General features: G+C 46.4%; 1 pseudogene; it reads left to right on the top strand.

The window, feature by feature from the left end:
* The first annotated feature begins 31,306 nt into the window (after nucleotides 1–31,306).
* LOC101702309 (26S proteasome regulatory subunit 4 pseudogene) lies at nucleotides 31,307–62,461 on the top strand (annotated as a pseudogene).
* Nucleotides 62,462–63,277: the final 816 nt, after the last annotated feature.

Raw genomic sequence — 63,277 nt, 5'->3', positions numbered from 1 at the left:
CCTCCCAATGTCCCCACATCGTACCAGGTGCCCACTGCTGCTTTCGGCGGCCGGGCCTGTGGTGTCCAGCCTGCCCTGTCCAGCCAGACTGCTGCAGCCCCGCTCTGCCTGCCCAGGTGACCCGCTGGAACCACAGCCCTCGACGGTTCTGCCCGCTTCTTCACCAGCATCCGTGTCTTTATTAAGTCACAACTGCAGGTGGGGCAGGGCCCAGTGCTTTTCCAGGGGGCCCATATTAACTGGCCTCAGATCTTTTGAGGAATGAAAGTGCCTTTGAGGATATGAATGGATTAGAATTCCCCAGGAAAGCAAAGCTGGCGAGAGTGACATTTCCCTTTTTCTATTGTTTAAAGAACAGAATGTGTTTCTTTTTATCCTAATAGAAGAGCTAATGCAACAGTATAATAGAAAGCAGAGTTGGAATTTCTTCTTTAAGGAAATTTCAAAGGGACGTAATCTCCCTTTGAAAAACTGGAATGACTTCTAAGTGGACCCTGCTCCAAGCACTCAGGCACAGGACCCTGGTTTCCAAACTCGCCCCAGGAGCCCCTCACCTCTCGGCTCTGGGTCCGTCCTGTCCTGGGCAGACTGACAGACCCAGGCTGCTCCGCTCCGCATCTGTTCCAGAACCACGACCAGCGTCCACCTTTGAGAGCTGTCGTTTTGCTGGAGAAAGATCTGGGCCAGTCCAGGCCTCTTTTCTATTTTGGGGGCTACTTGAATTGATTCCAGCCTCCTTCAGAGGTGAAGGAAATTTTTCTGATAAAAAGTCATTGATGTTTTCACGTTTTTCACCATCTTTAAAAAAAAAAAACTGTACCGCAACATTTTATGAAGCCTAATTTAGTGGAATGTCATGTTATTTATTTTACAGCATGGATCTGAGGAGAGAGCAAAAGACCTGGCTTTTTTGATAATGAAAAGCAGAGTTTTAAGCACTGAAAAAAATAGAGGAAAAGGGAAATGTTACGGTATATTCACACTGTGGTATATAAATGCAATTATTTTAAAAAAGAAAAATAAATGATCAGAATTTCTCAAACTCAAAGCATATAAAGATGTATCTAAGGGAAAACTATTTTTATAGATACCCAACATTGCCTTATATTATTTTTATCATATTGTCACTTGAATATGCAAAAATACAAAACTATCTATTGAGCCTTTTACGATATCTAGTCTACAACAAAAAATGAAGAGAACTCTGCACATGTCGAGCACCACTGAGCCGCTATTTCCAGCACCCACTTAGCACAAGGTGGTGGTGGCTGAGAAGGGCCCTGAGTGGCAGGTGCGGACCCCGAGCCGCAGGGAGGTGCTCCTGCACGGCACGTGCGCCTCGCACCAAGTAGGGAGGCCTCCAGCCTGGTGCAAATGCACATCCACTAGCCCTTGTTCTCTCTCTAACTCACCTGGCCCAGGGACGCGAAGGCCAACCTGGTGCCGCTGTTCCTGCTGGCCGTGAGTGGCCATCTAGTGGAGCCAAAGACGAAAGAAGATGTCGAGCCCGGCTGAGCAGTGCCCCTGCGGATGCAGCGGGTCTGGGAAGGGGCCCTTGGACAGGTGTGGCTGTGGGCCTGGCCCGTGTGCTTGGCCTGGGTTCTGCCTTGGAAGGAAGTTCCCTCCACTTGCTGCCCAAACACCTGCTGGTCGCATCTTCTGCTCCTCCCCCGTCTCGCTGCTTCTGTCCAGTATGCGACAGCACACACACGTACACACACACTCGCACGCTCACATGCTCACGCACCTGTGCTTGCAAACACGCACACACCAGAGGTCAGCTGCTTCCTCTGGGCTCCCAGTTCCCTCTCTACCCTCCACCCAGTCCCTCATCTCCTCAAGAATAAGGGCCCCCTTGTGTACCCTTGTTTGCCTCTTCATCTGCTAGCCCTGAGAGGCTGCGGGCCTAGGGATAAAGCATTGCAACTGTTCGTAAACTCTGATGTGCAACCAGCAAGTAAATTGAAACTCAAAGGCCAAGGCTGTGTGCTGTGGGCTTTCCTGCCGCCTTCGCCTCCCCACCCAGCCATGGGGAAGGCATCATCGCCAGCCCTGGCAGAGGAACAGTTTCTTCCCAGCAGACACTGTGGGGGGAGGTGGCCGTCACGCAGAGGTGGCCTCCACGAACCCGTGCTGAGCCTGCTGTTCACTGCGGCTCAGGCCTGGAAGCCTGCATGGAGGCGTCTCGCCCCGGCCCAGGGGAGCTGCGACCTGGTGTTTGCGGGGAGGAAGGGGGTGGCGGGAGCCTACAGGTAGCTCCCTTCCACATTAGAGGGGAGACCTGCTGGGAACCCCGACAGACAGGAAGGCCAAATGGGGACATGTCAACTTCAGAGATGCTGACAGCGACTTGTTGGGGGCAGGGAGACCTCTCTGAGCAGGACAATAGCGAGGGGACGTTTGAGAACAGCGTTCAGTAGAGGCCTGCAGAACAGCCAGTCTGGGCCGGAGCCCAGAATCACCCGAGTCCACGGGGGAAGCAACAGCTCAGGGCTCAGGGACCAGGACTCTCAGCTGGAGTTGGCAACAGGTTCAGAGGTCCTCTTTCCCTTACTGATTGCAACAGAGTTCAATACCAGTCTCCGTGATATTAGTTCTTCAACACATGAGCCAAGTTTTTGATGGTCTACTTTTGGAAATGTCCTGGATGTTCTTGAGAGAATGAGTACTCTCCAGTTTGGGGTACAGAGTTTATACCCATCGGACCCAGATTTTAAATTCCTTGCATTTCTTTACTGTTGTCTTTTTGATCTATTGACTACTAGAAATGGTGTGTTAAACTATTCATTGGGTTGGTGATTTTTTTCATGTCTCTTACTCATTTTTATAATTTATTATAATTAAATAATACAATTCTTTTAATAATTTGTACTATAGTGGCTCTGTAAATTTTATGTATTTTGAAGCTATATTATTAAGTGACACAAGACTACAATTATCTTGTTTTAATGGCAAACTGAACCTTCATCAGTATGCCCTGGCTATTGACTTGTTCCTACTCGTGCTTTTACCTAACCTGTATTTGGTTTGGGATTAATACAGTTGTTAACAGCTCTCCCTTGGATATTTGCTCTTTTCAAGTCCTTTATTTCCATGTTTTCTTTAACTTGAATTCTAAAAATAATATCTTTATTTTCTGTCTAAGACTTGAAGGATTGTAGGATTCTCTAATTCTGATGGCTCATGTACCACTCTTTCATCTCATAGGCCACACACAGGCATGATGGCCTCTCTGGAAGTCTTCAGATTCACTCTCCTGCCTAGGATGCTTGTGCTCACCATTCCTGTTGGCTGTGAGTCCCTCCATTTCTCTTTGCCTGAGGAGTCTCACTTCATCCTCTCTCATGGAAGGTAGATATTCTGGGCACAGAATTTTAGATGAAAAATCATATATTTCAATACTTTGAAGATGTTATTCCACTGTCTTCTGGGTTCTTATATTGTTGAAATGTTAAGTGTTACATTAGTCAGGTTCCTTTACTGTGACAAAATACCTGAGGAAATCAACTTAAAGGAGGAAAGATTTGTTTTGACTCAGTTTCAGAGATTTCAGCCCATGGCTGGCTCCATTGTTCTGGGCCCATGGTAAGGCAGGGGCATCATGGTGGAAGCTGGTGGTGGAGTGAAGCTGCTCCGTTCATGATGTCCTGGAAGGGGCAAAGGGGAGGGGGAGGGGAAGGAGGTGGGGGAAGGGGAGGGAGAAGAAGGAAGGAGAAGAAAAGAAGAGGAAGAAGAACAAAGAGGAGGAGGAGGAGAGAGAAAGAGAGAGAGAGAGAGAGAGAGAGAGAGAGAGAGAGAGAGAGAGAGAGGCTGCCCCAAAGGCCCCTTCAGCTTGCAGCCAGTTTCTGTTTTTGTTTCCACCATGTTGTGACCTGGACAAGGGGACCCTCACCCAAAGCCAAACAGATGGGGCCACCTAATCTTGGACTTTCAGCCTGACTTGAGTCCCTAGGTTTGTGCTTTGACCCTAAGCAAGCACCCTGTTAACTCCAGGTTTAGGCTACCATGGCAGAAAGATGGACCAGGCTCCTGCTGAGTCCACTGCTTTACCACCCCGCCATGCAGCGGGGAAGAGGTCTTCATGTCACACTGCATCCAGTATCATAAGGGTGTCTCTAGGCGGGGTAAGAAATAGAAGAATCACTGCTTCCAGGTTTCAACATTTTTGAACATTTTACATCTAGGCAGAGAGATTGGCAGTGCATTTTCTCCATTCCAAGCACTCTCTTTCCTTGACCGCTGTGAAAATGGTTTTCCCTCTGTCTTAGTTACTTTTCTCATTGCTGAGACGAAATACCTGACACCCAAAGTTAAAGGAGGAACCGTTTCTTGAGTTCACAATTTGTAGAGGTTTCAGCCCATAGTCGACCAGTTTCAAGGCAGAGAGGCAACACAGAGAAACAGTTCACAGCAGGCAGCAACAAGCCACAAACAACAATAGCAGCTCCTTGCTGCCCCTTCTATGCTCTATCCAGGCTGCCTGGCTTAGGGCGGAGCCAACCAATCAGTGGACTGGTTTATTGTCACCCACCCTTGATCCCAGCATCACACACTCTAGATCCAGCCACCTCTGAAAAGCCACCCGTGACTGCCGGAGGCCTTGGGGGACATCCAGACAGAAGGCATAGCACCTCCTCTTCAGGAAAAGTTCACTCTTCTCAGCTACAAAGGCAGGAGCCTGGGCGCCAACTCTTGCACCTCCCAGACTGCTGCAGCTGAAGCCCAGTCTTTCCTCCGTGCGCACCTGCGCCCACTCCTCCTCCGCCTCTGCCGCTCTGCACCCTCGTCACCTTCTGCCCAACTGGGTATGACGGCTTCCTCTGGGAAGACCCAGGGCTTCCTCGGGGTCCTTGTCCCTTGCCGTCTTCATGGTGACGCACCCCAACCTCACACCAGCTCCCGCTCTTCTGCAGACCTGGGCTTCTCATTGCCTAAACGTCCCTCAGGGAATAGCAGCTCCCAAATGCAAATGAAGCAGGGCTGCCTGTTGCCCGTGCCAGCGAGCCAGCAAGCACTTCCTCTCTCTCAGGCCCTCGACCTCACCAGAGGTGAGGGCTGTGGGCTGGTCCTCGGGTCATGCATCCCTGCATTTCTACAGACCCTGAAACTTGACAACTGTGCCCCACTGCTTAGGCATAAAGCCCAGAGGCGTCCACTCACCCACACTCCTTTGTTTCCGTCCTCTAAACGTTCTTCCGGCATCTTCCCTGGGCAGCCTTCCGGTACAAGGGAAGGCTCCTGATCCAGAAGTTCCGGTTCCGATGTCATAAGCTACAGCCTCTGTCAAAGTGAGTGTCAGACCAGACAGGAAACATGAAGCCATGATGGGTTTGGTTCTGGCACACGGTGGGAGATCAATAAAGCTTACTTCCTCTGCCTTCTCTGCAACAATATCCAATAAATAGAGTTTTCTGAACACAGCTATTCAATCCCGAATGTTGGAACAAAATCTCACAATGGCGAAAACTACACACTACGGCAGGTTGTCCAAATGTCCGGATTTCCACGTGCATGTTTTCAACTTGTAAATTTCAGTCTCCCACCGGGTGCCATGGCCTGGGAAGTCAGTTCAGAAAGGAAACAGTTGGCAACCGTGGCCTAGTCTGGCGAGGCCTGAAGTCCCGGTAGGGTGTGTGTACACAAGGCACTGTGTATGTATGTGTACATGCATCTGAGTGTGTTGCTTGTGTGTGTGTGTGCGTGGGGATATGCGCGTGTATATATGTGTGTGTCTGTGTGCATGCGTGTATACACGCTTGTGTATGAGGGTGTATTTGTGTGCCTGTACACGGGGCATAGGAGCATACACGTGTATGTGCATGCATGTTTATGTGCATGGGTGTGCGTGCATGGACACATGAGCATGTGCAGTACACTGATGTTTGCCCCTCGCCACCCCCCCCGCCCTGCTCAGCCTCGGGCCCCATCCATCACTGAAGTGGCACCTCGTAAAGCTGCCAGCGGCTCACAACACGCCCTGTCACGGTACAGATTTAGAGAGTGACGCCTGGGTGGCAGCTGCTGCTTCTGAGGGTGGCAGATGGCCCTCAGTACACCAGAGCCACAGGCTGGTGGCGGCTGGGCCGCAGCCCCAGGTGGGGAGCGCCTGGAGCTCTGGAGCCAGCGAGGCAGATGCCACGGCTCCAGCTGGACCCCGTGTGTCCAGGGCTTCTCTCCCCGAAGCATCCTCTGCTGGGTCCAGGCACAGCTGCCCTGGCCTTGCTGCTTCCGCCCTGCCTCATCGGGGCATCTAGACAGCATTCAAAAGTCACGCTTCTCGGGGCCAGGACAGCCCAGGTCATGCCCTCCCAGTCATGCCCAGCCTGGGCTACTCTGGCCTTGGCCGTGGCTCTCCACCCTGGGGGTTCACAGCTATTCACCAGGATCCTCAGGTCAGGTGTCCCAGAGCCACCACAAGGCACAAGACCTGCGGTGACCTTTTGCTGTCTGCAGATGGAGACACAGAGCACAGGGAGCTGCAGGTGGAGCCACACAGGTGGGGCAGAGAGGCCAGGAGGCTCTGGGTGGGAGTGGGAAGCTGGGAGCCCAGGGGGTGTGGGCTTCGGGTGGCCAGTGCTCCGGGACAGGGGCCGAGGGCTCCTGCATCCTTGGCGTGGTCATCAGGGTCCCAGGGAAGCCTGTGTGGGGTGGATGGCGCCCTGCTCCTACCCCTTGGCAGTGCGGGCGCTGAGTCCTCAGGAGAAGCACCCTTCCCTGGTAAGGTGGTTTTGTCGGTGTTTTCAGTTTTGAGCTCCACGGTCTGGGCACGTCACCCAGGGGCCAGGTGGTCTCTTCCCACCCGAACTGAGGGGGACAGGGCTTTCCTTCAGGCTCATCATCTCATGTCCTGATGTCCATTTTCAGTCAGCGGCCAGGACCCTCCGGCGGCCACCTGAGCATGTCATTAGCCCTGCTCCTCCAGCCCATGAATCAAGCTGTTAAACCGAGGACTTAACACCAGCCCACGTCATTCATCTGCCAGGCCAGCCCGGGCTCCTCTGTGCCCTGCGGCAGTGGAGGAGGAAATCGTTAACACCTAGCAGCGCGCACACAGCTCGCACTTCTGCTTTGCACATTAGTGCAAGCGCTGGGCCCACCTTTGCCCATCTCCCCTCTCTGCGGCAGCCATAGAAGGCGCCCACTCCCACACACTCCCACGGCTTTGACAGGCAGCCTTGCGCGTGCTCATTAGCAATGGTTCAGTGGAGCGCTCTGTGGCCTTGCACAATCCCCAGTCAAAGCAGTGCTGGCTTCTAAGTGCCCAGAGTCGGCGCTGTGTCTGCGGGAGCCGCAAGTCCCCAGATGGCAGAATCAGTGAAGGCCCCAGAGGAGACGCTGGGCAGTGCTGCCCCTAATTCAGGATCTGAGGCCGAGGGAGGGTGTGGCTGGCCAGGGTCCCGAGCAGCACAGTCACCTCCCAGACAGGGCTTTTCCACAGCCCAGCTGGGCACGTAGGCACGGCCTGTCCCTTCTGTGCTTTGTCCAAAGTGTGGCTGCATGGGTTGTCTGGCTGTCAGGCCACGGCTGGGCAGCATATTGTACTTTTCCGGAGATGGCCATAAACCACCCCTCAGTGCAGGCTCTCTGGAAGGTGGCCTTGCCCCTCCTGGGCAATCGTAGGATGCATTTCCTCTGACCTGCCAGCTGGGCCGACCCGGGCTGCTTTCGCCAACAGAGTGCAGGAGGGTGTCATGCCCACGCTTGGCAGGCCCTTCCTGCCTGACAGCACCCACTCCCCACACTATGCGCCAGCCCACGAAAGAGCCCCATCAAAACAGGGACCACCAGCAACCAGGAGCCCTTTCCTTCCCCAGGGTCCCTGCTCAGGGGCCACTGTCCTGGCTTCAACACCACAACTGGCTTTTATATACTCTTAGCATTTTCCTGAATGTGGAGGGAACTCTAAGTACATAATCAGTCAAGACATAGCAGTCCCATCCTGCTGCCAACCACACACTGGTCCCCACCTCTCTGGCCCCCCATCCAGAGCGTCACATCGTGGGCCCTTGTGTGGAGCCCTCGGGTCTGGCTGCTCCCCGACAGCACGCGTGGTGGCGACCCAGTCTCAGTGACTCCCTGTGCACTGTTCTGCCTCTGCAGCCTGCTGGTGGCTCCCAGGAGGGTCCTGAAGGTCACATCCACTCCTGCTGTCCTGATGAAAGATGTTGTATACGTCAAACGGAGGCTTTGGGTGACCCTAGGTTCCCGTTTCCCTTGAGCTGAGCCTCCGGGTCCCAGGACGGCCACAAGCTGAGCTTCTCTGCTTTCCAAGCCGCCCTGCCACTCTCATCCCCACACCACATGCAAGAGCCCCCAATGCCTTGCGTCCTGGGCAGAGCTTGACTCGGCCAGTCTCTGATTTTCGCCATCCCCGTGGACAGGTGCGGGTGGAACTGGCCCAGGGAGGGGACAGAGCCCAGGGCAGGAGGGGCTGTTGATATGGAGGCAAGCTGGGTGGGGTGGACCGGGCGGTCACGTCACCGTCTGTCAGCATGGCGTGTGGAGTGCTTCCGCCTGAGCACCGGCCCGCCTGCCCCAAGGACAGGTTCCAGCAGGGCTGGCTGGTTTGGGGAGGACAGGAACCCAGGGCGGAGGAGAGCAGCGGGCACTTCCGGGTGCCCCACTCCATCGGGCCTGCTCTGGAAGGCAGCGGAAGCCTCAGGTCTCCACTGCACCCTGTCCTGGGTGGGCCACTGCCCACGTCATGCCACACTGGCGGCCTCTGATAATGCTTCATGCTGGAGCAGTCATCGCACTGGGGCCGGTGCTCCTGTTCACACTGGCTGCAGAGCCCCTCTCCCCTCCACCACCGCAGGGCCTTTAGCAGGGGCTGAGTTGGAGCAAACAAAGATGCAGAATTCAGAGGCCTCTGAATATCCATCCAGGTGGATGGGTAAAGGAAATATTCGCACGATGGAGCGCTACTCTGCTATAAAGAAGGAAAACCTGAGCCATTCTTAGACCTAAGTGCATTCGGATCGGATGCACTTGGAGAACACAGTGTCAAGTGAAATAATTCAGACACACGACCTTCAATATCGAGTGGTTTCTCTTATACGGGAAACCCAAAGTATAAATAGAGAGCAAAATAAAAAACAGATGATAGGAAATGTGGAGATGCATCTTTGACAAACAGGAAAAAGATGAAGAGATGGGAAGGGGGAGGGAGGTGAGGGATGATCATGAAAAAGAATTAAGATGTGTGCTGTACCTGTACCGACTCCCCACAAGGAACGTGGTCACTATGCACTCCAAACACAGAGGAATAAAAATTAAAATTGAGAAAAAGAAGATGCAGGATTCATGGAGTTGAGCCCTGGCTGCTGGAGTGCACACCCCAAGCCACTGCTCTGGTCCAGTGACAGACGCAGGACGGGGGAAGCAGAAAGGCCAGAGTTCTAGCCGGGCCAGCCCGGGACATGCCAGCTGCCCGCCCTGGGCCTGGAGGAGAGTTGTGAAGGTGACCTCTGCAGAGCCTGTGTGTCCTGGAGCCCCTCCCTAGGCAGCGAGAATTGGCATGGGGCTGTGAACAATGGCCCCTTTCAAGTCTGGAGCTGGCTGCCCAATCACCTACAGTCATGGAGAAGCTGACACCACCAACAAAGCAGGCAGGGGTCTCAGGACAGGTCTGAGGTCCAGGTGCCCGGATGCCAAGAGACCTGGGAGCAGGTCTGAGGCTGCAGGCCGGGATCTGCTGTCTCTTCAAGGACAGAGATGTCCTGGAAGATGCTGGCTGCACAGCCCCGTCGTCAGAGGTCCTGCTGTGGCAGAAGCACTGCGAAAACACCCCGAAGAGGGGAAGGGTGCAGGCAGATCCAGTGTCCAGCTGTGCTTCCTATTTTCCTACTCCAGTGATAACAAGGCTGAGGAAAAGAAGCTGCTCTCCAAACCATCATCCCACGGTGGCTGCCGGCAGCTGCTACTCCGGGTCCCTGCAGGCAGTGCCCCCTCTGCCTCCTCAAAGGTCAGGCTATGTCCTTGAGGACTGAACAAGTCCATGGTGAGGGACAGAGGAGGGTAGGAATGGATGGGCCACTGGAGGACCCGGGTTCACCTGAAAGCAGCCTGGGCAGATCAGGCACCTGAGAGGGTCGCTGCCAGCTTCCGAAGAAAGAATGCAAGGATCTTGGGAAAAAGATGCTATGCCAAGGGTTTGGGAGAGACATTTCAAGCCCAGAGGACCAACACCAGGGTCCCCAGCGGGGCAGGGCCGAGGGGCCAGAACCTACCACTTGAACCTACCACTTGAAGACACCGGAAAGAGAGGAGCGAAGTCAGCCTCCGCCGTTGCTGGGGGGTTGTGAATGCTGAGACCACTGTGGAGACAGACTGGCTGCCCCTCACCCGGCTGAGCAAGGTCACCAGAGGCCCACTGGGTAGACACCCAGGAAAATGAAAACACATGTCCACTCAGCAACCTGTGTGTGAACACGCGTAGCCTCTATAGTTACAGCAAATATTCAACCCAGGTCAGCTTCCAGCCGGATTAACATAAACCTCACACTAAAAATTATAGCTGAACTGAACTATGATTGAACCGAGCTGCAGCAGAGTTGGACATTAATCAGCGGGATCTACGTGACAGTTACAGAACACACACGCCTCCGGAGCCCACGTGGAACATTCAGGAAGGCCGGCCCCATCCTGGGCTCTAAAACACACCTCGGCAAGTGGAAAAGAAAAGAAATCACGCAAGCCATGTTTTTGACCACAATAGAGTGAAACTAGAAATCAATAATTTTTTAAAAACAGATGAAAAATTCCAAAATGTTCAGAAATAAACAAGTCAAATAATACACATCAAACAAGGTGAAGGAAAACACAGGAAATTTTTTGGAATGAATAGAAACTAAAATACATAAATGTCCATATTTGTGGAATACTATAAAAGCTATGCTTAGGGGAAATTTCATAGTATTTAATGCATATGTTAGAAAAGAAAAGAGCTCTACAACCAATAATCTAAGCTTCTACCTTAGGAAATGAAAAAAAAGAAGAGCAGATGAATTCCAAAGTATACAGAAGAAAAGATACAATTTAGTGCAAATGTCATCGAAATTGAAAACAAAAAATCAGTAGAGAAAATCAACAAGACAGAAGTCCGGTCCTTGGAAATCCCTCGCTCCTGAGGAGTGCCCAGCCCGGTGTCCCCCTCGTGAGTCCTGCCCCTGGATGCACACTTTCTGGTTCTCCTTAGACAGCTACACCACGGGGCAGTGTCCTCCCCTGAGCTGAGCGGTTCTGACCCGCACGGGCACTGTGCGTGACAAGCAGCAGGCTCCGGTGGCCTCACAGAGGTCGTGTAAGTTGGACCCCAGGACCCAGCCTCCATCCCAGGAGCTATGGGCTGATAGGAGAGGGCCCCTGCCCCCGCCCCGTTACGGGGCCTGCACTGTCCCTGGGCTGGCTGCTCCACCTGGGTACAGTTGGCACTTGGGGTCTGCCCCAGCAGATGCCCCATCATCTCCCCACTGTTGGGACCAGGTCTGCCCGGGGCGTCATAGGCTGCCAGGGGCCTCCTTGGCCTCTGCCCACTGGATGCCAGTGGAGACCATGCTCTGCCACCCGGATTCATGGCAGCCAAAAATGTTGATAGATGGTACCACCGTCTTAGGGACAGCACAGCCCTGAGAGCCAGAGGGAGCCCGTCCCCCAGGGGGCAGGCACCTTCCTCCCCAGCACCTCCATGACATGGCATACAGTGGCGCCTGCTCTCTTGTTCACAATGGCATTGAATCCTCAAGACCCCCGAGGGAAGGAGGCTCAGCAGGTGGGGCCGGGTCACCATGATTTCTTGGCCAATTAGCAATGGAGTCAGAGCCTGAATGCCAACTCAGGTCCCACCGGTTAGCCATGCTAAGGCCTGGTCGACACCTCTACCCCAAGGGCTTCCTCCGCACAGGAGAGCAGTGGTGCTCTAGGCTGGCCTTGTGGCTTCAGGCAGGTCTGGATGCACAGCCTCTCCTGGAGCACTTCAACCCACCATGCCCCAGGGTGGCCCCAGCATCCTAAGGAAAGAGTCCAGAACCACCTCTTCCCCCATCAAAGCCAGGCAGCCCCTGCCCACAGCAGGAGCTCCCAGGATCGCCAGCCCTACAGGGAAGGTATGAAAGGTGGCAAACGCTGTAACAGTTTAGGGATGAGGAATTCTAAAGGTCACATCAGCAAATCCCTAAAGAGACCAATGGCCCAGGGGAAAGCCAAGCCCAACAGGACCTGGGGCCCCCAAAATGGGTCCCAACAAATGAAAGACAGGGAACTGTCTTCCCCTCACTGAGGTTCTGATGATCCTAACCAAAACCCTGTGCGGAGAAGAAGCAAAACGACTGGACAGATTTCCCGGAGTCCTCCTGACTCACTGGGTCCTGGGCCACCTGGGTGAGGATTCATATCTGCTGAGCTGAGCTGTCTGCCTCCACAGGCCCCAAAGATGAACACACACACCCCGAGAGGCTCCCTCTGCCAAGCAGCTTCATGTGAAGACGCGGCCAGCGCTGTTTCCCTCCAGAGTCGGTTCCAGGATCGCCCCTCAGCTGTCTGTGGTGTGATCAGCTCTTGCCCTGCTGCAGAGAACCATCCCTCTTCTTGGCTGCATCCCTTTTCTTTGTTTGGTTTTGTGGCACAGCTACTGAGATTTCGCTATATCCTCCCGGAACCCTCCAGGGAGGAATTTCCTTCTTCATCTGTACTCAGTCTTCTTGAAGACTGCCCTCCTGCACTCTGGAGCAGTTCTGAGCCTGCCGGAGGAACTGGCCGAATGCACGAGCTGCCCCCCTATCACCAGGCCAAGGGGCCGCAGTGAGGAAGCACCTGTGGCCAAAGGCCAAGCTCTGTCCTCATCACCCTCTCACAGGCAGCAGGGCCGTGGGTGCTATGAGATCGGATGTCACAGTGCTCTTCCCGGGACTGAGTGTCAATTACAGACACAGCCACACAATTGAGTCCAGGAAAGACGGGATGCAAACAGTGTGGTGTGCACAGTGTCCTTAGAGTCAGAAGCATCGCACACTGTCGGGGGCCTCTGTCCACTGCAGGAATCGATGCTCCCCAAGCCACAAATGGCCCCCACTTCCATATCCTCTGCGTCTGCAGCACACCGCCACAAAGGAGGTATCAGTAGATGCTGGTGAAGTGGCACAGGCCTTGGCACACGTGGCCTTCTTTCCGTGCACCCCAAGTGCCCCTCACCATCACCCTTCTGCCCTGTGTTTCCTGCCCCCGTTTTCCCAGCAAACATGATGTGATAAAGAGTCACTGGTCAACAGACTAGAGAGCAGTGTCGCCGCTGATCAAAAACACAAAAGTCCTAAATGTGAAGTCTTGAAGAATGGGACTTCAAAATACATTACACAAAACCAATCAGAGTGAATTAAGAAACAAATAAAGTACAAGTTTTAGTTGGACATTTCAATATGATTCCCTCAGTAGTAGAAAGGACAAGAAGCAGAAGTTGATGGTGACATAGAAGACCTGACCATTCTATCAACCAACTCGACAAAGCTGATATCCACAGATAGCTACAGAATATGTCATCCCCCCCGCAGCCACTGCCTTTTTGAGACAGGCTCTCACTAAGTTGAACAGGCTGATCTTGAACTTGCAACCCTCCTGCCTTATTTCCCAAGTCCCTGGGACAATGGGATGGCAGGCAATGGTCACCATGCCTGGCTGCCACGTGCCTTATGAGTGCACAAGGATATTCGCCAAGATGTAGCATATGCTATTACCATCAAATAAGTCTTTATAAAATTAAGAACATTGAATCCTAGAGAATATGGTTTTTGACCATAACAGAAGTAAATAAGAAATCGGTAAGAGAAAGGTATTTTTAAAATTTCCAAGTAGTCGAAAATTACATAATTATAAATAACTCAGGCATCAAAGAAGAAATCACAAGGGAAATTAGCAAATACTTTCAACTGATTGATGATAACACACACACCAACCAACACTTGTGGTCAGTGGGATGCTGAAGTGTTCAGAGGGAAATTTAAACTTCTAATGCTTGAAGAGAAGAAGTAGCTAAACTCTGTGATCCAAATTTCCACCTTAAGAAGCTAGTAAAGAGCCATGATTGAAAGCCAAAGAAAGAGGAAAGAGAAGGGCAATAACTATAACTGTGTCAATCAAACACACAATAATAGAAAGTGCTAGAGACAATCAGGAGAGACCCAACAGGCAAAGTCAATGAAACCAAAAGTTGGAAAGGTCTATAACTTTGATGAATTCCTACTAGACTGATCAAGAGGAAAAAAGAGAAGAAAACAGTTGACCCATAATAAGAAGGCCAGGCCAGACATTTTTAAGACCCCATAGATATTAGAATGACAGTAAAATAATAGCAGGAATGACACTGGATGGCTCAACAACTTACACCCAAATTTCTAATGCTGACACAGGAGAAAGAAAAAGTCTGACTGGTCATATATCTCTGTAAACAAGCGAGCTCATAACTAAGAACCTTCCCTCTACAAAAACAGCAGCATTAATTATTTCACTGGGAACCCACCAAATGTTTAGGGAGTAATACTGCCATCCTGCACAAACTCTTTCAGAACATCAAGATAGGATAAATCCCAAACTCATTTTATGGAACCAACAACTAAACACTGCAGGAAAAGTACGGGCCAATTTTCTCCACTGATATAGATCTAAACATTTTTCACAACATAATAGCAGAAGAAATTTTAATGATATTGCTAAGTAGACAAGTACAAAACCATTTTGCAGAGTTCACTGCCACCTCAGATAAGAAACATCCTCTCTGAAATGCAAACTTCTGTCCACCAAGGTGAGAAAGAGTTTGCAAGAAGCCCTGACATGGTCACTCCCAGCACAGGCTTGGTGTTCTTGTGTTGAGCATAAGCAATCTCAGAACAGCGACACCAGGTGAGTCCATTTATTATCAAATAAAGGGAGACAAAACCACTCAGGGAGCTTGTCTAAGAATGGAAAGGAATGGAATAGAACAGAATAAATAAGCATCACCTGCAAACCACAAAAATACTGAACACTCCCTCATCCATTCACTAGGAGTGGCAGGTGCTTCTCCATCCAGCCTCCCTCCTCGAGAGGAGATACTCAGGTCGCACCATCCTGGAACTGCTCCACCCGCTGACAGCCCGAACGCAAAGCAAAGCCTCGCTTTCCTAACGTCATCACCAAACCCACTGAGCCGAAGCCCAGGTCCCAGAGCTGTGGGTCCTCCTTCCTTACAGCAAGTGGTCACCCTCGATTCTGGCCACAAAAGCTGAGGTGGCCTTTAGTGGCTGAGGGTGCTGACATGAAACTATGCTCTCCGAGGTTGTTCTGCTTTGCCTGTCCAAAGCTTGGTGGAACTCTGATACCTTCTCCAACACATGCTTTTCTGACTCTTAACCTTGTATTTCTAACAGTTTAAAAGCCATGAGTCATCGGGTCAAGGAGTTTGGACCTTCTCCATCATCGTGAATTGTATCTGTTATCCTGCCAGGAACTTGGCCCCACTGGATGCTTCCCACTTGAAACATTCATTCTACTTGTCTGCTTTTTCGATTGTGTCAGCCCGACACACGTTTCCACTCTTCGGTGATGCATTTTAGTGTCAACACTTTCAAGTGCATGACTTTCAAGCACTCTTCTCTCTTCCTTTTCATACCATTTCTTGATAGAATGTTGAGCATTGGTTTATATGGCACTAGTTGATTCACTTTCTGTCTACAGCCCTCGAAAACGCATGCTATTACCATTTTGTCATTGTCGTTGAGATATTTAAGTTAAATATCAGGGCAAAACCCCTCAGAGCCAGTGGATGGGCAGCTAAATACCAAATCCAAATTTATCTGCTTCCAATCTCTTGCTGCCTAAAGATGAGGGCTTGAAACTTCATCCAAGAGAGTCTCTGCCTTTTGAGTGGGAAGAGTGGAACATATATATGTAATCTTAATATATTATAGCAATAAATCATATGGCCCAATTTCCAATTATCTTTTGTGCTATCCTTTAAAAATTTGTTTTCATTTCCAGCTCTCTGTACCATGTGTCTCCTAAGTCATCAGAGTCAGAACAATGTCATCCGTGCCGCAGATGTTCAGTGATTTCTGTGGAATAAGCTGCTGCTCTATAATGACTCACACAGGGACCAAACCTCACATCATTTCCTCCAGCATAGGATAAGTCTTTACCAATGCTTTACATTCTTCTCTAATTCTCCCCCCTTCCCCCATCTTTTATAATTTACCCAGACATTGACACCCAGATTTATTATTAAATATTTTTCATATCAACTAGATTTTTCAAAGTATTTTCGTCTCTGTCATTCAATTTTGGTTTCATCTTTGCTTACACCATTTATTCTTCTGTTTCCGCACCCTCCCCAGGTTCTCCATCAGGCTGTGCACTTAGGTTCTTCACTTCCGCCTGCATCCTGATAGCCTGAGAAGGCGTGAAGCCCTCTGGGAACAAGGCACAGTGGCCCCTGTCTTGGCCTTGGCAATCCCAGGACCATCTTCCTGCACCCCCTTCCACCCGGTGGTTGCTGGGCAGCCTGCGTGTCCCATGGGTTTCGCTGGTGAATAGAAGGTGCAGGTGCGGACGTGCAGCCCTGCTCCCAGTCTGTGACCCCACCTCTCACACGCCAGGTCACGGGGCAGGAACAGCCATCGCACTGATGTGGGAAGAGAGCGAGTGTGGACGCAGGGTGGCGGCTCGCTGGCATTCAGGCTCACTTCCTGTTTGGAGCCCCAGGACCGGGCAGTGTCCTGCATGAACAACTCTCTGAACTTCGGAACAGGATGCTCGTCTCATGGAAAAGGGCCCGTCACCCAGGGCTGAGTGCCACGCCTGCCCAGAGGAGGCTCTGCAGTGGCTGTTCATGGGGACCCTGCTGCACATGGGTCACCTGCCCAGCCGAGAGTCACATCCAAGGCGGGGGGACTGGCTGCACACTGCCCATGACCTGGACACTTGCCCTCTGGCTGTGCACTCAGAGCTGTTTGCAGAAAGCTCGCTCTCTGCTCAGCTCTCCTAGCACTTAGCTGGCCGTGGGTCAGCAAAGCCCCTGTGGCTCAGACTCACAGACCCAGAGAGGGGCGGGCACCCCAGGCAAGTGCCCACAAAGTGTGCCCCTTCTCGCTGTCCCAGAGAGGGAGCACCCCCTTCGCAGACTGCACCTGCTGCACACCCCACACTTTGCTGCCGTCCAGCTTCATGAAACGCAGACTTACACTTCTGTGTCACTCAGCAGCAAAGCAACACAGACGGTCGTCTGTTCTTCAAATTCTGTAGAAACGGGAGAGTTTTTGAAGCCTCAAACAATAACATGTTCTGCACACGCACAAAAATGTGTCTACATGAACAAACCAGTTTGTAAATTATATATCGCCGCAGAGTAGCAACTTTTCTGAAACTTTTAAGGCTGTTGGGAAAAGATCATGTACATAAGTTGGGGGAACATTTATTGGAATTTTTAAAAAAATATTTGTGTGTGCTGCACTTCAAGAAACACTGGTCTAAGAACATTGAAAGTTAAGCAACTGACTTAGCTTGAACATGATCGTATCTGTATGTTCACAAGAGATAGGAACTCCTTCCCAAAATAATTCTGGCAATTTTTAAAAATAATTTTGGGATAAAATTACGTTCTTGACCTTCAGAGTTTAACTGCACTGGTCCATAATCCTATCTACAGACTCCTTCCTCCCACCCCACAGTGGCCAAGGCCGGTTTCCTCCCCTGGGAAACCTGATCCTGGCCCCAACACCCCCACCAGCCTATCCAGTGGCCTCTCCTCCCCTTCGGGGCCAGGAGGAGCTGACTTGTGCTCTAACCACACCCAAAGGTCCTTCTGGGTGGCTCCCCCACAGCCCTAAAATGGCCTTTTCCCCAGAGGAGCTCTCCTTCAGGGGTGAGGATGGGAATCACACTGTGCAGCTCCCTCCCTCCCTCCCCTCACTCAGGTCAGCTCTGGCCAGGAAGGCTGTGCAGGGAGGGGATGGTTCAGGTGAGAAAGAGAGGGAGGGAGAGCCCTTGAAACCACCATGACTGGGATTTATATCATTTGCACATTGTTTTACCACTTTAATGAGAAGGAGGAGTGCAGATAAACACACGAGATCTATTCTCATCAAAACAAAGGTCTGGTGGATTCTGGACCCTGAACCTGTGCTGGGTAAAACAGTGCCCGACTGTGCCATCATCGCCCTCTCCGTGGAGATAGACGATCCCCAGGAAAGCCCAGGAGGAGCCAGCTGGTCCTGCCAGGGGTCTGCCCCGCCTCTGGTCCTCAGCAAAATCAGGGTCCTCCTTCCTGTCCGACAACCAGGTGACCTCAGCAGCTCTCTCCCAAGACAACTGTCATAGTCTCTCTACATCGGTTCCCATCCTACACTCCATCTCTCACATCAAAGTTCTCCCAGGAAAGCATTTCTCAGATTTGTAACTTTGGACATAAGACTGCAGTGTCAGGAAAACGTAGTGAGAGCTCAGCTGTGTTCTAGGCCACTGGAGGAAGCAGCGCAGGATCTCCAACAGCAGCCCAATAGAAACAGGTACCCAGAAGCCCTGGAAGACCCCAATGAGCCATTCCTCCCCACGCAGTGTCCTGGTTGCCCTAATTCAGGGAGATGGCTCTCCTGCCCACAGTCCCACGACCTCACTTGCTGTTCCCTGTGGAGTTGCTCTGATGCTCCAGAGACACCCAGACAGTGCACACAGTGGATGCTCAATGAAGGATCACTGTGTGGCTGGTCACAGAGGCCATTTGGACCCTGTGGGTGGACGGGGACATAGTCCAGACACACTGCAGAGACTTAGACATGCTTGGTCTCAAGATTCAAATCGATGATACATACAAAGGGGAGATGGTCCATTTCATCATGCACATGAAGTTATAGTGCAATAGAAATGTGCTATGAGTAAGGTATTTGGAAGCCCAAGAGAATGACTAATATTACTGGAGCAATAGTTAATATTTTACAAATTCCAGTGCAGCCAAGGATTTCCTTCCCCCTTGGGAGAAATCTAGCCCTTTCCCATTCAATCAGACCTACAAAATCATGCACTCAAAACACAAGCTAAAAGTCCATCTATAATTAGACCTGCCTAAACTCGAATAAAAGGCATTCCTGAAAAGGTTTTCAACAAAATAACATTAAAATGGCCATATGTTTAACTTGGCTTCATGCTGCAAAATATCAGTGTTCTTTGCTATTAATGTTGTAAACTTATATGGACTTTTCGGCTGAACCAAAAACTAGAGAGAAAAAAGTAAGCTAAATAGAAAGAGAAGCAAAAGTTCTAGATATGTAAAAAAGAAATACTCAAAATATTTATTTTAAAAGACAATTCAGTTCACTCCAGTGGCTGCAGCACCCTCCCTGTATACAAGCTTCAGGCTCACTTTCAGCAGCTGTGAGGCTCCTGGTGCACCCTTCGGGCCGCAGCACAGACATCTGGTGCACAGAGCAGCCAGTGTGCATTCTTGGGCATTTCTCCTCACCACATCGCTGTGTTTCCTCTCACAACACTGACCTGATGGACAGAGACCTAGAGCAGAGCGTGGCCACAAAGAGCTCCCCAGAGACCTGCACTGCACTTCTTTGATGAAATTCATGCGCAGCAAACAGGGATTCTCACCAACATCCCCTGCTGCTAACTCCTCTACCTCTCTCTGCTCCTCTTCAGCATGTTAATTCTGTGTAATCACGAAGTAAATGTGTTTACTCTAGAAAAATTGGAAAATGCCAAATAGCATGAAAATGACCAGAAGTTTCACCTCTAGGAATGAGAGAATGGGTAATTCCTGCCAATGCTTCAGCTAAGAGAAAGTAGAAAGACTGGACAGAAAAAAGCTGTTGACACCAGGCAGCTAGGAAAGCAAAGAAACATTGAAAGGCACAGAGCCAGGAAAAGAAAGTAGTGCAGAGAGCCCAGAATCTCTCCAGGGTCCTGTGTCCATTCCAGAAGAAAGGGTAGGAAGCTGAGCAGGCCCCAGATTCCCAGGGATAAGCAGGGAATGGGAGCCCATCACAGAGGGAGTTCCTGGGAAATCTGAGGATTGCAAAACATGGGTGAACCAGAATTAGATCACTCTTGCATCCAGCTCCAACTCAAATCCTGATAGGACTGAGGTACTCAAGGACAGCAAATGCTTCCAGCCACCTTCCAGAATTAAGTGTAGATTCTGCCTGGAAACAATAGCCGCAGCCTCAATTATGCTCTCAATTTTTCATACACCTCACCTAACAACCAATTAAAAAATAACCAGGCTTACAAGAAGACAGTAGAAAGCAAGCAAGAAAGAAACCAAGAGAAATGACAAAAGAAATGAACCTAAGGGGGATTCAGATAATGGAATTACCAGACAGACTTTAAAATAATTATTCCTGATATATTTAAGTGAATAAAACATACAGTGGGACTGCCCCCAGCACCCAGGAGTAGAGCTGCCCACTGCACAGAGGAGGTGAGCAGTGTGGGCACCAGAAGCACACATCCCTCCCCACCACACTCCCGCATTGAAATGAGAAGACACTTAAACAAGTCTCAAAACCAGACTCCCAGATCACCTAAAGCAACGACAAAGGGAAATGAGATGGAACAATCTGATACTCAACCACCTGGAAACCCTGAACTGGCAATAAAAGAGGATCGGGAAAAATGAAATCAGAAATAATTTCTCAGATAACAGCAGATATTGTGCCCATAGTGTAAGATATGATAAATAAATATAGAGAAGACACAGATAAAAAATAGAGGAGCTGAGGAACAAGATGGAATCCCAACATAGGAAACAAATGGAATCCATAAAACAGATGCAAACAGATTTCCAGGAGATTAAAAACTTCATTGAAAGTCTACACAGCAGAATGAGCCAATGTGAGGACCAAATTTCATATATAAAAGATAAGATTGCAATTAGTGACCAGGGAAAGAAAACTTTCTTTAAAATGGTAAGGGAACATGAAAAGTCAATCATGCTAGATGATGCAAAGAATAACATAAGACTGATTAGAGTTAATAAAGGCAAGGGAGAGAGTGCAGATGACATAGTAAAGCTGTTCACAGAAGTGATGGCAGAAAATTTCCCAAGCGGGGGAAAACGAACTTCACATACAGATAAGCAAGGCATATAGGACTCCAAATAGCCTTCATAAAAAAATCTACACATGAGCATATAATAGTTAAGATTCCAGAAACCCAACAGAAGAACAAAATTCTAAAACCAGTTAGAGAAAAGAAACAAATCACATACAAAGCAAAGCCCATCAGAATCACAGCAGACTTCTCAACACAAACACTCCAGGCAAGAAGACCTTGGAGTGACATATTTCAAGACCTAAAGGAAAACAGCCTCCAACCCAAAACTACCTTTCAAAATTGATGGAGAAATAAGATACTTTCATGACAAAGAGCACCTTAGGAACTTCATGAATACCAAACCAGCACTCCAAAAAATTTTAGACAATATCCTAGGAAAAGACAATGAGGATCACAACCCCAGGAAGCCCAGCAGAATGAATCCACTGGGCATGACAAGAAATTAAACACAAACGGGGAGAATCCAACAAAAAGAAAAAGTCATGACAATGATGAGTCAATACATATCAGTAAACCATCAATGTTAATGGTCTCAACTCACCAATCAAAAGAAATAGACTGGTAGAATGGGTCAAGGAGCAAGATCCAACAATATGCTGCATACAAGAAACACATTTAATGCAAAAAGAAACTCATACACTGAAAGTTAAAGGGTGGAAAACAATACTCCATGTGACAGGAACCTGAAAAAAAGGAGGAGTAGCTATCCTCTTTGCCGATCAAGTGGATTTCAAACCCACACTGATTAAGAGAGACAAAGAAGGACACGACATCCTTATAAAGGGAACAATCCAAGAGGAAGAGATGACAATCATAAACATATATGCACCAAACACTAGTGCACCCAACTACATAAAACAAATACTAATGGACATGAAAAATCAAATAAGCATTAATACAATAGTAGTGGAGGACCACAATACCCCACTGTCACAAATAGACAGAGCAACTACACAAAAAGAAAACAACAAAATACTAGAACTCAATCAAACTCTTGAACAAATGAACTTAATAGATGTTTACAGAGTGTTCCACCCCACAAAATCAGAATACACATTCTTTTCAGCTGCACATAGGTCATTCTCCAAAATAGACCACATACTCACTCACAGAACATGTTTAAGTAAGTGCAAAGGAATTGAAGTTATCCCCTGTATATTATCAGAACATAGTGCAATGAAATTGGAGATCAATTGCAAAAGAAACCACAAGAATTTCATAAACACATGGAAATTGAACAACACACTTCTGAATAACCAAAGGGTCACAGAGAAAATGAAAGAAGAAATCAGATGGTTCCTTCAATTAAATGATAATGACATTACAACATATCGGAATATACGGGACACAATGAATGCAGTCTTATGAGGGAAATTTATAGCAGTGAATACTCATGTTAGGAAAACAGAGTGAGCCCAATTAAACAACCTGATGTTGAACCTCAAGCCTCTAGAAAAAGAAGAGCAGGACAAACCAAAAGCTCATACAAGGGAGGAAGTTACAAAGATCAGAGCAGAAATCAATGCAATGGAGACTAAGAGAACGATAAAATCAAAGAAGCCAAGAGTTGGTTCTTTGAAAGGATAAATGAAATTGGCAAACCCTTAGCCAGCCTTATCAGAAAAAGGAAAGAAAAGGCCCAAACCCATGCAATTAGGAATGAAAAGGATGAAATTACAACAGACCCAGCAGAAATCCAAAGGATCATCAATACCTACTTCAAGAACCTATATGCCAATAAGATGGAAAACACAGAAGAAATGGACAGATTCCTAGAGAAGTACGGATTACCACAGTTGAACAAAGAAGACCTAAGAATTCTAAACAACCCAATGTCAATCAATGAAATTGAAAATGTAATTAAAAACTTACCAACCAAGGAAAGCCCAGGTCCTGATGGCTTCACTGCTGAATTCTACAAGACATTTAGAGAGGAACTACTGCCACTACTGTTTAAACTCTTCAGTGAAATTGAAAGGGAGGCAATACTGCTGAATTCATTCCTGGAAGCAAGCATCATCTTGATCCCCAAAGCAGAGAAAGACCCAACCAAAAAGGAGAACTATAGGCCAATCTCACTAATGAACATAGATGCAAAAATCCTTAATAAGATACTGGCAAATAGAATGCAGAAGATCATCAAGAAGATCATACACCCTGACCAAGTGGGATTTATCTCAGGGATGCAGGGATGGTTCAACATACCCAAATCAATCAATGTAATACACTATATCAATAAAGCCAAGGACAAAAACCATAGGATCATCTCAATAGATGCAGAAAAAGCATTTGACAAAATCCAACACCCATTCATGATAAAAACCCTACAGAAAATTGGAAGAGACAGTCTATCTCAATCTGATAAAAGCCATCTATAAAAAACTAACACCCAATATCATACTAAATGGTCAAAAACTGAAATTCCTCACACTAAAATCAGGAACAAGACAAGGATGTCCACTATCACCACTCCTGTTCAATATAGTTTTGGAAACATTAGCCACAGCAATTAGACAAGAGAAAGAAATAAAAGGAATGAAGATAGGAAATGAAGAAGTCAAATTGTCATTATTTGCAGATGACATGATACTCTATATAGAAGACCCCCAGAACTCCACCAAAAGTCTTCTAGACTTAATAACCAAATTCAGTAAAGTAGCTGGATACAAGGTCCACACACAAAAAGCAATAGCTTTCCTCTACACAAACAACAGACTCACTGAGAGAGAAATATGGCAAAAAATTCCTTCCACAATTGCATCCAAAAAACTGAAATACCTGGGAATCAACCTAACAAAAGAAATCAAAGATCTCTTCTCTGAAAATTATAGCAGTCTGAAAAGAGAGATTGAAGATGATATCAGAAAATGGAAAGACATTCCTTGCTCCTGGGTAGGAAGAATCAACATAGTGAAAATGGCCATGCTTCCAAAACTGCTATATAGATTCGATGCAACCCCAATTGAAATCCCAGCAGCATACTTCACAGACCTTGAGAAAACAATCCAAAAATTCATTTTGAACAAGAAGAAACCTAGAATAGCAAAGGTAATCTTAGGCAACAGAGACATGGCAGGGGGTATCACAACCCCCAACTTGAAACTATACTACAAAGCTACTGTGATAAAAACAGCATGGTACTGGCAAAGAAACAGACCTGTGGACCAGTGGAACAGATTAGAAGATGCAGAAACAACTCCAGACACACTCAGGCACCTGATCTTCAACAAAGGAGCCAAACACCCTCACTAGAGAAAAGATAGCCTCTGTAATAAATGGTGCTGGAAAGATTGGGTTTCAACTTGCCAAAGACTACAACTAGACCTATATCTCTCACCATGCACTAAACTAAAATCAAAATGGATTAAAAATCTAAATATTAAAAGAAATGCTTAACTGGCTGGAACAGAGGTTAGGTAGAACTCTTGAAGACATTGGTATAGGAAAAGATTTTACAAACCAATCCTCAGTTACCCATGAACTAACACAAACAATCAACAAGTAGGATCTCTTCTTATTAAAAAGCTTCTAGGACCAGAGATTTAGCTCAGTGGTTTTGCCGCCTGCTGTGCAAACACAAAGACCCGAGTTTGTTCCCTAGTACCAAAAAAAAAAAAAAAAAAGCTTCTGCACAGCAAGAGAAACCACCAGAAGTGTGAAGAGACAACCCACAATGTTGGAAAAAATTTTCACCTGCTGTTCCTCAAAGGTCTACTATTTTGAATCTATAAAGAACTTAAAAAAAAAATCAGACCTCCCAAATTTAAAGATCCAATCCACAAATGGCCATCTGAAAAGAACAGACATGTCTCAGACATAGAAGTAGAAATAGCAAATAGACATATGAAAAAATGTTCAATATCACTGGTCATTTGAGAGAAGCAAATGAAAACAACACTGAGATTCCACCTCACTCCAGAAAGAATGGGTGCTATCATGAAATCAACCAATAACAAATGCTGGCAGGGCTGTGGGGAATGAGGAACACTGCTCCACTGCTGATGGGAGTGTCAACTGGTACAACCACTGTGGAAATCAGTATGGAGATACCTCAAAGAGCTAGGACTGGAAGTCTCATTTGACCCAGCTATTCCCCTACTGAGTATCTTCCCAAAAGAATTAAAAGTATCATACCACAGTGATATATGTGCACCCATGTTCATAGCAGCACAATTTGTAATAGCTTAAACTTGGGAGCAGCCCAAATGCCCATCAACTGGAGACTGGATAAAGAAAATGTGGTTTTTTCATAAAATGGAGTACTACTCAGCCATAAAAATGAGAAATTAGAGACATTTATAGCTAAATGGATGCACATTAAGGAGATACTCTTAAGTGAAATAAATGGAACACGTATGTGTCAATACTGAATAGTTTCTCTAGTGTGAAAAACTGAAAGTGTAAATAAGGACTAAAAGGTATAATAGATAATGTGAAATAGGAAGAAAAGGGGCAAAGGGGAAGGGGAAGTGGGAGTGGTAGGGGAAAGAAAAGAAGGGAATGGAATTAATATGAGAAAATGAAAAAATGGAAACAAAATTTGTAAATAGGGAGGGATGGAGGGGTTGAAGGGAGGGCAGGGGAAGGGGGAAAAAATAAGAACCAAGAGAGATTATGTAAAGGTGCAAATTTCCAGTGATGAATGTCATTACATTGTATATCTAAAATGTCCCAATAAAATTAATCTTAAAAAACACAAGGTGGGAAATCTTGGCAAAAACACTTGAAGGTCTTTTAAAAGAGGATTAATATACAATCACTGCAAGGATATAAAGATGAATTTAAGAGTAGACTAGAAGTGGTTAAAGAGAGAAATACCTTAAGGAGAAGGAAAAATATGAGACAGAAACATAGAGAAACCAAAGAATGAGGAAACAAAAGAACATAAAGTCCATGTTGAAAAAATCTGGGTTCCCTGGAGAGAAAAGGAAAAACCAGGTGTTAGAACTTCAGCAAGAGCGGGATGTGTTTAATTATACAGATTTCTGTCAAGTTGGAAAGACAGACAAAGGTATATGGTGTTTTCAAGAATGTGCCATCAGCAAAAATGAAAGCATGTCTCCATTTCCAGATTTATGGATGCCCTATAAGTTTAAGAAAATCAACAAAAAGCAGTGGGAATAAGAGCAAATATACAAAAACAATTGTGTCCTTTGACAAGATAGAAAAAAATGAGAGGATAATGAAAAAAACGTAGTCATGAATTGACTTACAGGCAAAAATAGGTGCTACTCGACAGGAGTCAAAAGACCAACAAATCAAATAGTAGACAGCTAAATAATAAAGGAGGGGAGGACTAAGGACATAGGAAGGTATCTAATGTAATATTATTAATATTTAAATTTAAAAGTATCCACTAAGAAATGAAAATGCAATCCTTCCTAAATACCATTTTACAAAAACACAAAAAGAAAAAGAAAAACAGGCAACATGGTAAGAGAGCTTAAATAAATACAAAAAATACTGTGCACAGTGAATATATACTACATAGTATAACAGAGTTGGAGCCAAACATTTTGGTTACCGCAGTAAGTTAAAAAAGCTTAACTCACTAATTAGAAGGAAAATATTTTCAGAGTAGCTCACCAAGCAAAGTCCAGTTCTATACTGCATGAGAGACATGCAAAAAGGGATGAAGAAGAGCTAAAACTAAAAGGAAATATGAAAACAGAAAGGACAGGCCATGCCCTCTATATACGGCAAGATGGAATTCAGGTAAAAAATAAAAAGCAGTCAGCAAGGGGCAGAAGACCATTTACAATGCTAACTGCTACGGTGCAGAAAGAAGACTATGGCTTAAGAATCTCCGCTCCAAATGACGCGACAGACAGAGGAAAGCAAGGGAAATGCAGGTACTGACTGGAGCTGGCTGTTCTCAGCTTGAGACAGACCAAGGGAACAGCTAATCCATGAGGTCACAGAAACCCACCTGTGCCCCTGCTCAGATGCCCACACATAGAGACCCGGTCCAAAAACAGAGTGTGCCAAACTTGTAGACACGAGACCGTATTTCAGGCTAAAAGCAAAGCTCAGTAAATCCCAGAAAGAAGAATTAATGCAAACAATTTTTTCTGTTCATTATTAAATGAAATTGAAATTTAATAACAAAAAGACTCTTCCACCAAACAATTAGAAAAACCTGTCAATTACAAACTCTAGGGTCAAGGGGCAAAAATAAACCTAAATTACAGAATTTCATAACATGATGATAATGGAAAAGCTACAGTGAAATTAATAGGATAAAAATTAAAGCTGTAATCAGAAGAAAGTTTATAGTTTAGTGCATAAATCACTAAAACCAACAAAAGGAAGTAGATTAAATATTCTATCCAGTTAGCCAGAAAAACAAAGTAATCTAAAAGAAAGCAAAAAGAAGGAAATAATAAAGATAAAAGCCAAAATTAATTAGTTGGAAAAATAAAAAACTATGGAACTAATAAATTAAAATCCCAGTTATTTAACAAAAAAAAGAAGGCAACCCACAAGCTAACCTCATCATGAGAACAGAAGAAAACAAAAACACATGAAATAAGAAATGACAAGCATGGAAAAAAACCTCTCAAGTAAAAGAACTTTTTAAAAGACAAAACTACTTTGTGAAACCTATGCAAATTTGGAAACTCAAAGTTCCAACATGCCAGGAATAGGTGATTGATCAAAATTCACCGTTGTTTGATCAGCTTTCCCTCACTACAGTGAAACACTTGCGATTTTTAACTTACAAGAGAGAGTTCAGTTGGCTTGCAGCTCTGCAGGGCCCGTCCTGGACCAGGCAGGCTGTTGGATGGCATGGCAGGAAGCCTGTGGCACAGCGAGCTGCTCACCTCAAGGCCAGCAAGCAAAGGGCACAGATCAAGGTCTCAAAGCCCCCTGCAAGGACACCCAGCGACCTAAGGACCTCCCACCAGCCCTCCCAAAGGTTCCACCATCTTCCAGTGGCACCACTATGGTGACCCTGGCTTTCATGCATGGACACGGGATGCAGTGTTCAAACGGAGCCCTGCATGGAGCAGATACGGGTTATGGAAAGAACAGCAGCCCTCACAGGTGGTCACACAAGAATTCCTCCTGACCTGCGAAGACCAGACAATTTTAATGCTACTTAAATTGTTCCAGACACAGAAAATGAAAAAATGACTTTCAAATAATTAATTTTTATGGAATATAATATTTTTATATCTTATCATCCTCCAAAAGCAGCGATCTACTTACTGGACAAACACTGGATGAGATGTCCCTAGAATCAGAAAGACAGCAGGAATGACCTCCAGCTCCCAGAGAGGCTGAGCACTGAGGATTTCAGCCACACCATGAGGCCGAGGAAGTATCTAGAAGCTATGTATCAGCAAAGACCTAAAACAACCACCCCTGCAGGTGATGCAGTCATAAGCCTAGAACACTCAAGGGAATCAACACTAAAGCAAACACAACTGATAAAAGATTTCTTAATGTGTTATACCAAATTAATACACTTGTTAAATATACACAATAATCAGGAAACATAACGCAATAATAGTTTACTTAGGGAAATGTAACAAAAATGTGCAAAACCTATATGAGAAAATTTTAAAATAGATTTGGAAAAAATAGAAACCAATGAATCAATGGCCGGGGATTTAGCTCAGTGTTTCGCCGCCTGCTGCACAAGCACAAGGACCCGAGTTTGATCCCCGGTACCAAAAAAAAAAAAAAAAATAGAAACCACTGTTTGGGGTTGTCTGCTAAGGACAGAATCACACAAACCTTAAAGTCTATTTAGTCACTGTCAGAGGCAACTCTTTGCAAACCCCTGGGATGTACTTGTGCTGTGAGATAAATCTAAAGTGTGTGGGATCGGTAGGAGTTGAGATTTTCCAATAAAAGATACAGATGAGAGACCAATAAGACTAAGGATCATATGGACCTGATTTTAAATTGGAAACAGCAGCATGGAGCCATGGTGTGTTGTAGCCCAGTCACCAGACTCGGGCTGAGTCTCTCAGAGAAGGATGGCGTGAGCACAGGGGCAGCCAAGGACACTGGGGCTGGGTCCCAAGGGCACTGGGCTCAGGTGTTAGAACGCCAGTCGGCCGAGGGAGGGTTTATCCTAGGGGGGCACTGTCCTCAGGCCGGCACTGGCAAGGCCCAAGCCACGCTAACGAGCCACCATGTTGCTTTGGAAGCTTAGAGAGAGCAATGCCACCCTAACTGTAGGAGAAACCTAGAAGGACGGAGGAGAGGGCAGGAGGAGGGATCAAAAGAGTCAGGGAGATGGGCAGCCAGAGAGGGTCTCTTCCAACACAAGGCCGGCAAGTCCTCAAGAGACTATGCGCCACGGAAGGCACTGGGGACCAGACATCTGTGAGAGCAGGGAGGAGATGACCTCCAAGGAAGCCCGGGAGGCCGGGCCACTGCTGGGACAGGTGTTCCAGGAGGAGTCCAATGGCAGTGGGAGAACAGACCCAGTGAATGAGAGGCCGGGAGGCGCTGACCCACAGACGCAAGGTGGAAAAGCAGACCTGAGCATTCGGAAGGCGGACGCTGTCTGGGTGGAAACTCAGGCCTGTCCCGGTGGGGATAACACGGGGACCCCTGTGTGGATCCCTTCCCTCCACCTCCCGTGCTGTGTGCGACTGGGCTGGACACTGGGCAGCTGTTAGAAACCCACCCAGGCCCTATGGCCAGTGGGTCACGGCCATCACCGTACAGGCAAGGAAGCGGACACACTCTTAGAAACGCCTTCTCCCTAGACAAGGCAGTGAACCTCGGTCACCCCAGGAGTGGGGCGGGGACCAGGTTCATGCTGCTGTCAAACTCCTAAGGGATGGCGCATGTGGCCATCTCACCCCACCCAATCGACCCATCTGCTCTCCACAAAAGCTGCCAGGCCCGAGGGCGCCAGGCACTGCACCCAAGCCGAGGGCCGGCTTTGGGCCAGATCAGAGGGCCCGGCAGGCCAGAATGGCGGTGGGGCATCTCCTATGGCATGCTGCCTGGGCACCTCCTGCAGTTTCTTTGAAGGGCCACTCTGGAAGGAGCGTGGTGGTCTAGGAGCAGGACATGGGGTGGCAGCGAGGACCTAGCTTCAGGGATATCGGCAGTGCAGTGTGACCCAAGCTCAGGGACCAAGCACCTGGGGGTGCAGCTTGTGCTCCCAGTGGGGTGGGCAGGGGCCCAGGGGCAAGGGTTCCCTTCAGAACAGAGAGCAAAGCAGCTGGGCAGGGAGAAGTGGCCTCTCGCCAGGCCGCATGGACAGTGTGGCCTCGGCCCAGGAGCCTCCCAGCCAGGATGCTGCCCATCCTCAGAGGGCCAGGCCACCCTGTCCCTTGCCCCCCTGATGTCCCCACCCAGAGTCCCCTCTGGTCTGCAGCTGCAGCTCGGGCCACATGTATCTGTCCAGCCGCTGCTTTGCTGCGACCTTTCCTCTTCCTTCTCCTCAAGCTGGTTTTATGCAGACCCACTGGAAGATTTTTTTGTTGCTAACATTATTATAAATTTCTTCCATTTCTACAGAAACAGGGTTCAACTGAAGCCAGATTTTGCAAAAACAAATGCATAGGAGGTCCTCACAGCCTTCCCCCAACCTCCCCCAAACACTGGTCTCCTGTTCCCCTTCCTTTCTCCCCAAATGGTCCTGGGGATCCAGCTCCACATCAGAACTCAGACTCCTCACTTATGTATGGACTGGTGAGGTCACCACTCTGAGCAGCACTGTCACGCTCCCCCAAGCTCCATTTCCAGGTCCCCCAAGTCCACAGAGATTACCGACCATGCTTCTGAGGACAGGGCAGGGTGCGGCTGCACAGGGGACACCACACTGGCACTCTTCGTGTCGCCGTTACCTGTGCACATGGCACGTGTGGCAGGGTTGGCATGATGCTGGAAAATGCCACCTGCAGAGGGCCGCAGAGACCCGGGCTCCAGGACCCGACCACTGGGAGAGGCCAGCAGGTGTGAGCAGCCAAGTGCAGCAGTCCTCAGCACCCCATGCCCTCTCCCTGCAGCCCACCGTGCAGATGCAGCAGGTGCAGCAGGTGCAGGGGATCCCAGGAGACAGTGGCTGCTGACCACAGTGGTCTGAATTAGGATTTCCAGCTCTAGGAGTCGAACATCCTTGAATTCTGCTGGGCTAGGGACACGCACAGTGATCCCCTCCCTGGATGCCAGAGCGTCAGTCCCAGGTCATGAGGGGAAACCCCAGGACTGTGGTTAACAGCGTGACACGAGCTGCTCAGCACATTGTTTCAAGATGGCCTTTGTGTCAGAGGGCGCTGCCCAGCTGCAGGCTGAAGTCAGTCCCGGGTACACGGAGGGCACCGGGCCAAGTGAGGATGGTGGGTAGGTGAAGGGCATTAAATGAAGTTCATAATGTTTCCTAATCAGAACAGCCCATCCGAACTCCAGGCACATTTGTACGTCTCCCTCCTCCAGCACACACCTGCTAAATAGCACCAGGAGCCATGTTCGAAGTCAAGGGCCCCGGAGTGCAGGGTTATCAGGAGACAGCGTGGCTCCCCCCTGGTGGCAGGCAGTGGGATGGACCACAGGTGGGAAGGATGGCAGGAAGGAGTGCTGAGCAGCGTGGACAGGCCTATGGGACAGGACACGGCCAGCGCATGACTTCCACCCCTTCCGGGCAGAGGCCACATGGGTGGACAACTCAGGCCTGAGGTGGGATTCCCCGCAGGTGTCCACTTAGGAGCTGCTCTGGGCCAGGCCAGCAAGCGGATGGGAGAAGCCAAGCCAGCCTGTCCCACATCCACACCTTTGACCCCAGAACAAGGCCCCCCTACCAGGAGGGCCAGGTCCACACCCACAGGAGCCGAGGGCAGGGAAAGCCCAGGCATCTCAGCTCCACGATTTAGGCAGAGCTCCAGGGAAGGGCAACAGGTGGAAGAGACATCCACAAGCCCAGGCAGAGGGAACAAAGCATGCAACAAGGCTCCGGGGGCTCCCACTGCATCTGCAGCAGGTGTCCACACGTACACAGCTGTGCGGTCACATCCGTGTCCTCCAGGAGGCAGAGCCGCACACTTTGGGCAGGGGCCCAGAGGGCAGGAAGGGAGGCAGGGCCCCAATACACCCTCCTCGACTCACCCTGCCCAATGAAGGCTCCCTCTGGGCTGCCCCCCTGCACCGAGAGGGCCTCTCAGGTCCCAGCAGGAGTAGATGTCAGGGAAGGACAGCAGGGTCACCGAGCTGTGGGCAGTGCATGCAAGCGAGCTGGATGAGAGACAGCGGCCGTGCTCCCGCTGACCACTGCTGCAGCACCAGGCGGGAAGAGCAGCCCTTGGCACCTGGGAGGCTCACGGTCTCCATCTCCCTATTTCTCTTCACCAAAGTTCCAGGAGTCCCAGGGCTGCCACCCCAGCCTGTCAGAGTCCGAAGGGGCTCAGGAGGCCGCACTTTCTAGAGAACGGGTGAGATGCCCTGAGCAGACGTATCCTTTTCTCTTGTCTGCAATGGAAAGAGACTTGGGTTGAGATTTTTAATTTATTCCAAATGCATCTACTGTGAGAATTATGCAATTTTTATTTCTAGCTTTAAAATCATCTTAAAAGTTTGAGGCTCAATGTCTGTGTGAAGAATATTTTTTGTAGACCCTGGAACACCTGAAAGAAAGCCAGCTGACAGCATCCCAAATGGTGACCCTCCAAAAGCACCAGGGGCCTGACACTGCCGTGCACCTTGTTGGAATATCTGTGTCCGAGACGGGGGGCCATCAAAGGACACACAGAGTCACCAGGTCTGCTCCTCCGTGGCCTACACACAAGCCAACCTCACAAGAATCTGTTCTTCCGAAAGCCCGCAGTGCAGGGAACATTTGTGCTGATGGGAGTGTTTGGCTGCCAGCTGGCCGGGACGGGCGGTGTGGGCCACCGAAGGCAGCTAACGAGTGTGGGGCTGGGGTTCGCTGCAAGAAGGAGCCAAGATGCGCTGTCTCCGGGGTCCAGCGAACTGTGGAGAAAGCACAGTGTGTGTCCAAAAGCAGATGGCCTCTCCTCCCAGAGTCACAGTGCAGAGCGGGCCAGCATTTGAATATAAATACCTCTGTCACTGGAATGCATGACCTCCGTAAAGTATGAATGCTCTGACTTCACACAGGACGCCGGAGGAGGCCTTAAAACTTCGCCAGCTCTGCGAGGGCCTCAGAGAAGGTGGGGTCCAGCTTCAGGCTTTCTCTCCCTGCTACCCTGACCCTGACACACCCGGCCTGCAGGACAAGGCCCAGCCCCAGCACCCGCACCCATCCACATGGGCTCCACTTGGGAGTCTGAGGCACTGGACAGAAGGTGTCAATCCCACAGTCTGGGCGAGCACATGACCTGGAGCTGTTAATTCTTTCGTTTTCGGATTTTTATTTTGATTAGTTCATGTTTGCCACGCATAATGGCTTTCATCCTGGAGAGCTGGGGCAGGGACACAGCGCGCCTTCTGTTTGGATCCCCTCCCCTCCATGTATTGGTCCCCTTCCCATGTGTGAAAGATCTATTTCCCTGTTTCTTATTATCTATTCTTCACTAACCAGGACATCTTACGAAATAAAAATCGAACACAAATCAATACACTTAACAGTGCCTGCGGTGGGCTCCGGGCGGTGGGGAGGAGTTGCGGCTGGCGCCTGAGGTCTCGCCCCTGCCCCGGAAGCAAATGCCAACCTCAACCCCAAAACTCCACCATTTGGCTGGAGTGGTGGGAAACCAGGCAGAGGTCAGGGGAAAGAGCAGGATGTTTAATAAGGCACCCAAGACTGCGACCAACACAGCATGAGGAAAGGTAACGAGAGCCAGGGCCTGGGGCAAAGGCCAAGCAGCTGGGTGGGGTGGCCCGGTGATCAGGGTGGGAGTCCTGGGCAGAAGCACCACGAATGCGAATGCGTCTCCTCTCCAAAGAGTCCCCCCTCCTCCTCCTCCTCCTCCCCCGCCCCCCAGGAAGGCCAGGGCTGCGAGCTCTGGGTAGAAACCCCACCTCCGCCACAGAAGCAAGAAGACCAGGCCCACGATTCCACACAAGGTCAGGAAGACGCAGGGAGCCTCGAGCCACGTGCGCCCGCCCGGGGACCTGCGGCAGCTGGGAGAGCGGTGCTGGAGCTGCTGTCGCCATCCACACCCACGCCGGTCCCTTCTGTCCTTGTCCGTCTCGTCTGTCTCCTCACTCCTCCTCTCCACCTCTGTAGCCCAGGCCTAGGGCTGCGTCTGTCCTCCAACCTGTGTCCACCGTGCTCACACGGGTCAAGGTGGGCTGTCGGCCTGGGGGCCATGGGACCCAGGAAGGCAAGAGATGCCACCAAGGGACCCAGTCCACGGTCACCTCCCCTGGAGAGCGGACGGAGACACGGGAGCCCCGTTGGTGGAGCGTGGGAACTCCCCTGCCAGCCACGTGGTTCTCCTATGCCTTCAAACCTCTGTGAATAAGGAAGCTTATTTTTCAAATCCCCCGCATTGCCTGACCCCGCTCATCTGCCTGGATGTCCGGACTTTAGCTTGGCACTGAGCGCCTGGCCAGGTGGTGCTGCCCAAGGCCCATCGGTACCTTTGGCAGGGAGCATGGCCAGCTTGGGACCAGCGAGTCCCCAGTCTGTCACCTCGGCACTGTCCACTCCACACACGTTTCCTGTGACTCCAAGGAGACAACAGCACATGGGCTCCTGGAGCACCAGAAGGAGCCCTCGCGCCTTTGTGTGGAGCTGATAACTCCGGTGCCGCCGGGCTGAGGCAGGGAGCTTCGGGCGCTGCCCCACAGCCAGAGCCCCCGGCGCACCTCCCGAGGTGTCACCTCCACCGTGACCGCTCTCTCATGGCCGCAGGTGGCCCCAAAGGCCCTAAGGTTAAAGGCCTGGCCCCAGCATTATTGGGCATTACTGGGGTGTGGAAGCCATAAGAGGGGCTCTTAGGATGTCTCCAGGTCACCAGAGCTGTGCCCTGAGGGCAGCAGGACCCTGGGCCACCCTTGTCCTCTTCCCTCCCTCCAGCCCTGCTTTGAGCACTGCTGCACACTGTGTGCTGCTGCCATGAGCTGCGGCCTCCCGTGGGCCAAGGCAGTGGGGCCACTGGCCATGGACTAGGACCAAAGAACCCTTTTCCGTGTGAGCCAGCTGTCTCGAGTGCTTGGCACAACGCGGACGCTGGCTGATGCAGTGGCACAGTCCCCTAAGGTCCGACTCACATCGCAGCTCCACTCTGCTGAGGCGCCTCCCAGCCGCACTGAGGCCTCTCCCAGGAAGTTGTCACGGAGGGACCAGGACGCTCACCTCGTGCCACAACACCTTGCCTACCCTCTGTCCTCGCTGGGGTCTTCCCCTCCGGCTCCTGTGGCAGATAGGCGTCCCTCTGAGAGGAGGGCAGGGCAGAGCCAGGAGGAGCAGATCGGCAGGTGGAAGCTGCAGAACACACTTGTGTGTGCGCCCACTCCCAGGCGACCAGAGTCCCACCCAGGATGGGGCGGGCAGCTGGTGGCCACGACTGGAGACGTGTGGGGTTTGGGTCATGCGTGTCTGGGAGACCTGAGATCTTGATCTCATCATATCCTCTCTCTGGGCAGCCTGTGGACATAGGGAATTGGGGCAGGGCCCATGGGGACAGGAGTCCTGTCTCCAGCCTCGGGAGAAAAGAGAGGGGCCTAGGAGCTTTCTACATGGCCCTGCCCTCTCCAAAGTCAGAGAGGCGGCCAGCGAGCAGGGAAGGGATTCTGCCCAGGACTCTGTTTCTCTGGGTTCTGTCTCTTAGGAACCAGAGTGTGAAATTGGGATTCAAAGCTAGGGTCAGTCCTGGGGGAGGGCTGCGGCTGGCAGACACGGGTCCTGTCCTCTCTCAGGCGGACACTGCACCTCCGTGGATGCAGCCTCATGCCACAGCCTCGGCATGTTGCAGTCTGCCTCGGCTCACTGACACTGACTGTCCCCAGCCTGCACTGAGAACACAGTAGGCACAGCCAGCATGTAGAGATGGCTCAGGACAGAGCGAGCAGGAGCAGGGGCCAGGACACCTGGCCAGGTCTGCAAGGAGGGACCTCTGTCCTACTGGGTGACACATGGCCACACAGCCAGGGGGCACTGTCACCCAGGTGCACCCGGGGCCACCTTGCTGGGAGCCCGAGGGACAGCTGATGGCAGAGGGGCCAAATGTGCAGGGGAGGAGAACACGGGGTCCACGTGTCCCTTCTGGGAGGCCTCCTGGGGTGAAGCACCGACCCCCATAAAACAGTGCCTCTTGAAGTCATTGTGCAGCACAAGTTGGCCTCAAACTTGAGGTGATCATCCTGCCTCAGCCTCCCCAGTGCCAGGATTGCAGGAATGCACCACCATATCAGTGGTCCCTGAAAGAGTCTGGGGCCCTCTTCCCAGGGCCTGCTTCCTTGAGACCCTGGCTAGGACAGTCACAGCCCATGCCCGCCGGCAGGAGTGGCCGGGAAGGGACCCAGGCAAGAGCCCTGACGCTGACTGGTGGGCAGGTGGCAGACCAGCCGCAGGGCCCCCAGGGCTGGGGCAGGGGAGGCGGATGCTGTCTGCACTGGGCAGCTGCACCGTGAGGTGGAGTCAGAGCTGGCGGAGTTGGCCCAGAAATGAGAAGCAGGCCAAGGCGACAGAGCAGGCAGGAGCAGCTGGGAGTGGGGACAGCGGAGAACACCCCCCCACATACACGCCCCTGGGCCGCAGCTGACTTCCCACGCGGTGACCCAGCCACCGCATGGTGCTGCGAGCCATGGGCTCAGCCGGATTCCACCCCAGCACCCCTGGTTTCGCCGGCAGCCTGGGGCCAGGCCCGCATCTTCCCCTCCTTGCCTTATCTGCTTGCTTCTCTTCCTTCCCTCCACTGAGGAGCTGAGAGAGCTCCTCCAACCCCAGCCACAGGGAGGAAAGCCAGCCCTGGCTGCCCCCCACCGCCCCGACCCACTCCATCTCGCAGTCCTGACCCGGACTTGGAGGCTCAGCCGAGCCCAGAGCTGTGAGCACTGAGCTCTGAGCTGCCAGCTGCTTCCTCTGAGCTGTGAGACAGACCCAGCCGGCGAAGCTCTCAGTGCTTTCAACCACACAAATAGCCGGCTATGGCTCGCGTGCTGCAGTCCACCCAGCTGACAGACCTGTGTGCGTCCGGCCAAGCCCTAGGAGTCACCTTAAAGTCGCCACGGCAAGAAATCGAAGGACACGCCATCATGTCTCCACCACAAGGCCCAGACACTGACCCCACGAGGCCAAGCAGCTCCTTGGGCCTCCACGCCCTCAGGGACTCAGCAGAGGGGGGAACAGCCCGTGACAACCCACTCCACACAGCTCAGAGCATTCGATTGTCTCCATGTCCAAGCCCATGATCAGTGAGGGTTTTTTCCGTACTGAGCATTGAACCAGGGCCCTCTCACTGTGCTACATCTCCAGCCTTTCTTATTCTGAGAAAGGGTCTAAGTCCCTCAGTTGCCCGGGCGTGGCTTGAAATTGTGGTCCTCCTGCCTCAGCCTCCCAAGTGCATGGATTTGCACCACGCCTGGCTCCATGATCAGTGGATTTGAACAACCTCTCCTGTCAAATCTGCCACGCTGGCAGCCACTGTAAATGCCGATGCGCTGTGACCCGTGGTTCTGTTGACAATCTACAGTGCTCTCAGGCTGCGTGGCACGGCAGTCACTGCCAGCGCCACCCCGTGGGGCTGCCAGAAAGATTTAGCCAGGACGACCCACGAGGCCCAATAGCCACACAGCTCTAAGCAGACGGAGCCTTCATGGCCCATTGCAGCTGTGGCCTGAGTGTTTCATCTGTGCTTCCAGGGCACACGGGGAAGTTTCACGTTTTTGTGCAGATGAACACAACCTTTCCATTCTGCTTCCTAACTTAAGTGTTGCACTTACAAATGCCTTTCTCGCCCCTGGAGTGTAAGAATATTCACCAATCTGTCCCTCAAACCCCTTTACCATTTCATTTATGTCACACTTACCTCCTTAAGCCATCTGGAATTTATTTCATTGTGAGGTAAGAATCCAAGTCTAGTTTTTTTTTTTCAGGAACTGTAACCACCTATGCCAGTAACATTTATTGCACAATCCATCTTTTCCACACGGATTTAATTATCTCTTTTTGTGTAATAAGTGCTTAACTATCTTGAGTCATTTCTCAGTGATCCAGTCTTGCTATTATTCCATTTCCATTTGCATTGTACTCTTTTTGCTATTGCCATCTTGAGATGTTCTGATATTTGGTACTTGGGGACACTTCACATTGTTACTGTTCAGTCTTGATTATTCCAGCACATTTTTCCAAGTGAATTTAACATCAAAAATAGATTTTTGGTAATCCCAGCACTCCAGGAGGCTGAGGCAGGAGAATGGCAAATTCAAGCCAAGATTGGGCAACTAGCCAGTTGGAGAGATCCCATCTCAGACTAAAAAAAGAGCTCAGTGCAAAGGTCCTGGGTTCAATTCCCAGTATCTCCACTTAAGAAAAATAAGGATAGGCTTTGAGGACTTTAGGTGGAATTGCATCCAGAAAGTATTAACATGCCTTCCCCTGGAGAACCGGCAAATTGAAGTGTCTGATGCCCAGGACCTGGCTGTCCCCTCCGGGTCCCACCCACAGAATTCTCACTGTGTCATGTAGCACACTCTCTGGCAGGCTCTTATTTGGGAATCCTGTTGCTTTTGTAAAGGAAATGTGTGTTTTCATTGACAATGTTGCTTAGAAAATGCATCAATAAACTGGTGTCACCTTTCCAGAAAAAGAAAGAGTTCCTAATATTTAATATATGGAATGGCCATGAAAATATCCCAATTTCAGAAAAATTACTAATTATATATATATATACATACATATATGTATGCATGTGTCTGTACACACGTGTGTACACCTTTATGCATGTGTAGGTTCAGAGTCCCAGAATAAACTGAGCTTTGCTGATAAATGGAACATCTATAAAAGCCACAGATCCCTGGGGTTTTGTTTTGTAACCAGCCACCTCCTGCATGCATATCTGTTCCAGGAATTTTCAAGTTGCATCAGGAAAGATGATAAATCAGGTTTGCCTTTTGATCTTACGTCCGTCCCTGTGTGTGTGTCCCCGTGAGTGTGTGTGTGTGTGCGTGTGTGTGTTTCATCTCATGGCAGTGAGTCCGTCCTGAACCAGGCTCACGGCCACCTGGCCGCCACACGCAGCTGTCCCACACACCTGGCCACAGGCGCCCTCCCTGCTGCTGCAAAAAGGTCCCCAGAGTGGCATCTGGGAGGGGCCAGGGAGGCCCTGGGGCTGTGGGATCCTCCTCTTGGGTTTACTGCTTTCTGGCCCAAGCCGAAAGGGACCCTCTGTCCCAGGACTCGTCTGTGAACGTCGGGGTGCACAGCCCAGCCCAGGTGCGGGTGCTACCCAACGGACTCCCTCGGCTTCCCCGCTCTTTTCACCTTGGTTGCTTTAATTTTTCATCTCCAATTTCACTTAAAAATTTTTTTCTTGATTTTTCAGATTATAAATCAGTTCGCTTTTGAGATTTATGTTTCTTCTATTTTTTAGTACATGTTCTCCGTACATAATCACATTCCTTGCAGGGAGCTGGTGCGTGCACACATTTTACTCCTTTTTTCATCCCCCGCCTCACTCCATCCCTTGGGCCCTTCTCTTTTGCAAAAGATCCCTGTTTCCTATCATCTATCTTTAGTTTGCTCTTTTGTTTATTTAAACTTTGGATTTCTCATATAAGAGAAAGCATAAATATTTAAGCTTGTGTGCCTGATTTCTTTTACTTAATACTGTGGTCTCTGGATGCATCTGTTTTCCTATAAGTGACTCAAATTTATCTTTCTTTATGCCCGAGTAGTGATCCATTGTGTGGAAATGCCATGTTTGCTTCATCCATTCATCTGTTGATGGGCATATAGGCTTCCAAGACTTAGCTATTGTGAGTTGTGCCATTATAAACATGAGTGGGCTGGCATCACTGTAATATGGTGTCTTTAACTCTTTCAGGAAGATACTTAGAAGGGAAGGAGCTGGGTCAAATGAATTTCTAGTTTCAGTTTTTTGAGGTCTCTCCATACTGATTTCCACAGTGGTTGTACTAGTTTATATTCCCACCAACAGTGGGGAAGGGTTCCTTTCTCCCTACATCCTCACCAGCATTTGATATTACTGTATTTGACCTCTTGATGATGGCCGTTCATTCTGGAGTAAGGTGGAATCTCAGTGTTGTTTTAATTTGCACTTCTCCAATGACCTGCGATGTTGAACATTTTCTCGTGTATTTATTGACTATCTGTACTTTTTCTTCTGAGAAAGTGTCTATTCATTTCAGTTGCCCATTTTTCATTGCTCTTTTATTTTGAGAGTGTCTATTTTTTTTTACTTCTTTGTATGTTCTAGATGTTAGTCCTCTGTCTGGGAAATATCCGGAAAAAACTTTTTTCCCATTCTGTAGGTTGTCTCTTCACTCTGTTGTTTCTTCTGCTATGCAGAAGCTTTTTAATTTAATATGATCCCATTTGTTGATTCTTGATATTATTTCTTGGGCAGTTGGGGTTCTGATCAGAAAATTCTCACCTATACCTGTCTTCAAGAGGTTTTCCTATCTAATCTTCCAGCATATCAAGTGTTTCTGTTTTAACATTTAGATCTTTGACCAATTTGATTTTAGCTTAGTACATAGTGGGAGATATGGATCTGGATTCAATCTTCTGCATGTACATAGCCAGTTTTCCCAACATAATTTGTTAATCATTTATTTATCATTTACCTTTCCTCCAGGATAAGTTTTTGTTCCCTTTATCAAAGATCAGATGGCTGAATGCCCCTGGGATTATTTCTGCATCCTCTATTCTTTCTCAGTGATCCACATACCTCTTTTGAGCCTGTGCTATGCTGTTCTTATCATTGTAGCTGTGTAGTATAACTTGAAATCTGGGATTGTGATGCCCCCTGCTTTGCTCTTGTTGCCCAGGATTGCTTTTGCTATTCTTGGCCTCTTCTTGTTCCATATGAATTTTAGGACTGTTTTCTCCAGTTCTGTGAGGAAAACTGTTGTTATTTTGATTGGGGTTGCATTAACCCTATGTATCAGTTTTAGAACTATGGACATTTTGACTATATTAGCTCTGCCTATCCAGAAACTGGATAGCTTTCCATTTTCTGATGTGCACTTCAATCTTCTTATTCAGCGTACTGTAGTTTTCATCACAGAAGTCTTTTGCTTCCTTAATTAATTCATAAGTATTTGATTTTTCTTGAAGCCATTGTGAATGATACTATTTTCCTAATTTCTTTCTCGGTGAATTCCTTTTTTAAAAATTTTTATTTTATCGGTACATTTTAGGTATACAATATAATCACATTCATCACTGGAAATTTGCACCTTCACATAATCTCTCTTCATTCTTATTTTTCCCCTTTCCCCTGCCCCCCCCCTTAACCCCTCCATCCCTCCCTATTTACAAAGACTTTGCTTCCATTTCTTCATTTTCTCATATTAATTCCATTCCCTTCTTTCCTTTCCCCTACTCCTCCCACTTCCCCTTCCCCTTTGGCCCTTTTCTTCCTATTTCACATTATCTATCATACCTTTTAGTCCTTATTTACACTTTCAGCTTCTCACACTAGAGAAACTATTCGGTATTTATACATGTGTGTCCTATTTATTTCACTGAAGAGTATCGCCTCAATATGCATCCATATAGCTATAAATGTCTCTAATTTCTCATTTTTTATGGCTGATTAGTACTCAATTTTATTTTTTAAAACCCCACATTTTCTTTATCCAGTCTCCAGTTGATGGGCATTTGGGCTGTTTCCAAGTTTTAGCTATTGCAAATTGCGCTGCTATGAACCTGGGTGCACATATAGCACTGTGGTATGATTCTTTTAATTTTTTGAGGAAGATAAGCAGCAGGGAAATAGCTTGGTCAAATGAGACTTTCAGTCCTAGTTCTCTGAGGTATCTCCATACTGATTTCCACAGTGGTTGCACCAGTCTACACTCCCACTAGCAGTGGAGCAGGGTTCCTCTTTCCCCACAGCCCTGTCAGCATTTGTTATTGGTTGATTTCATGATAGCACCCATTCTTTCTGGAATGAGGTAGAATCTCAGTGTTGTTTTCATTTGCGTCTCTAGAATGAACAGTGATATTGAACATTTTTTCATATGTTTATTTGCCATTTCTACTTCTTTGAGAAATGTCTGTTCATTTCAGATGCCCATTTGTGGATTGGATCTTTAAATCTGGGAGGTCTGATTTTTTTTTAAGTTCTTTATAGATTCGAGATAGTAGACCTTTGTCTGAGAAATAGCAGGTGAAAATTTTTTCCCACATTGCGGGATGTCTCTTCACACTGCTGGTGGTTTCTCTTGCTGTGCAGAAGCTTTTTAATAAGAAGAGATCCTACTTGTTGATTGATTGTTCTAGTTCATGGGGAACTGAGGTTAGTTCATAAAATCTTTTCATACACCAATGTCTTCAAGAGTTCTACCTAACCTCTGTTCCAGCTGGTTCAGCATTTCCATTTTAATATTTAGATCTTTAATCCATTTTGATTTTAGTTTAGTGCATGGTGAGAGATACAGGTCTAGTTTTAATCTTTGACCAGTTGAAACCCAATTTTTCCAGCACCATTTATTAAAGAGGCTATCTTTTCTCTAGTGAGGGTGTTTGGCTCCTTTGTTGAAGATCAGGTGCCTGAGTGTGTCTGGAGTTGTTTCTGCATCTTCTAATCTGTTCCACTGGTCCACAGGTCTGTTTCTTTGCCAGTACCATGCTGTTTTTATCACAGTAGCTTTGTAGTATAGTTTCAAGTTGGGGGTTGTGATACCCCCTGCCATGTCTCTGTTGCCTAAGATTACCTTTGCTATTCTAGGTTTCTTCTTGTTCAAAATGAATTTTTGGATTGTTTTCTCAAGGTCTGTGAAGTATGCTGCTGGGATTTCAATTGGGGTTGCATCGAATCTATATAGCAGTTTTGGAAGCATGGCCATTTTCACTATGTTGATTCTTCCTACCCAGGAGCAAGGAATGTCTTTCCATTTTCTGATATCATCTTCAATCTCTCTTTTCAGACTGCTATAGTTTTCAGAGAAGAGAGCTTTGATTTCTTTTGCTGGGTTGATTCCCAGGTATTTCAGTTTTTTGGATGCAATTGTGGAAGGAATTCTTTGCCATATTTCTCTCTCAGTGAGTCTGTTGTTGGTGTAGAGGAAAGCTATTGATTTTTGTTTGTTGACCTTGTATCCAGCTACTTTACTGAATTTGGTTATTAAGTCTAGAAGACTTTTGGTGGAGTTCCGGGGTCTTCTATATAGAGTATCATGTCATCTGCAAATAATGACAATTTGACTTCTTCATTTCCTATCTTCATTCCTTTTATTTCTTTCTCTTGTCTAATTGCTGTGGCTAATGTTTCCAAAACTATATTGAACAGGAGTGGTGATATGGACATCTTTGTCTTGTTCCTGATTTTAGTGTGAGGAATTTCAGTTTTGGACCATTTAGTATGATATTGCTGTTGGTTTTTCACAGACAGCTTTTCTCAGATTGAGGTAGAGACCATCTCTTCCAATTTCGTGTAAGCTTTTAATCATAAATGCATGTTGAATTTTGTCGAATGCTTTTTCTGCATCTATTGAGATGATCATATGGTTTTTGACCTTGGCTTTATTGATATAGTGTATTACATTGATTGATTTAGGTATGTTGAACCATCCCTGCATCCCTGGGATAAATCCCACTTGGTCAGGGTGTATGATCTTCTGCATTCTATTTGCCAGTGTCTTATTAAGGACTTTTGCATCTATGTTCATTAATGAAATTGACCTATAGATCTCTTTTACGGTTGGGTCTTTCTCTGCTTTGGGGATCAAGGTGATGCTTGCTTCCAGGAATAAATTTGGGAGTATTGATTCCCTTTCAATTTCATTGAAGAGTTTATATAGTCGCAGTAGTTCCTCTGTAAATATCTTGTAGAGTTCAGCAATGAAGCCATCAGGACCTGGGCTTTTCTTAGTTGGTACGTTTTTAATTACGTTTTCAATTTCATTGATTGATATTGTGTTGTTTAGAATTTTTAGGTCTTCTTTGTTCAACTGTGGTAATCCATACTTCTCTAGGGATCTGTCCGTTTCTTCTGTGTTTTCCATCTTATTGGGATACAGGTTCTTGAAGTAGGTATTGATGATCCTTTGGGTTTCTGCTGGGCCCATTGTAATTTCATCCTTTTCATTCCTAATTGCATGGGTTTGGGCCTTTTCTTTCCTTTTTCTGAGAAGGCTGGCTAAGGGTTTGTCAATTTTGTTTATTTTTGCAAAGAACCAACTCTTGGCTTCATTGATTTTATCATTCTCTTCAGTCTCCATTGCATTGATTTCTGCTCTGATCTTTAGAACTTCCTCCCTTGTATGAGCTTTTGGTTTCTTCTGCTCTTCTTTTTCTAGAAGCTTGAGGTTCAACATCAGGTTGTTTAATTAGGCTCACTCTGTTTTCCTAACATGAGTATTCACTGCTATAAATTTCCCTCATAAGACTGCTTTCATTGTGTCCCATAGATTCTGATATGTTGTGTTGTCTTTGTCATTTAATTGAAGGAACTGTCTAATTTCTTCTTTCATTTCCTCTGTGACCCTTTGGTTATTCAGAAGTGTGTTGTTCAATTTCCATGTGTTTATGAAATTCTTATGGTTTCTTTTGTTATTGATCTCCAATTTCATTGCACTATGGTCTGATAATATATAGGAGATAACTTCAATTCCTTTGCACTTACCTAAATATGTTCTATGAGCGAGTATGTGGTCTATTTTGGAAAACTACCCATGTTCAGCGGAGAAGAATGCGTATTCTGATTTTGTGGGGGTGGAACACTCTGTAAACATCTGTTAAGTTCATTTGTTCAAGAGTTTGATTGAATTCTAGTATTTCATTACTTATTTTTTTGTCTGTTGATCTACCTATTTATGACAGTGGGGTATTGAGGTCCCCCACTATTAATGTATTAGCGCATATATGACTTTTCATGTCCGTCAGTATTTGTTTTATATAGTTGGGCACACTAGTGTTTGGTGCATAGATATTTATGATTGTCATCTCTTCCTCTTGGATTGTTCCCTTTATAAGGATGTAATGTCCTTCTTTGTCTCTCTTAATCAGTGTTGGTTTGAAATCCACTTGATCAGCAAAGAGGATAGCTACTCTTGCTTTTGGGGGGGTTCCTGTCACATGGAGTATTGTTTTCCACCCTTTAGCTTTCAGTCTATGAGTTTCTTTTTGAATTAAGTGTGTTTCTTGTATGCAGCATATTGTTGGATCTTGCTTCTTGACCCATTCTGCCAGTCTATTTCTTTTGATTGGTGAATTGAGACCATTAACATTGATGGTTATAACTGATACATATTGACTTATGATTGTCATGACTTTTTCTTCTTGTTGGATTCTCCCCCCTTGCATTTAATTTCTTATCTTGCCCAACAGATTCATTCTGCTGGGCTTTCTAGGATTGTGATCCTCATTGTCTTTTCCTAGGATATTGTCTAAAATTTTTTGGAGTGCTGGTTTGGTATTCATGAAGTTCCTAAGGTGCTTTTTGCCATGAAAGTATCTTATTTCTCCATCAATTTTGAAAGATAGTTTTGAAGGGTACATCAGTCTGGGTTGGAGGCTGTTTTCCTTTACAGCTTGGAATACATCACTCCAAGCTCTTCTTGCCTTGAGGGTTTGCACTGAGAAGTCTGCTGTGATTCTGATGGGCTTTCCTTTGTATGTGATTTGTTTCTTTTCTCTAACTGCTTTTAGAATTTTGTTCTTCTATTGCACTTCTGAAATCTTAACAATTATATGCCTATGTGTAGATTTTTTTTGATCAAGGCTATTTGGCATCCTAAATGCCTCACTTATCTGTATGTCAAATTCTTTTCCCCTGCTTGGGAAGTTTTCTGCCATCACTTCTGTGAATAGTTTTTTTATGTCATCTGCACTCTCTCCTGTTTCTTCATTGACTCCAATCAGTCTTATGTTATTCTTCTTTGCATTGCCTAGCAGCTGCTGGATTGATTTCTTGTGGTCCCCTACAATTTTAAAGCAATTTTTCTTTTCCTGGTCACTAATTGCAATCTTATCTTCTATATCTGAAATTCTGTCCTCACATGGGCTTGTTCTGCTGTGTAAACTTTCAATGGAATTTTTAATCTCCTGGAAATCTGTTTGCATGTTTTATGGATTCCATTTGTTTCCTATGTTGGGATTCCATCATGTTCCTCCGCTCCTCTCTAGATTTATTAATCATGTCCTGCACTATGAGCACAATCTCTGCTATTATCTGAGAAATTATTTCTGATTTCATTTTTTCCAGATCCTCTTTTGTTGCCAATTCAGGGAGTCCAGGTGGTTGAGTATCAGATTATTCCATCTCATTTCTCTTTGGGGTTGCTGTAGGTTATCTGGAAGTCTGGTTTTGAGCCTTGTTTATGTGTCTTCTTATTTCAGCGGCTCAGGGGTGCTGCTGGTGCCTGTGTGGCTCACCTCTTCTGTGCTGGGAGTGGTACCAAGGTGGCCCAGAAGCCTCCTCTGCACTGGGAGTGGTGGTACAGTGGCCCAGAAGCCTCCTCTGTTCTGGGAGCAGTGACAAGGTGCCCCAGAAGCCTCCTCTGTACTGGGAGTGGTAGTTCAGCAGCCCAGAAGCCTCCTCTGTGCTGGGAGCAGTGTCAAGGTGGCCCAGAAGCCTCCTCTGTACTGGGAGCAGTGGTACAGTGGCCCAGAAGCCTCCTCTGCACTGGGAGCAGTGGTATGGTGGCCCAGAAGCCTCCTTTGTGCTGGGATCAGTGTCAAGGTGACCTGGAAGCCTCCTCTGCACTGGGAGTGGTGGTATGGTGGCCTGGAAGCCTCCTCTCCTCAGTGGATTCTTTATTGGTTTATAGGAGTGCTATTGATTTTTGTATGTTAATTTTGTATCCTGCTACCTTGCTGAATTTGATTAATAGTTCTAGGAGTCTTTTGGTGAAATTTTTTGGGTCTTCCACTTAAAAGATTATGTCATCTGCAAATACTGATAATTTGACCTCTTCCTTTCCTATATCTATCCCTTTTATTTCTTTCTCTTGCCTGATTGCTCTGGCTAAAGTTTTGAGTACAATTTTGAACAAGAGTGGTGATAGTGGACACCCTAATTTTAGAGGGAAAGTTTTCTGTTTCCTGCCCCCCCCCATTAAATAGGATGTTAGTAGGAGGTTTGTCATAAATGGCATTTATCAGATTAAAATAAGTTCCTTCTATACCTACTTTCTTCAGGTTTATATCACAAGCAGATTTGGATTTTTGTCAAAGGCTTTTCCCACTTTTTTTGAGACAATCATGACTTTTGTCCTAACCTCTGTTGTGGAATGGATTACATTTATTGATTTGCTTTTGTTGAACCATCCTTGCATCCCTAGGATGAAGCCTACTTGGTCATGATGTATGATCTTTTTAATGAATTGCTGTTGTACTCTGCTTGCCAGTATCCTGTTGAGAATCTTCACATCTATATTATCAAAGAGATGGCCTTGTAGTTTTCTTTTGTGGTTGAGTCTTTGTCTGATTTTGGAATCAAGGTAATGCTAGCTTCCTGGAATGAGTTTGGCAGTTTCACTAAAGGGCCTGAGGAGTATTAGCATTAGATGTTCCCAAAGTTCTTGTGGATGGCCTCCTGTGGATTCCAGGACCCCAGTGACTGCAAGTCCACCCACCAGAGTGAGTGGGGCCAGTGGCTGCAGGGCAGAGGTGGTGAAGGGACATTGCTAGTGGGTAAATGCTATTAACTGTCTCCCATTTCTACTTTGTTGGTAAATGCAGCACATGTCTGCACGTTTTGGAATTCGACATCCATCCCCAATATTGTGGAGCAATGGCCATTTTCCCCCAGGTTTTATGAATCGATGAAATATCTATTTTTAAATATAAAATAAACAGTGAAGAAGCCTGACAACACTAATGGAAAGCCTCAGGCCCCTGACAGCAAAGGAGCCAGGCCAGCCCCCAACCCCCTGGAGCTGGAGGTCCCGGGAGGCCCAGATGCTGCTCCTGCCCTGGTGGGGTGGAACAGAGTCACTGCTGACCTCACTCCACCAGTGGGGACCTCAGGAGCAGGGACACCCCTTGGACCATCTCTGACCATCGGTGGCATAATGGCCAAGCCAGAGAGAAATAAGGGCCCCAGTAGGGGCCCCAACATAGTCCCACTCACTCCCATGTGCATGTGCATACACACATACATGCACATACATGCACACACACACACACACACACACACACACGAAGAGGGCTCTGTGCTCAATGCCATTGGCCATCTCCAGTGAAGACCATGGCTTGCTAATAAAATACAGACGCCATTTGCAGAACCGCACATCCATAGGCCCAAGGCCTCCTTGTCCTTGAATACAAGTTTAGGTCCCTGGTATCTTTCCAGCCCTGATCTCTAACCTAAAGCTTCCTAAGCCAGGCCATACTGTGGACACAAACGTCTTTCTTCCTCAGCTTTCTAAACCTCCAGAGTCACTTAATCTCACACCCACAATGCCAAAAACACAGTGAGACAGAGGTGCAGCTCCTACGGTGGCTCATTCTGTCACAGGATAAAGGCCCACAGTGACCCCCCCTTCCTCTCCTGCCAGCCTCGCCATCACCATCATCACTGTCCAGGGGCCCAGCAGGCCTTGGCCCTTGCACTTCCGTCACTTTCTAGGAGGAACCACGTCCCCTGTGATGAGGGGGCTCCCTGGTGCCTCTGCTGCTTCTGAGAAAGCAGCCAACATCACTGACTGCCTCCAGGGCACCAGGGGACCCCACGCTGTGTGCCAGCCCTGCTCGGCCCAGGGTCCAGCCAGGACTGTGGAGCTCAGTTACGGAGTGAGCCAGAGTCCAGGGCTCTGTGCTTTGGGGCGGGATTCAGGTGCAGAGCACGAAAGGGCAGAAAGGCCTTCAGAAGTGACATCTCCCCTTTGCAGGCCGGCCTGGCCTCCAGCCCCCTGGCCAGAAATGAAGTCCTAATTCCATAGCCTCGGGTCACCCTGCTGACCCATGAGCTGGAGCCAAATGAAAGGACAGGAGCAGAATCCCTCCAGCTCCGGAGACCACCGCCTTCAACTCCTGACCCCAGGAGAGCCTAACCCAGGTCCTCCTAATGAATCCCACTTAACTGCTGCAAAGCAACGACAACAGAATGTAGTTTATGATCTCATTTATCTCCTGCCCTGTCACTAAAATATGAGATGCAAAAGCCCCACCCAAATATCTGAAGAAAAGCCAGTGAATTCGAGGTATAAATTCCTTCCTCAACACCCTTGACTTTCAGACTTTTATTACTGCCTTCCTTCATTTCATCGGGGGTCTGCCTGGACAGTGAGAAAGGAAATAGACTCAAAATCAGATTTTTTTTTTTGAGACTCCATCTCCTCCTCAGCCAAATTAAATGGTGTATCCCATTAATATGTGGTAAGAGATTAAAATGATGATAGACTTGGCTGGCCTTTTAGAATAAAAATGGCAATTGTTTGCTTGTGGGAGGAAAGCATTTGTGAGTTTGAAAACTCTGAAAATGAGAATAAACACTTCGATGACTCATGAGTGAGTCATATAGTGGGACATTTTTTCCCAGCTCCCTGGAGCAGCCCACACAGTCATGGTACTCACTGGCCCCGCTAAGGACACCAGCCCTTGTTGCTGCAGCCACCACCATCCCCGCGCCCATGTGCACTACACTGCTATTCTGGGAAACGACAACAGCACTAGAAAGGGGGTGATTATGAAACTCAGAGCTAACCCCAGTTCTTGCCAGAAGGCAGTCTGGGGTTTCTGGTAACTGCCAAGTCCTGCAGAAAGGGTTAGCTATGTTTCTTCTCCAGGAAAACCCAGAACAACACGTGCAGCTTTAAGGAGCCGTGCTTGGGATCAGCACTGGGAAGGGCATCCAGGGCACTGCCTGTGTTCAGTTACCCACCTTGAAAGTTTTCTGTGAGACATGGACCGCAAGTGGTCAGGGATGCTCGAGAGGAGTGGGCTTTCACAGCCATGGCTGGTGGCCTTCATACGCCCCACACCCCATGGCCTCCAGCTGCAGGGACCTGCATCTGTGTGGTAGGCTTTCTCTGCAGGGACAATCAGGACAGAAATTCCAGAAAGCACTGTCCTCTGCTGATGGAGGACAAGAGAGGTGGACTAACACCCCGGCTCCCCACCCTCGGGTGGGCCGACTCTGAGGCACCGTCTCCAGCAAGCCAGAGTCCCCAGTGGGCGTGGGCCCAGCTGACCACATCAGTCCTAGGCCTCCTTCCAAGAGCTTCCTCCCCGTGTCATATGCAGCTCTCACCTGCAGTGGGCCCTAGAATCACCTTGAAATCAATTACTTGTGCTCAAATCCTTGTCTTGGGGCTACCACTGGGGGAGCTCAACTCAGAAGAGGTTGCACTGGGTGGTCAGACTACAGGGTAGAGAACTGGACCTACCTTGACTAGTAATCAGGAGAGGGGTGTTGAAGGTTGAAGATTAAAGGGTGGAAGCCAGGACCCAGGGAGCCACCACCCCAACCATGCCCAAGGACCTCGGGCACTGACCCAGCTACAATGCAGCACCCGAGGGCTGCCCTGCCAGCCCAGAGAAAACGCTACCCAGCCAGAACTTGTGGCCTGTGAAGCCTTCACAGCCGCCTCTCAGGCCCCTGACTCGAGTTTCCTCTTCATCTCCAGGTCTCACGCAGTGCAGCCGTGAAAACCAGTAGCAAGCACGTGGGGTTAAGGTAACTAACATTTATAAATTCATAAAGTTAGACCCTGATCTAGGTCTTAAGCTGAAATAATTACAACTGTGATTAAATACTGTATTAAAGATTAAAGAAAAGTAAAATTATGAAAGTCCTAAGAGAAATGATAATGCAATGTTTCTGTCACCATAAAATGGACTGGAGAATTCAAGAGTGGCTCCAGAGGCAAAAACTAAGAAGAGAAAAATTGATGGATTAGTCTAATTAAATGCGTAAGATGCCTGTACCCCAACAGTGAGATAAAAGGGGAGACAATAAGGTAGAAACAGTATCCGCACATTGTTAATGGGCTTCAGATACAAAGTGTTTTAAAAACAATAAGCAAAGAACATGGATATACATATTACACAAATCAGGGAAATTTTTATTACCAGTAACTGAAGAATATGCCATATTTCTCAGCAAACAGAGCAAGCGCATTAGAGGCAACGTCCACATTGATGAAAACGTGGGGAGGCAAAACAATTCTGCCCTGGGGTCTAGGGTGTGCAAGGGGGCCGTGGATGATGCACACTCGCTGTGGGCATCAAGCTTCAGCCCACGAATTCTAGTTCTGGAAACTGAATCTCTCTCATCCCCCTAATGTAAGCCATGGCCAGAAAATATACCCTAGAAACATTAACAATGAAAGAGCATTTCTGAGGAGAAAGCATTCATAGAAACAATTAGACCATCTAGAAACATGAATTTGATCTATGCAGTAAGATACTATGTAGTCATTAAAAATAATATTGAAGTAAAACATACATTGGTGTAGAAAATGTTCATAAGAGGGGGTCGGGGATTTAGCTCAGTGGTGCCACCACCTGCCTTACAAGAGCAAGGTCCCGAGTTCAATCCCCGGTACAAAAAAAAAAAAAGAAAATGTTCATAAAATGTAGTAGGTGAAATCAGAAGCTGAAGGCTTTTGGGGAAAAGACTACCAAACATAAAGAGCATCTGAAAGCCACTCAGTTGTTTCTTAAGGAGCAGAATTACCCTGGGTTTGTCCCACTCTGTTTTCTGACTTTAATAAAAATCTATTAGTTTGGGGTAAGAAAATCCAGTCCTTGAAATTCATTTCGAACAAGAACAATAAGCATAAGTCATCTATTCACTCAACTGGAACAGTTAGAAAGGGGATAAAATATTTCTAATTAAAAATATAAGAGGAAGGAAATAATAAGAAATAAATAATTAAGAAATTATGAAAGAGAACAGTACCATTTATAAATAAAGCCATGTGTTTTCAGAAGGAGCAATAAATAGAAAAGCAGGAGGAAAATGTGCATTTACACTATGATCTCAATTATGTTTAAAAGCCCAGAAAATACTCAGAAGTAAACATGGCAAGATGTTAGATACCACATCTGGGCGTTGCATTCATATTTTTTTTTCTGAAAATTTATACTTTCATTTATTGTCCAAATACTCTACAATGAACATAAGTCTGTTTAAAAACCTTAACTTGATACTGTAAAGGGATAAAAAGGGAAAAACCTGAGTAAATAGAGTTTTAAGTGAAAATGTTGAAGGTGGAAATGATGGGTAGTTAGAGTGGGCTAAGCCGGAAGCGAACATCAGCGCTGGTGGGGCCGCCGAGTCGAAAGACAGTCCCTTGACTCCAAGCACCCAAGACTGGGCGCTGCAGGGCCCCTAATCTGGGCGAGGCAGCAGGAGACAGTGGTAGAAGACAGCATGGCGAGGGACACCGGGCTGGGGGTGGCAGGACGAGAGGAAGTGTGGACAAGTGGAGGGATGGAGCCACAAGCCCAGAGCCCCAAAGAAAGCAGCAACTGGGCCCTGCCAAGGGAGGGCTGGCCTCGGGTCCCGTGAGCAGCATAGGGGCTGCCAAGTCCCAGGGAGGGGGGAGGCTCTGGCCCACCCAACACGGCGTTGGTCTCAGAATCAGAAGTACGAGTTAAGAAATGGTACTGCCCCTGAGGGAAGCCAGAAACGCATCTCCTTCTCTGAGTCATTCTTATAACTTTACATTTTAAGGGCCTTTCCTTTTAATTAGCTTGTTCATTTCTATGACCAACTCTCTACTCAAGTTGTACATCATTTTTATGTTAGAGGTAACAGGAATGTTAAATCATATGTTACAGACATTTTTGAAAGCATAACAACCAAACTGTTGAATTTGAAAACGTGTTGAGTTTTTCAAAATTTGATAAAATATGTCTGGCCAGGCTGTGGAGGAATGTTTGTCCTCCTCATACTTCGCAGATCAGAATGCAAAACGTACATTCTCCTATGGACAGGAATTTCAAAATATTTACCAAAATTGCATATTCATTTCTCCATTGACTCAGCAATTCCACCTTGGAAACATATCCAAAAGATACACTGGGGAAAATATGAAAAGACGTATGTGTGAAACTAAGCACTGTGACACTGGTTATAACACCAAAAGCCTGGCACCATCCACAGACCCAGCAAAGGGCATGGGTTGAACAAGCCATGGTTTATCTGCATTGCGGGGAGCTGCCGAGCTATGAAGGACAATGAAATCGTCTATACACCGCGATGGTGTGACATTTAGCCATACTGTAAACATAAACACTGAGATTATTACCCGCATTATCTTGAAAATGGTATGTTTCCACATATTGAAAAAAATGGGAAAATATGAAAATATGTAAGTGCTCATTTATACATCTAAATGGGAAGAGAAAACACATTGTAACAAAATTATCTACAGTAAGCTGGACAAGACAGGGACTGAAGCTGGATATCTCTGAATATAACCTTGAATTACAGTTCCAGTTTAAGATTCGTCTAAGTAACGCACATCCATGTAAATAATCCCAAAATCACTGAAGAAGCAACTCCTAAAATCTAAAGACAGAATGAAGCAAATGAACCCAGATGTGTGTCAGGGCAGTGATGAACAAAGAAAGCAAACACTGAGTGTGGCTTCTAAATGTGGTGACTGCTACTCAGCCCTAGTGGGAAGAGTTGCAGGACACACACACTCACAACGTGACGCCGCCTTCTGTAATTGTGTTGCTGGTAATTAATGTGGGTGCTATCCTGAGCCTGTGGGGTGTGCACTGCAGGGTGAGGCAAGTAAACAGTTAATGTTGGGGTCATGGAGAGCAGGATTGGGGGCTTGGGAGAAAGGAAATACACATAGATTGATTCACTTTAGTAAGAAATATTAGTTCTAAATTTGAGTTGGTGGTAAAATTATTTAGATCAAAAAGTATTTTGTATTCTATGTGGGGGGACACTGTGGACTGCACCCAGGGGCTTCCTACAAAACAATATCCCTACCCCTTTGTAAATTTTTATTTGGACACAGTCTCATTAAGTGACTAAATTAACCAGGCTGGGCTCAGACTTGTGATCCTCCTGCCTCAGCCTCCCAGAGTGCTGGAGTGACCGGTGTGTGCCACTATGCCAGGCTAATATTTTGTCTTTTTAAAAAGTTGCTATTTCCCAGCTCTGTCCATTGGAAAGATGTAGTAATAAGGAAAACCCCACCAGCAATGAGTACTCTTAGAGCTTAGATTTTGGTTTCTCTACCACCTCCCATTAACAGGAACCCAGCTCCATGGAGAAATGGCTGCGTTCGGGTCAGGAGAGAGACAAACAGGAAGAGGCTGGTGCTTTTGTCCTACAGAAACAGACAGGCATCGGGCACGGCCAGGATCTATCAAAGGTCTCAGGACTCAATCTGAAAAGGCTTCTATTGGCCAAAGATGGGACTATTTGAACAGGAATAAGAATAATAATTTAAATAGATTGAAACACGTCAGATATTTTATATCTATGAATTCTTAATTATACTACTAAAAATGTCTTACTGGTCAGAACAGAAGGATGCTAGAAACCAACTCATTAGAAAATTTTAAATGAAAGGAAATGATAGAGTATTTATCCTGTCTTTTCTACAAGGATAGTGTAAGAAAATCTAATGAAGAGAACTTTTCTTCAAAGAAGTGTTCAGACTGATAATTGATGAGGAAACAATAGAATTAAAATATCAGAATGTTACACACACAGAAAAAGAGTATTGAAATAGTGGGATCCAGACAATACCCACTAATGGCTGCCAGAAATTGTGTGCCTCCTGATACACATCATATAGGAAGCACTTTTATTTTAAGAAGAAACTTTAATATGATCAAAATGTTAAACTAACTTTTAGTAAACAGAACTCATCAATATGTAGGAAGAATAAAATACAACAATGTTGGTTTCCTTCCAAGAATGAAATGCTAGTAGTTCACCATAAAGATTAAATGAAAACATTTATAAGGTCATCTCATAAATGTGTTAAAAGCACTTGCAAATCAAATATGAATTCAAAAAATTCATAGCAAACTAGTGGTGGAAGTGGCATTTCTTAATATGATAAACAATCTATAAAAAACTACAGAAGACATTATAGTTAATGATAAAATCCTGAAAACTTAGAAATCTTGAAATGGGGAAAATGTAAAGATGTCTGTGATCACCACTTTCAGTGCCAATGGTATAGTTCCAGACCCTAGCTATGCAAGTAAGCTACTCATTCTCCTGAGAATAAGGGAAAAAATTATAGGTTTACAGATTAGAAATATAGAACTTAAACTGCCATTATTTTCAGACAATTGATTGGATGTACAGAAAAAAATATTCTAGTAATAGCTTTGAATTTTTAGAACAAATGTGCAAATTTAGCAACATGACTAAATGTAAGATAAACAAACAAAAACAATTTTATTTCTCTATATGAGAACCATACAGTATTGAAATTAAAATGATACTCTAGAGCAGCTGAGGCAAGATAGGTCAAAGTCAGAGTGGTGGTCATGGTCCTGGAGGTGGTGAAAAGGATGACAAGGACAAGAAAAAGAAATCTGAACCTCCTGTACCAACTAGAGTGGGGAAGAAGAAGAAAACAAAGGGACCAGATGCTGCCAGCAAACTGCACTGGTGACACCTCACACTTGGTGCCACTTAAAACTACTCAACCTAGACAGAATTAAAGACTATCTTCTCAAGGATTCCAGGTCACTGTGCCACAGCTCCCAGCACAGAGCAGGCTTCTGGGCCAACCTACCACCGCTCCCAGCACAGAGGTGAGCCATGCCTATGCCAGCAGCAACCCCCTCCATCGAAATGAGAAGACAGGTAAACAACCCTCAGAACCAGACTTCCAGATCACCTATAGCAACCCCAAAGGGAAATGAGATGGAACACTCTGATACTCAACCACCTGGACTCCCTAAACTGGCAAGAAAAGAGGATCTGGAAAAAATGAAATCAGAAATAATTTCTAACATAACAGCAGAGATTGTGCCCATAGTGCAAGACATGATTAATACATATAGAGAGGACACAGATAAAAAAATAGAGGAGCTGAGGAATTTGATGGAATCCCAACATAGGAAACACATGAAATCCATAAAACAGATGCAAACAGATTTCCAGGAGATTAAAAACTCCATTGAAAGTCTACAGAGCAGAATGAGCCAAGGAGAGGACAGAATTTCAGATATAGAAGATAAGATTACAATTAGTGACCAGGAAAAGAAAAATTGCTTTAAAATTGTAAGGGACCACAAGAAATCAATCCAGCAGCTGCTAGATGATGCAAAAAAGAATAACATAAGACTGATTGGAGTCAATGAAGAAACAGGAGAGAGTGCAGAGGACATAAAAAAAACTATTCACAGAAGTAATGGCAGAAAACTTCCCAAGCAGGGGAAAAGAACTTGACGTACAGATAAGCGAGGCATATAGGACTCGAACCAGCCTTGACCAAAAAGAAAATGTATAGGGCCAGGGATTTAGCTCAGTGACTTCACCGTCTGCTGCACAAGTGCAAGGGCCCAAGTTCTATCCCCTGTACAAAAAAAAAAAAATGCACACATAGATATATAATTGTTAAAATTCCAGAAACCCAACAGAAGCAAAAAGTTCTACAAGCAGTTAGAGAAAAGAAACAAATCACATACAAAGGAAAGCCCATCAGAATCACAGCAGACTTCTCAATGCAAACCTTCAAGCCAAGAAGAGCTTGGAGTGATGTATTCCAAGCTGTAAAGGAAAACAGCCTCCAACCCAGACTGATGTACCCTTCAAAACTATCTTTCAAAATTGATGGAGAAATAATATACTTTCATGGCAAAAAGCACCTTAGGAACTTCATGAATACCAAACCAGCACTCCAAAAAATTTTAGACAATATCCTAGGAAAAGACAATGAGGATCATAATCCTAGGAAGCCCAGCAGAATGAATCTGTTGGGCATGATAAGAAATTAAATGCAAGGAGGGAGAATCCAACAAGAAGAAAAAGTCATGACAATCATAAGTCAATATGTATCAGTTATAACCATCAATGTTAATGGTCTCAATTCACCAATCAAAAGAAATAGACTGGCAGAATGGGTCAAGAAGCAAGATCCAACAATATGCTGCATACAAGAAACACACTTAATTCAAAAAGAAATACATAGACTGAAAGCTAAAGGGTGGAAAACAATACTCCACGTCACAGGAACCCCCCCAAAAGCAGGAGTAGCTATCCTCTTTGCTGATCAAGTGGATTTCAAACCAACACTGATTAAGAGAGACAAAGAAGGACACTACATCCTTGTAAAGGGAACAATCCAAGAGGAAGAGATGACAATCATAAGTATCTATGCACCAAACACTAGTGCACCCAACTACATAAAACAAATACTAATAGACATGAAAAATCATATATGCACTAATACAATAGCAGTGGGGAATCTCAATACCCCATTGTCACAAATAGATAGATCAACTAGACAAAAACTAAGCAACAAAATACTAGAACTCAATCAAACTCTAGAGGAAATGAACTTAACAGATGTTTACAGAGTGTTCCACCCCACAAAATCAGAATACACATTCTTTTCAGCTGCACATGGGTAGTTCTCCAAAATAAACAAGATACCCACTCATAGAACATATTTAGGTAAGTGCAAAGGAATTGAAGTTATCCCCTGTATATTATCAGACCATAGTGCGATGAAATTGGAGATCAATAGCAAAAAAAAGTGCAAAAACTTCATAAACACATGGAAATTAAACAATACACTTCTGAATAACCAATGGGTCACAGAGGAAATGAAAGAAGAAATCAGATGGTTCCTTCAATTAAATGACAATGACAATAAAATATATCGGAATCTATGGGACACAATGAAAGCAGTCTTATGAGGGAAATTTATAGCAGTGAATACTCATGTTAGGAAAACAGAGTGAGCCCAATTAAACAACCTGATGTTGAACCTCAAGCTTCTAGAAAAAGAAGAACAGGACAAACCCAAACCCCATAGAAGGGAGGAAATTACAAAGATCAGAGCAGAAATCAATGCAATGGAGACTAAGAGAATGATACAAAAAATCAATGAAGCCAAGAGTTGGTTCTTTGAAAGAATCAACAAAATTGACAAACCCTTAGCCAACCTTCTCAGAAAAAGGAAAGAAAAGGCCCAAACCCATGCAATTAGGAATGAAAAGGATGAAATTAAAATGGACCCAGCAGAAATCCAGAGGATCATTAATACCTTCTTCGAGAACCTATATGCCAATAAGATGGAAAACACAGAAGAAATGGACAGATTCCTACAGAAGTATTACTACAGTTGAACAAAGAAGACCTAAAAATTCTAAATGACCCAATATCCATCAATGAAATTGAAAATATAATTAAAAACGTACCAACTAAGAAAAGCCCAGGTCCTGATGGCTTCACTGCTGAATTCTACAAGACATTTAGAGAGGAACTACTGCCACTACTGTTTAAACTCCTCAATGAAATTGAAAGGGAATCCATACTCCCGAATTCATTCCTGGAAGCAAGCATCACCTTGATCCCCAAAGCAGAAACAGACCCAAACAAAAAAGAGAACTATAGGCCAATCTCACTCATGAAGATAGATGCAAAAATCCTTAATAAGATACTGGCAAATAGAATGCAGAAGATCATCAAGAAGATCATACACCCTGACCATGTGGGATTCATCCCAGGGATGCAGGAATGGTTCAACATACCCAAATCAATCAATGTAATACACTATATCAATAGAGCCAAGGTCAAAAACCATATGATCATCTCAATAGATGCAGAAAAAGCATTTGACAAAATCCAACACGCATTTATGATAAAAACCCTACAAAAATTGGAATAGACTGTCTCTACCTCAATCTGATAAAAGCCATCTATGAAAATCCAACACCCAGTATCATACTAAATGGTCCAAAACTGAATCCTTCACACTCAAATCAGGAACAAGACAAGGATGTCCACTATCACCACTCCTGTTCAATATAGTTTTGGAAACATTAGCCACAGCAATTAGACAAGAGAAAAAAATAAAAGGAATAAAGATAGGAAATGAAGAAGTCAAATTGTCATTATTTGCAGATGACATGATACTCTATATAGAGGACCCCAAGAATTCCACCAAAAGTCTTCTAGACTTAATAACCAAATTCAGTAAAGTAGCTGGATTCAAGGTCAACAAACAAAAAACAATAGCTTTCCTCTACATGAATAACAGACTCACTGAGAGAGAAATAGGGCAAACAATTCCTTTCACAATAGCATTGAAAATACTGAAATACCTAGGAATCAACCCATCAAAAGAAATCAGAGACCTCTTTTCTGGAAACTATAGCAGTCTGAAAAGAGAGATTGAAGATGATATCAGAAAATGGAAAAACATCCCTTGCTCCTGGGTAGGAAGGATAGACATAATGAAAATGGCCATACTTCCAAGACTGCTATATAGATTCAATGCAACCCCAATTGAAATCCCAGCAGCATACTTCACAGACCTTGAGAAAACAATACAAAAATTCATTTTGAACAAGAAGAGACCCAGAATAGTAAAAGTAATTCTAGGTAACAGAGACATGGCAAGGGGTATCACAACCCCCAACTTGAAACTATACTACAAAGCTACTGTGATAAAAACAGCATGGTACTGGCAAAGAAACAGACCTGAGGACCAGTGGAACAGATTAGAAGATGCAGAAACAACTCCAGACACACTCAGGCACCTCATCTTTGACAAAGGAGTCAAACACCCTCACTAGAGAAAAGATAGCCTCTTTAATAAACAGTGCTGGAGAAATTGGGTTTCAACTTGCCAAAGACTACAACTAGACCTATATCTCTCACCATGCACTAAACTAAAATCGAAATGGATTAAAAATCTAAATATTAAAATAGAAATGCTGAACTGGCTGGAACAGAGGTTAGGTAGAACTCTTGAAGACATTGGTGTAAGACAAGATTTTACAAACAAAACCTCAGTTGCCTGTGAACTAGCACAAACAATCAACAAGTGGGATCTCTTATTAAAAAGCTTCTGCACAGCATGAGAAACAACCAATAGTGTGAAAAGACAACCCACAATGTGGGAAAAAATTTTCCTCAGACTGTTCCTCAGACAAAGGTCTACTATCTCGAATCTATAAAGAACTTTAAAAAATCAGACCTCCCAAATTTAAAGACCCAATCCAAAAATGGGCATCTGAAATGAACAGACATTTCTCAGACATAGAAGTAGAAATAGCAAATAAACATATGAAAAAATGTTCAACATCACTGGTCATTCAAGAGATGCAAATGAAAACAATGCTGAGATTCTACCTCACTCTAGAAAGAATTGCTGCTATCATGAAATCAACCAATAACATGCTAACAGGGCTGTGAGGAAAGAGGAACACTGCTCCACTGCTGATGGGAGTGTAGACTGTGCAACCACTGTGGAAATCAGTATGGAGATACCTCAAAGAGCTAGGACTGGAAGTCCCATTTGACCCAGCTATTCACCTGCTGGGTATCTTCCCCAAATAACTAAAAGAATCATTTCACAGTGATATATGTACACCCATGTTCATAGCAGCACAGTTTGTAATAGCTAAAACTTGGAAGCAGCCCAATTGCCCATCAACTGGAGAGTGGATAAAGAAAATGTGGGGTTTTAAAAAATAAAATGGAGTACTACTCGGCCATAAAAAATGAGAAATTAGAGACATTTATAGCTAAATGGATGTACATTGAGGTGATACTCTTAAGTGAAATAAATAGGGCACACATGTGTCAATACTGAATAGTTTCTCTAGTATGAGAAATTGAAAGTGTAAATAAGGAATAAACAGTATAATAGATAATGTGGAATAGGAAGAAAAGGGCCAAAAGGGGAAGTGGAAGTGGGAGGGGTAGGGGAAAGGAAAGAAGGGAATGGAATTAATATGAGAAAAGGAAAAAATGGAAACAAAGTCTTTGCAAATAGGGAGGGATGGAGGGGTTGAAGGGAGGGCAGGGGAATGGGGAAAAAATAAGAACCAAGAGAGATTATGTAAAGGTACAAATTTCCAATGATGAATGTCATATTGTATACCTGAAATGTACCAATAAAATAAATTTTTTTTAAAGACTATCTTCTCATGGAGGAAGAATTTATTAGAAATCAGGAACAAATTGGGCCAGGGTTTAGCTCAGTGGCACTGTGTCAGCCTCAAAAGCAAGCTCAAGGTCCTGAGTTTGATCCCCAACACCACACAAAAAAGAAAAGAAAAGAAAAAAAGAAATCAGGAACAAGTGAAACCATTAGAAGAAAAGCAAGAGGAGGAGAGGTCAAAGGGGGCCAAAGGTTGGTAGGAACCTTGGAAGAGACCATTGATGACAATCATCGCATTGTGTCTGCATCTGTGGGCTCAGAACACTGCATCAGCATCCTTCCGTGTGTGGGCGAGGATCTGCTGGAACCAGGCTGCTCTGGCCTGCTCAGCCGCAAGGTGCTTCCATGATCAGGGGTTTATGGGTGACCCAGATCCTCTGGTCACGGTGATGAAGGTGGAAAAGGCCCCCAGGAAACCTGTGCCGACAGTGGTGGGTTGGACAACCAAATCCAGGAAATAAGGTCTCTGTGGGGCTTCCCCTCACCCATCCTGATACTATGAGGAGATGCATATAAATCTCCCTGAAGGAGTCATTCTCTACCATCCACCTGGCACAGGTAAAACCTTGTTAACCAAAGCAGCAGCAAACCAAACCTTGGCCACCTTCTTGAGAGTGGTTGGCTCTGAACTCGTTCAGAAGAACCTGGGAGATGGCCCCAAACTTGTCTGGGAATTATTTGAAGTTGCCAAAGAACATGCACCATCCATCATGTTTACTGATGAAATCAATGCCATTGGGACCAAAATGTATGATTCAAATTCTGGAGGTGAGAGAGAAATCAGTGAACAGTGTTGGAACTGTTGAATCAGTTGGATGGATTTGATTCATGGGGAGGCATGAAGGTTATCGTGGCCACATACCAAATAGAAACTCTGGATCCAGTGCTGATCAGACCAGGGCCCATCAACAGGAAGATCGAGTTCCCCTGCCTGATGAAAACACTAAGAAGTGCATCTTTCAGATTTACACAAGCAGGATGACGCTGACTGATGATGTGACACTGAACAACCTGATCATGGCAAAGGATGATCTCTCTGGTGCTAACATCAAGGCAGTCTGTACAGAAGCTGGGCTGATGCTTTGAGAGAATGTAGAATGAAAGCAACAAATGAAGACTTCAAGAAATCTAAAGAAAATGTTCATTATAAGAAAAAGGAAGGTAGCCCTGAGGGGCTGTATCTCTAGTGAACCACAGCTGCCTTCAGGCAAGTGGTTGGGACTTTTCTCAACCCCTGAGAAGGATGAGGTTTGAGAAGGTGCCCTGAGGGAGACCATGTTCCAGTTGATTTTTATTGGCAAAACATGGCATGTCTTCTCCAGTGTGACACGTAGGATGCCTACCAGATGGTCTTGTCTGTGGCCACTGTGCTGCTTGCTCTCTGCTTCCCAATAAAGTGTGCTCTTTCACACAAAAATAGAAATTAAAATGATACCATTTTCCATAACATTTAATAACCTAAAATGCCTCTAAAGGACTCTATATTATTAAAAATAATTAAGTCTGAAATCAATGGAGAGATATACCATGTTCATGGATTAAAAGATTCAATATTGTAAAAGAAGTCAATTCTTTGAACTACACATTCAATGCAATCCTGATCAAAACCTCCATAGGTTTTTATTGAGACACTTAGGCCAAATTTTTTAAGGTATTGTGGATGTTATTATTTAGATCTAGAATGTCTCCCAAAAGAATTTGTGTCCAGAGGAGGGGCTTTGGGAAGGTGACTGGATCATGGAAGTGCTACACTCATTAGTAGACTCATCCACTGATGCATTCACATCTGAGTGCTGTTAGGAGCTGCAACCTGGTCAGAAGAGGTGGTCACTGGGAGTGGCCTGGAAGGGTGCATCTCCCCCCCTAGAGCCTCCCTTCTCTCTGCTGCCTGGCTGCCATGGGGTAAGCACCTTTCCTCCACCAGATCCTTCTACCCTGCCCTTCCAGCCTTGGATAGCTGACTGTGGACTGAATCCTCTAAGAGCCATGAGCCAAAACAAATCTCTCCTTCTTTAAGTTGTATCAGGCATTGTGTCCCAGCAAGGGGAAAGTGACTGAGACAATGGAT

The sequence above is a fragment of the Heterocephalus glaber genome, unplaced genomic scaffold, assembly GCF_053883595.1.
Source record: "Heterocephalus glaber isolate CG9 unplaced genomic scaffold, H.glaber_assembly_v1.0 deba00001004, whole genome shotgun sequence".
Classification (NCBI taxonomy): Eukaryota; Metazoa; Chordata; class Mammalia; order Rodentia; family Bathyergidae; genus Heterocephalus; species Heterocephalus glaber.
Note: the sequence above shows the minus strand (reverse complement) of the source record. Positions and strands in the feature narration are given on the sequence as shown.